The 72,089-nt window shown below is 48.4% G+C and overlaps 1 protein-coding gene and 2 long non-coding RNA genes across 4 annotated transcripts; 2 read left to right on the plus strand and 1 right to left on the minus strand.

Moving 5' to 3' along the window:
- Positions 1–4,782: 4,782 nt before the first annotated feature.
- On the plus strand, positions 4,783–7,708 carry LOC136610550 (uncharacterized). Its single transcript, XR_010790100.1, has 3 exons — positions 4,783–5,000; positions 7,190–7,333; positions 7,590–7,708. It is a non-coding gene; the product is annotated as an uncharacterized lncRNA (long non-coding RNA).
- Positions 7,709–11,927: 4,219 nt separating this feature from the next.
- On the minus strand, positions 11,928–14,348 carry LOC136610551 (uncharacterized). The gene is made up of 2 exons (XR_010790101.1): positions 13,543–14,348; positions 11,928–12,228 (listed from the first exon to the last, which is right to left on the minus strand). It is a non-coding gene; the product is annotated as an uncharacterized lncRNA (long non-coding RNA).
- A 3,783-nt stretch (positions 14,349–18,131) lies between these two features.
- Positions 18,132–37,334, plus strand: ERGIC2 (ERGIC and golgi 2). 2 transcript variants are annotated; one of them, XM_066590874.1, is made up of 14 exons: positions 18,132–18,449; positions 22,448–22,670; positions 24,174–24,282; positions 25,947–25,993; positions 26,075–26,145; positions 27,530–27,570; positions 27,645–27,746; positions 28,919–29,014; positions 31,004–31,059; positions 32,034–32,132; positions 34,336–34,433; positions 34,509–34,671; positions 34,765–34,844; positions 37,216–37,334. In XM_066590874.1, exons 2-14 carry the CDS (start codon positions 22,565–22,567, stop codon positions 37,282–37,284), a joined length of 1,137 nt encoding a protein of 378 aa, XP_066446971.1. In that variant the 5' UTR covers positions 18,132–18,449; positions 22,448–22,564; the 3' UTR covers positions 37,285–37,334. The 2 variants fall into 2 exon arrangements, with proteins under 2 accessions (XP_066446971.1, XP_066446970.1); XM_066590873.1 differs by having other exon boundaries at positions 18,134–18,449; positions 22,522–22,670.
- Positions 37,335–72,089: the final 34,755 nt, after the last annotated feature.

Consider the following 72,089-nt stretch of genomic DNA (forward strand, 5'->3'; position numbering starts at 1 on the left):
TTCTTGGAGGTTGGGGAATGCTTATGGGCAAGGCCTTATGTCTCATCCCAACTCGATTATTCAGTTCTAAGCGCAAAAGAATTAGCGTCCAAATTTTATGTACGGAATTTAATTCTCTCACTTCCCAATGTCATAGAAACTTGAAATTTGGCACGAGCATTGATTATGTCATAAATGGGAAAAGCTAATGGGTCCCAACTCGATTATTCAATTCAAAGCGCCAAAGAATTAGCGTTCAAATTTTACGTACGGAATCTAATTCTCTCATTTCCTGATGTCATAGATAGATAGATAGACTGTATGCAATAACATAGATAGATAGATAGATAGATAGATAGATAGACTGTATGCAATGACACGTACAGCTTGAAACCATAAATACTAGAGCACGCCAGCCATTTACAGTCAGTCTCCATTGGAGTTGGAAGTGGGTAAACAAGTACTAGGATATCTTCCCAAGAAGCCACAGCAGCCGGATAAATTGTATGTTCCACCCAACGGCTATTTTATTCAGCCTGCAAGGGGGAAGCAGCGGCCTACAAATCTCAGTGGTCGCTGCTGCCGTCATCTAGATATATAAAAATGAATGTATGTCTGTATGTCTGTCTTCGCAGCAATGCGCGACGGGTACGCTAGTATATATATATATATCTATCACTGGCGTCTATCAGTGTATTCCCCCTGCAGCCCGGGCACACGGCTCAACACACTGCAGGCTACCCGTTGCACTCGGTCTGCCAGAACCCTCCTCATAGTTCGTGCAACTACTTGCCCTCATCAATCATGGCGCCCGGAGCCGTCGAGTCACCAGTCTGCTCCGCCAATCAGCTTTATAATAATCTCTTCACCACTGCCGCTCGTATATTTGCACTAACTGCTTAGGTTAAGCAGCGCTGCTGATTAGAGCCACCTGATTGGCTCTTCGGCACCACGTGACTACACAGCGTGCACGCGCATTGCCTTCAGCAGCCGTGCACTACACACTACACTTAAAGGGGTTGCCTTTTCATTTCACCTATCCGATTACTGGAGCACGGGTTTTTTTTCTAATTTGTTGTCTACTGCGTTTGCTGCCTCTGGTATACATTCTACCTAGAGTCACCCTGCGATGCTCTCCCCCATTGGGATGTCATTTTGAACAGCGATCAGGATCCCTTGATGACACCGTGGCTCTGACCGTAGATATTATTGCCTTCCAGAATCATTAGTTGCACCGTGACCTTACACAGGGTCCGGTACGTCTGGGGTGAGTCCAATTGGATTTCCCTTTCCTCCTCTTTCTACTTCTCTTCACCCTCCCATTTTCTCCACCTCACATTGGAGCACTAATCTCATTCTTCTACTAATATGCAAATGAGGGAGCTGGCATGAATCCCCCTTAGGGAGAGCAACTACAAACTGAGTAAAGAGACGCACCTGGCCCTGCATGCTCCTCTGGGTAATATGCAAATGAGGGAGCTGGCATGAATCCTCCTTCGGGAGAGCACCTGCAAACTGAGTAAGGAGACGCACCTGGCCCTGCATGCTCCTCTGGATAATATGCAAATGAGGGAGCTGGCATGAATCCTCCTAAGGGAGAGCAACTACAAACTGAGTAAGGAGACACACCTGGCCATGCACGCTCCTCTAGGTAATATGCAAATGACAGAGCTGGCATGAATCCTCCTTGGGGAGAGCAAATACAAACTGAGTAAGGAGAGGCACCTTGGCCATGCATGCTCCTCTGGGTAATATGCATATGAGGGAGCTGGCATGAATCCTCCTTAGGGAGAGCAACTACAAACTGAGTAAGGAGACGCACCTGGCCATGCACACTCCTCTGGGTAATATGCAAATGAGGGAGCTGGCATGAATCCTCCTTAGGGAGAGCAACTACAAACTGAGTAAGGAGATGCACCTGCCCATGCACGCTCCTCTGGGTAATATGCAAATGAGGGAGCTGGCATGAATCCTCTTTAGGGAGAGCAACTACAAACTGAGTAAGGAGACGCACCTGGCCATGCACGCTCCTCTGGGTAATATGCAAATGACGGAGCTGGCATGAATCCTCCTTACGGAGAGCAACTACAAACTGAGTAAGGAGACGCACCTGGCCATGCACGCTCCTCTGGGTAATATGCAAATAAGGGAGCTGGCATGAATCCTCCTTAGGGAGAGCAATTAAAAACGGTGTAAGCAGACTCACCTGGCCATGCACGCTCCTCTGGGTAATATGCAAATGAGGGAGCTGGCATGAATCCTCCTTAGGGAGAGCAACTACAAACTGAGTAAGGAGACGCACCTGGCCATGCACGCTCCTCTGGGTAATATGCAAATGACTGAGCTGGCAGGAATCCTCCTTAGCGAGAGCAACTGCAAACAGAGTAAGAAGAAGCACCTGGCCATGCACGCTCCTCTGGGTAATATGCAAATGAGGGAGCTGGCATGAATCCCCCTTAGGGAGAGCAATTCAAAACTGAGTAAGGAGACTCACCTGGCCATGCACGCTCCTCTGGGTAATATGCAAATGAGGGAGCTGGCATGAATCCTCCTTGGGGAGAGCAAATACAAACTGAGTAAGGAAAGGCCCTGGCCATGCACGCTCCTCTGGGTAATATGCAAATAAGGGAGCTGGCATGAATCCTCCTTAGGAAGAGCAACTACAAACTGAGTAAGGAGACGCAACTGGCCATGCACGCTCCTCTGGGTAATATGCAAATGACGGAGCTGGCATGAATCCTCCTTAGGGAGAGCAACTACAAACTGAGTAAGGAGATGCACCTGGCCATGCACGCTCCTCTGAATAATATGCAAATGAGGGAGCTGGCTTGAATCCTCCTTAGGGAGAGCAACTACAAACTGAGTAATGAGACGCACCTGGCCATGCACGCTCCTCTGTGTAATATGCAAATGAGGGAGCTGGCATGAATCCTCCTTAGGGAGAGCAACTACAAATTGAGTAAGGAGACGCACCTGGCCATGTACGCTCCTCTGGGTAATATGCAAATAAGGGAGCTGGCATGAATCCTCCTTAGGGAGAGCAATTAAAAACGGAGTAAGGAGACTCACCTGGCCATGCACGCTCCTCTGGGTAATATGCAAATGAGGGAGCTGGCATGAATCCTCCTTAGGGAGAGCAACTACAAACTGAGTAAGGAGACGCACCTGGCCATGCACGCTCCTCTGGGTAATATGCAAATGACAGAGCTGGCAGGAATCCTCTTTAGGGAGAGCAACTGCAAACAGAGTAAGAAGAAGCACCTGGCCATGCACGCTCCTCTGGGTAATATGCAAATGAGGGAGCTGGCATGAATCCTCCTTAGGGAAAGCAACTACAAACTAAGTAAGGAGACGCACCTGGCCATGCACGCTCCTCTGGGTAATATGCAAATAAGGAAGCTGGCATGAATCCTCTTTAGGGAGAGCAATTAAAAACTGAGTAAGGAGACTCACCTGGCCATGCACGCTCCTCTGGGTAATATGCAAATGAGGCAGCTGACATGAATCCTCCTTAGGGGGAGCAAATACAAACTGAGTAAGGAAACGCACCTGGCCCTGCATGCTCCTCTGGGTAATATGCAAATGAGGGAGCTGGCATGAATCCTCCTTAGGGAGAGCAACTACAAACTGAGTAAGGAAACGCACCTGGCCCTGCATGCTCCTCTGGGTAATATGCAAATGAGGGAGCTGGCATGAATCCTCCTTAGGGAGAGCAACTAAAAACTGAGTAAGCATACTCACCTGGCCATGCACGCTCCTCTGGGTAATATGCAAATGAGGGAGCTGGCATGAATCCTCCTTAGGGAGAGCAACTACAAACTGAGTAAGGAGACGCACCTCGCCCTGCCTGCTCCTCTGGGTAATATGCAAATGAGGGAGCTGGCATGAATCCTCCTTAGGGAGAGCAACTACAAAGTGAGTAAGGAGACGCACCTGGCCATGCACGCTCCTCTGGGTAATATGCAAATGAGGGAGCTGGCATGAATCCTCCTTAGGGAGAGCAACTACAAACTGAGTAAGGACACGCACCTGGCCATGCACGCTCTTCTGGGTAATAGGCAAATAAGGGAGCAGGCATGAATCCTCCTTAGGGAGAGCAACTACAAACTGAGTAAGAAGCACCTGGCCATGCACGCTCCTCTGGGTAATATGCAAATGAAGTAAACAACAAATTAGAAAATACCCCCGTGCTCCAGTAATCGGATAGGTAAAATGAAAAGGCAGAAGGAACTTACTTAGCAGGGGTGTCAGTGCACATGACACCCCTGAAAATCCAGGTCAGCTTGTAGAAATGATTCTTGTCCAAGTTATGACGTTATAAAGGTTCTTTATTCACAGGGTGCAACGCGTTTCGGCTGAAACATCAATCTTTATCAAGTATACAGGGTGGTAAAACATGGTTACATTTATAGTGAACATGACTGAATGAATGGAGGCAGCGTCTGCTGGTTACCGCCCCTTGCGGGTCACGTGTGTGGTCACGTGGCTCAGGGTGGAAGGAGGGGGGAAGGAGGATGATATAGGATGGTGAAAAAAGGAAATAACTGATGGCTAAATAAATCCCCTGGAGAAATGACAGAGGAACGCTATGGGAAATAAGCTCTAGGAGGAGCAGGGGAGTCACTGCAGGAGACCGTTGGGTGTCACATGACCGCTCGTATACTGAAGGGGCGGGTGCTGGGCCGGAGAGTGACACAGCAGGGGCATGTGCTCCGCAGGTCCTATATACACATAAATATATCAAGTATCCTGTGTGCATATTTGTACTTTACGCTTAGGTTAAGCAGCGCTGCTGATTAGAGCCACCTGATTGGCTCTTCGGCACCACGTGACTGCACAGCGTGCACGCGGATTGCCTTCAGCAGCCGTGCACCATGAGAGCTGTGCCCGCGCCTCACGTGACCTGTGACGTCACCGACACTTGAATTTGCCCGCGGATTCCGATCTACAGAGGAAGCTGATGGTTGGAGCCTTTTATACAACTTACAACGTGGGAGAGGCAGATTTGTGCGCTACATGTGGTGAGTACCCACCTGAGATTTCTGCGCTGTGCGCTGCTACGTGTGGAGACGGTGTCACCTGAGATTTGTGCGCTCTGCGCTACGTGTGGAGACGCGGTTACCTGAGATTTGTGCGCTACGCTGTGTGCTACGTGTGGAGACGCCGTCACCTGAGATTTGTGCGCTGTGCGCTGCTACATGTGGAGATGCGGTTACCTGAGATTTGTGCGCTGTGCGCTGCTACGTGTGGAGACGCGGCCACCTGAGATTTGTGCGCTGTGCGCTACGCTGTGCGCTATGTGTGGAGACGCGGTCACCTGAGATTTGTGCGCTGCTACGTGTGGAGACGCGGTTACCTGAGATTTGTGCGCTGTGCGCTGCTACGTGTGGAGATGCGGTCACCTGAGATTTGTGCGCTGTGCGCTGCTACATGTGGAGACGCGGTCACCTGAGATTTGTGCGCTGTGCGCTACGTGTGGAGACGCGGTCACCTGAGATTTGTGCGCTGTGCGCTACGTGTGGAGACGAGGTCACCTGAGATTTGTGCGCTGTGCGCTACGTGTGGAGACGCGGTCACCTGAGATTTGTGCGCTACGTGTGGAGACGCGGTCACCTGAGATTTGTGCGCTGTGCGCTACGTGTGGAGACGCGGTCACCTGAGATTTGTGCGCACTGCACTACGTGTGGAGACGGTGTCACCTGAGATTTGTGCGCTGTGCGCTACGTGTGGAGACGCGGTCACCTGAGATTTGTGCGCTGTGTGCTGCTACGTGTGGAGACGCGGTTACCTGAGATTTGTGCGCTGTGCGCTACGTGTGGAGACGGGGTCACCTGAGATTTGTGCGCTGTGCGCTACGTGTGGAGACGCGGCCACCTGAGATTTGTGCTCTATGCGCTACGTGTGGAGACGCGGTCACCTGAGATTTTTCTGCACTGTGCGCTGCTACATGTGGATACGCGGTTACCTGAGATTTGTGCGCTGTGCGCTGCTACGTATGGAGACGCGGTCACCTGAGATTTGTGCGCTGTGCGCTACGTGTGGAGACGGGGTCACCTGAGATTTGTGCGCTGTGCGCTACGCTGTGCGCTACGTGTGGAGATGCGGTCACCTGAGATTTGTGCGCTGTGCGCTACGTGTGGAGACGCGGTTACCTGAGATTTGTGCGCTGTGCGCTGCTACGTATGGAGACGCGGTTACCTGAGATTTGTGCGCTACGCTGTGCGCTACGTGTGGAGACGCGGTTACCTGAGATTTGTGCGCTGTGCGCTGCTACGTGTGGAGACGCGGTTACCTGAGATTTGTGCGCTGCTACGTGTGGAGACGCGGTTACCTGAGATTTGTGCGCTACGTATGGAGACGCGGTTACCTGAGATTTGTGCGCTGTGCGCTACGTGTGGAGACGCGGTTACCTGAGATTTCTGCGCTGTGCGCTACGCTGTGCGCTACGTGTGGAGACGCGGTTACCTGAGATTTGTGCGCTGTGCGCTGCTACGTGTGGAGACGCGGTTACCTGAGATTTCTGCGCTGTGTGCTGCTACGTGTGGAGACGCGGTCACCTGAGATATGTGCGCTGTGCGCTACGCTGTGCGCTGCTACGTGTGGAGATGCGGTTACCTGAGATTTGTGCGCTGTGCGCTACGCTGTGCGCTACGTGTGGAGACGCGGTTACCTGAGATTTGTGCGCTGTGCGCTGCTACGTGTGGAGACGCGGTTACCTGAGATTTGTGCGCTGTGCGCTGCTACGTGTGGAGACGCGGTTACCTGAGATTTGTGCGCTGTGCGCTGCTACGTGTGGAGACGCGGTTACCTGAGATCTGTGCGCTGCTACGTGTGGAGACGCGGTTACCTGAGATTTGTGCGCTGTGCGCTGCTACGTGTGGAGACGCGGTTACCTGAGATTTGTGCGCTGTGCGCTGCTACGTATGGAGACGCGGTTACCTGAGATTTGTGCGCTGTGTGCTACGCTGTGCGCTACGTGTGGAGACGCCGTCACCTGAGATTTGTGCGCTGTGCGCTACGTGTGGAGACGCGGTCACCTGAGATTTGTGCGCTGTGCGCTGCTACGTGTGGAGATGGGGTCACCTGAGATTTGTGCGCTGTGCGCTACGTGTGGAGACGCGGTTACCTGAGATTTGTGCGCTACGTGTGGAGACGCCGTCACCTGAAATTTGCGCGACGCCACCTGACGCAACCTGACTTTTTTTTGCAGATTTGTGCGCTACGTGTGGAGACGCGGCCACTCGAGATTTGTGCGCCTTTTTGCAAATTTACGTGTGGAGAGGATCCTGACGTTTGGACGCATTTTGAGAAGAATTTCGCTTCGCTCGGACACAAGCTGACATAACTCGTCGAGGTAAGCTGCTGCATCTGCCAAAATTTTCATTGCGTGCATCAGCTCATACGTGCACATTTTGCGCATATTTGCAGGTTTTCGCTTGCATCTGCTCATATGTGTACCTGCGTGCATGTACATCGAATTTGGACAATAATTAACTGTGTTAAATTTTCATCTTATAGGCCGGATAACAGATTACATAAAATTTTTGAATTTTTATTTGGCATTTTTGGATACACTAATAGCTTTTATTTATTTTCTTGCAAACGTACAGGTGCCATCACAATACTGTACCAAATTAGCACACAGCTAACAAAGCTTCGGAAAAACATACCAATTGTCCAAATGAGATGTCTGGATCTATTAAAGTTGTGGTGAAGAAAAGCAGGGACAGTATGTAGCTTATAGCGGTTTAGAGATTTATTATTCACAAAGTACGCAAACCACCAGAATAAAGCAAACTTTTTTCCTTCTTCTTTACAGGTGAGCTGATAAGTTATTTCAAGATTACCACACTGCGTTTGCTCACAATCATTGTTGAAGCAGCAGAGAGACTGACGGTCCTAGATGTTGGCTCAGTAGGACGCTTTCAAGATGGGCATGTTTGCAAATCGAAGTGATTCTTACATTGTTTTTTCTGTGCCTTGTTGTACTTCGTTTAAGTGGTAAAAATGGGCAGTTAGAAGTTGTGTATATTAATTAAAATTAAGAATATTGACAACATTTTGAATAACTTGTAATTTTTTAACATTTGCAAATGTTATATCTCATATGTGCAAGCATACTCTACAAATCTTTGCCAACATATATTTCCATCTGTTCACTTTATTCTAGACGCACATTTGCAAAAACATCCTTTGTTTGGAACCATTTAGGAGACATTCAAGTTGAATCTTACTTTTCCTCATTTTGATAAACCCTTTTTCCTCCACCGAGCCAAGATTGCAAAGGCTCGTGGGTGTCAGAATACATACCCCCTAAAATGACCCTATTTTACAAAGTACACCCCTTCATGTGTTCACTGAGGGGTGTCAGGAGTATTTAGATCCCACTTTTTCAGGAATTAATGCAATTTAGATTTTTTGATGTGCTATTCTAAAAAATTTTTCCCCCAAAATCATTTTCATGTGCACTGACACCCCAAAATGGATACCCCTGTTTGTATTGTTTTCAGAAATGTACCCATTGTGGCCCTAATGTTATGTTAGTATGCACAAATGGGACCCAAAATGTAATCAGTACTATGTGGCTTTCTGAACAGACTGTTATGATCGTGTGGGCAGATTTAGCAGACTGCCAACACCATTGTGACCAAAGGAGTAGTAGTCTAGCAGTATACATGCACACAGGAAACACAGGAGATTCACATGGAATCCATGCAACTGACCCTGTGCTAAAGGGAGGGGGGGGGGGGGGGGGTCGACAGTGGCCCAACCTAAGCGTAGACATCGCCCAAATAAGAGGGCGGCCCAGCGGTCTTCGGAACTGGGCCATAGCTGATCCTAGGAGCCACAGAACAGGACACACGCATGGCATATAACAGAGACGGAACAGAATACACAGAGATAGAAAACACTGCATACAGAAGCCAAAAATGCAACCACTACTAACAGATAGGCTGATTATAAAGAACAGGTATTACTTGACATTTTAGACAAAACGTGAAGCTAGCGGGCGAACTTCTAAGCTTCTGGTTATACCGCTATTCCCTACACTAACCATGAGTCCAGGAGACCCGGACAACATTCACACAGGAGATGAGGTAACACTAAACTGACAAAACGTAAACGTACAAACGGGCATGAAACTGCAAGACACAGATCACACAGAAAGCTTGCATCTGGGACAGGACAGAGCAGGGGGCACACTGCCAACTGCAAGTGGAGCAGGACATAGCATGGGGCACGCCGCCAACTATCAAATATAGTGAAAACCACACAGACAATACCCCTACCTCACATGCACACAGGTGAAACTCACAGTAAGTCAATGTGTCCTCATACCAAGGGGAATAGACAGTCAGCTACACAAGGTAAGATAGGAGACTGTGTCAAGTTACACTAACTGACACACAGCGCAGACAAGACGTACGGAGGCCACAGCTGTAAAGGGAATGCATATAATGGAGCCGAGGACTACAGGTGTCCAAACCGTCTTGGGGAAGCTGAGAAACATATAACTACTTACAAGTTCTGCATGGGAAAAAGGCAGATACCTCAAGACAAGGATTTATAACTGCTCAGTCTGAAACACAGACTGCCAAGAGCTGGGTTTATATGTATGCACAGACCCAGGAGATTGGCTTGCAGGAAGTACCACACCCAGGCAGCTCAATCAATTAACCCTCTCAGGGCTGTGCTGCTAGTAAACTGAAGCTTTGAGCAACATATACCAGCAGCAGACGTAACAGACATTTTGCTTGAAGGCCTTTAAAGCCCCATAGCACAGTTGTAGAGCTCTTGAGCAGCCACAAAATTTTAACAATACACCCCTTAATTAGTTTACCTAGGGGTATACTGCCCACTTGGCCTGTAGCAGCAGCCACAATGCATACTCGAGTATAGCCGATCCAAGTGTTAGCCAAGGTACCTAATATTACCCCTTGGCTTATACTCAAGTCAATAATTGACCCCAGGTTTTTGGGGTAAAAGTTGGTACCTTGGCTTAAACTCAGGTCGGCTTAGACTGAAGTATATCTGATTACATACAAAAACCTAATGAAATAACAGCAATCGTTGCATGCAAAGCATTGACCCTTTCCAATCCATTTATTTTTTCTCACCCATTCTCCCCAGCTCCAAATAAATTGGTGCTGGGGAGAATGGGTGAGAAAAAATACATTTTCCCTGCACCCTCCTGATCTGACAGAGTTCAGGAGGGTGCAGGGAGGACCTGCTTACCTGTCCGGCGTCTTCCGTATTCTCCTTCTGCCTCCCGACTCGGCGATCATGTGACTGCTGGGGTCAGGTGAGGGTCAGGCCGGAATCTATGCATTACATAGCGCTAATTGAGCGCTATGTAATGTGTAAAGGAGAAGGCAGAAAGGGTGAAAAACCCTTTCTGCCTTTTCCTCGGGGGTCCTCGATGAGGACCAGTGCAGGAGTGCATCTGCACCCGATGTGTCTGACTATCGGGTGCAGATCCACTCCTGCACTGCAGTGTGGGGCCTGCCCCGACATTGGAGCTGTGGAGGGAAATTATGATGTCGGGGCAGGCCCGACATTGGACTAGAAAGGGTAAACAGCGGGAATCTGTTGTCTCACCCATCCCCTCTGTGGCTGCGGGAGGCCAACTGTCATTAGCAACAGTCTTCAGCAGTAGATGGTGTGGGCTCAGATCTGTAGGATGCAAATGCAAGTCCATTCCAGAAAGCTGCTTCCTAACATATACATACATTCACGTGCTGCGGTGGCAAGGGGTTAAAAGTGTTCCCTGGGACTCCAGTACTGATGATCTATGCGCAGTAAAGTGGTGATCTGCCACTCGGAATCTCTGCCAATCAGCTGATGACGAGTGCGCACCGCTGCCACTTCAGTCTATGCCAGACGCAGCACCGTACATTTCCGGCTGTACACGCCTGCATAGGATTGCATTTCAATACGCAATCCTATGCAGAAGGCCGTGGTTTGTCTACGCGAAATCACGCGCAGAAAACAAACCGCGCCATGCTCTAATTCTGTGCGGGGTTCGCAGAGCCCCGGACATAAACGTCACTCGCTGGCGCCGACTCTGCGCATGTGCCGTCTGCTGGCACATGAGTCAGAGCTGCGGGAGCGGGCGAGTTCCGCACTGCTCTCTGCAGGCGCTGAGGTTGGGTCCCATTGCGAGCAGCTGGATGCGACACGGCCGTCTGCAGGCGGCCTTAGGCCTCATGTCCACTAGAAAAATACAATCCGCGTAGAATCAGCTTTCTATTGTATAATTTTTGCATGCAGATATCCGCACACATTGCTATCAATGTGATAGCAATGTGGCCGATCCGCGGTAAAATGGAGCATGCCGCGTTTTTTTCTCCCACGCGTGAAAAACGCAATTCTATTAAAATTCCATCCGCGGGTGCACAAATCAGTTGAATGGACCGCGGATGGCCAATGATTCCCTAGGGGCAAATCCGCTGCGGAAACCGCAATTCCATTTTGCTAGTGGACATGAGGCCTTAAGGCTCCTTCCCACAGACGGATCTATTCAACCTAATAGCTCAATGCTTACGGTGCGGAATTTCACAGCGGAATTCCGCACCGTAAAATCACCCGTCCTCACCCACGGCATGCTCTATTTGCCGCGGGTGTACGCGCGGACGGCTTCCATTGCAGTCTGTGGAAGCCGTCCACTCACGCTATCTTCCGCTGTAGCACAGCGGAAGATAGCGTGAAACCGCCTCTACGCCTACCGCGTCACATGCCGCTGCGGTGCGTCACGCACTCGATTGCCCATGCGCGCTGAGGCGTCATGCGGGACTCCGAAACTGGAGGTAAGTATTGGGGTCTCTTGGGGCCGCCGTGACGGGCTCCGCCCCGGAATTCCATGGCGGAGCCCGTCACAGCCATGTGCAGCCGGCTTTACAGCGTGGGTAATCAGGAGTCTGAAAACATAAATAAGGTAAAACAAAAAAACAAATTCAAATCACGTTTTATTATTTACTAAAAATGTGGATTTTACACCAAGTGTCATTCCCTGATAAACCAAAGGCCGCTGTGTTTGGGTATCTTTTCTGTTTACTCAATCGGTGTAAAATATTGCGCAGTTTTTCAGGATCCTCCGTCATAATTCTTTAAATGAAAAAGCTTATAAAAAAAAAAAAAAAGGTGAGTCACAGGCAAAAAGCAGTCCATAAAACGAAGGGTTTCAAGATTGCTGAACGTCGAGGGTCTCTTCACTGTCGGACAGCCTTCCCATTCTCAAGGACGTCAGATCTGCAGGAAATGACGAAAAATTAGCAGGTTAACAGTCACATCACACCAGTATTACTGATCCCTAGATCCGCTACACCCACTTACATTGCCCACTACTCCCCCAACCTGGTCAGAAGAATCATATTATTTATATATATATATATATATATATACACAAACACACACACGTACATACACACATACGCGTACATGCACGTACATAAACACACGTACATACATACATGTACGTACACACACGTACGTACACACACACACACGTACGTACACACACGTACGTACACACACACGTAAGTACATACACGTAAGTACATACATGTAAGTACATACATACACATACATACATGTACGTACATACATACACACACGTACATACATACACGTACGTACACACACGTACGTACACACACACGTACGTACACACACACGTACACACACGTACGTACACACACGTAAGTACATACATACACGTACGTACATACATACACGTACGTACATACATACACACACGTACATACATACATACACGTACGTACACACACACGTACATACATACATACACGTACGTACACACACACACGTACGTACACACACACGTACGTACACACACACACACGTACGTACACACACACGTACGTACACATACACGTAAGTACATACATGTAAGTACATACATGTAAGTGCATACATGTAAGTACATACATGTACGTACATACATACACACACGTACATACATACATGTACGTACATACATACATACACGTACGTACACACACGTACGTACATACATACACGTACATACATGTACGTACATACATACACACACGTACGTACATACATACATACATGTAAGTACATACATACACGTACATACATACACATACATACATGTACATACATACATACATACATAAACACACGTACATACATACACACACGTACATACATACACACACGTACATACATACATACACACACACACATATATACACATACATACACGTACATACATATATACAAACATGTAAGTACGTATATACATACATGTACGTACATACATAAATACATACATGTACGTACATACATACATACACGTACATACATACACGTACATATATGTACGTACACACATACACGTACGTACACACACGTACACAAATATATATACATATATGAACATATGCAAGTGAAAACCTGCAAACATGCGCCAAATATGCACATATGAGCAGATGCAAGCGAAAACCTGCAAATATGCGCAAAATAAGCACGTATGAGCAGATGCACGCAATGAAAATTTTGGCAGATGCAGCAGCTTACCTCGACGAGTTATGTCAGCTTGTGTCCGAGAGAAGCGAAATTCTTCTCAAAACGCGTCCAAACGTCAGGATCCTCTCCACACGTAAGTTTGCAAAAAGGCGCACAGATCTCGGGTGGCCGCGTCTCCACACGTAGCGCACAAATCTGCAAAAAAAAGTCAGGTTGCGTCAGGTGGCGTCGCGCAAATCTCAAGTGACGTACTCACCACACGTAGCGCACGAATCTCGGGTGGCCACATCTCCATACGTAGCGCACAGCGCACAAATCTCAGGTGACGGCGTCTCCAACCGCGAGCAACTACAAACTGAGTAAGGAGCCGAACCTGGCCATGCACGCTCCTCTGGGTAATATGCAAATGAGGGAGCTGGCGTGAATCCTCCTTAGGGAGAGCAACTAAAAACTGAGTAAGTAGACTCACCTGGCCATGCACGCTCCTCTGGGTAATATGCAAATAAGAAAGCTGGCATGAATCATCCTTAGAGAGAGCAACTACAAACTCAGTAAGGAGACGCACCTGGCCATGCACGCTCCTCTGGGTAATATGCAAATAAGGGAGCTAGCATGAATCCTCCTTACGGAGAGCAACTTCAAACTCAGTAAGGAGACGCACCTGGCCATGCACGCTACTCTGGGTAATATGCAAATGAGGGAACTGGCATGAATCCTCCTCAGGGGAAGCAACTAAAAACTGAGTAAGTAGACTCACCTGGCCATGCACGCTCCTCTGGGTAATATGCAAATGAGGGAGCTGGCATGAATCCTCCTTAGGGAGAGCAACTACAAACTGAGTAAGTAGACGCACCTGGCAATACACGCTCCTCTGGGTAATATGCAAATGAGGGAGCTGGCATGAATCCTCCTTAGGGAGAGCAACTAAAAACTGAGTAAGTAGACTCACCTGGCCATGCACGCTCCTCTGGGTAATATGCAAATAAGAAAGCTGGCATGAATCATCCTTAGAGAGAGCAACTACAAACTCAGTAAGGAGCCGCACCTGGCCATGCACGCTCCTCTGGGTAATATGCAAATAAGGGAGCTAGCATGAATCCTCCTTACGGAGAGCAACTTCAAACTCAGTAAGGAGACGCACCTGGCCATGCACGCTACTCTGGGTAATATGCAAATGAGGGAACTGGCATGAATCCTCCTTAGGGAGAGCAACTAAAAACTGAGTAAGTAGACTCACCTGGCCATGCACGCTCCTCTGGGTAATATGCAAATAAGGGAGCTGGCATGACTCCTCCTTACGGAGAGCAACTAAAAACTGAGTAAGTAGACTCACCTGGCCATGCACGCTCCTCTGGGTAATATGCAAATGAGGGAGCTGGCATGAATCCTCCTTAGGGAGAGCAACTACAAACTGAGTAAGTAGACGCACCTGCCAATACACGCTCCTCTGGGTAATATGCAAATAAGGGAGCTGGCATGAATCCTCCTTAGGGAGAGCAACTGCAAACTGAGTAAGGAGACTCACCTGGCCATGCACGCTCCTCTGGGTAATATGCAAATGAGGGAGCTGGCATGAATCCTCCTTAGGGAGAGCAACTAAAAACTGAGTAAGTAGACTCACCTGGCCATGCACGCTCCTCTGGGTAATATGCAAATAAGAAAGCTGGCATGAATCATCCTTAGAGAGAGCAACTACAAACTCAGTAAGGAGACGCACCTGGCCATGCACGCTCCTCTGGGTAATATGCAAATAAGGGAGCTGGCATGAATCCTCCTTACGGAGAGCAACTTCAAACTCAGTAAGGAGACGCACCTGGCCATGCACGCTACTCTGGGTAATATGCAAATGAGGAAACTGGCATGAATCCTTCTTAGGGAGAGCAACTAAAAACTGAGTAAGTAGACTCACCTGGCCATGCACGCTCCTCTGGGTAATATGCAAATGAGGGAGCTGGCATGAATCCTCCTTAGGGAGAGCAACTACAAACTGAGTAAGTAGAGGCACCGGGCCATGCACGCTCCTCTGGGTAATATGCAAATGAGGGAGCTGGCATGAATCCTCCGTAGGGAGAGCAACTATAAACTGAGTAAGGAGACTCACCTGGCCATGCACGCTCCTCTGGGTAATATGCAAATGAGGGAGAGCAACTAAAAACTGAGTAAGTAGACTCACCTGGCCATGCACGCTCCTCTGGGTAATATGCAAATAAGAAAGCTGGCATGAATCATCCTTAGAGAGAGCAACTACAAACTCAGTAAGGAGACGCACCTGGCCATGCACGCTCCTCTGGGTAATATGCAAATAAGGGAGCTAGCATGAATCCTCCTTAGGGAGAGCAACTACAAACTGAGTAAGTAGAGGCACCGGGCCATGCACGCTCCTCTGGGTAATATGCAAATGAGGGAGCTGGCATGAATCCTCCTTAGGGAGAGCAACTAAAAACTGAGTAAGTAGACTCACCTGGCCATGCACGCTCCTCTGGGTAATATGCAAATGAGGGAGCTGGCATGAATCCTCCTTAGGGAGAGCAACTACAAACTGAGTATGTAGACGCACCTGGCAATGCACGCTCCTCTGGGTAATATGCAAATAAGAAAGCTGGCATGAATCATCCTTAGAGAGAGCAACTACAAACTCAGTAAGGAGACGCACCTGGCCATGCACGCTCCTCTGGGTAATATGCAAATAAGGGAGCTGGCATGAATCCTCCTTACGGAGAGCAACTTCAAACTCAGTAAGGAGCCGCACCTGGCCATGCACGCTCCTCTGGGTAATATGCAAATGAGGGAGCTGGCATGAATCCTCCTTAAGGAGACCAACTACAAACTCAGTAAGGAGACTCACCTGGCCATGCACGCTCCTCTGGGTAATATGCAAATGAGGGAGCTGGCATGAATCCTCCTTAGGGAGAGCAACTACAAACTCAGTAAGGAGACTCACCTGGCCATGCACGCTCTTCTGGGTAATATGCAAATGAGGGAGCTGGCATGAATCCTCCTTAAGGAGACTAACTACAAACTCAGTAAGGGGACGCACCTGGCAATGCACGCTCCTCTGGGTAATATGCAAATAAGGGAGAGCCACTTCAAACTCAGTAAGGAGCCGCACCTGGCCATGCACGCTCCTCTAGGTAATATGCAAATAAGGGAGCTGGCATGAATCCACCTTACAGAGAGCAACTCCAAACTCAGTAAGGAGACGCACCTGGCCATGCACGCTACTCTGGGTAATATGCAAATGAGGGAGCTGGCATGAATCCTCCTTAGGGAGAGCAACTACAAACTGAGTAAGGAGACGCACCTGGCCATGCACGCTCCTCTGGGTAATATGCAAATGAGGGAGCTGGCATGAATCCTCCTTAGGGAGAGCAACTACAAACTGAGTAAGGAGAAGCACCTGGCCATGCACGCTCCTCTGGGTAATATGCAAATAAGGGAGCTGGCATGAATCCTTAGGCCTCCTTCCCACGAGCGTGACGGGCTCCGCCGCGTAATATTCCGCTGCGAAGCCCGTCACGGCGCCCCCCAGAGCCCCTATACTTACCTGCGGGAGATAGCGTGAAATCGCTTCCCCGCCCACCACCGCCGCGTCACCGCCCACCGCCGCCGCGTCACCGGCCGTGTCACGTGCACGGCCGGCCGCGTCATATGGCGTCATATGACGCGCGGCGGTGGACGGGAAAGCGTTTTTTCACGCTATCTCCCGCTGGTTACAGCGGGAGATAGCGTGAACGGACGGCTTCCATTGACTGCAATGAAAGCCGTCAGTGCGTACAGCCCGTCCTCACCCGCAGAAAATAGAGCATGCTGCGGGTGAGGACGGGAGAAATCGCGGTGCGTAATTCCGCGGTGGAATTACGCATCGTGAGCATTGTGCTATTAGGTTCAATAGAACCTAATAGCTGCGGGCAACGCAGCGGATTTTCGCCGCGAATTACGCGGCGGAAATCCGTTCGTGGGAAGGAGGCCTAAGCTCTAGGAGGAGCAGGGGTGTCACTGCAGGAGAGCGTTGGGTGTCACATGACCGCTCGTATACGGAAGGGGCGGGTGCTGGGCCGGAGAGTGACACAGCAGGGGCATGTGCTCCGCAGGTCCTATATACGCATAAGGCCTCCTTCCCACGAACGGATTTCCGCCGCGTAATTCGCGGCGAAAATCCGCTGCGTTGCACGCAGCTATTAGGTTCTATTGAACCTAATAGCTCCATGCTCACGATGCGTAATTCCACCGCGGAATTACGCACCGCGATTTCTCCCGTCCTCACCCGCAGCATGCTCTATTTTCTGCGGGTGAGGACGGGCTGTACGCACTGACGGCTTCCATTGCAGTCAATGGAAGCCGTCCATTCACGCTATCTCCCGCTGTAACCAGCGGGAGATAGCGTGAAAAAACGCTTTCCCGCCCACCGCCGAGCGTCATATGACGCCAAATGACGCGGTCCGGCCGCGTCACGTGACACGGCTGGTGACGCGAGAGTGGTGGGCGGTGATGAGCGGTGACGAGCGGTGACGCGGCGGTGGTGGGCGGGGAAGCGATTTCACGCTATCTCCCGCAGGTAAGTATAGGGGCTCTGGGGGGCGCCGTGACGGGCTTCACAGCGGAATATTACGCTGCGGAGCCCGTCACGCTCGTGGGAAGGAGGCCTAAATCTATCAAGTATCCTCTGTGCATATTTGCACTAACTGCTTAGGTTAAGCAGCGCTGCTGATGAGAACCACCTGATTGGCCTGCCGCACTCCTCACCGAGAAGTGTCAGCGCGGCCGCCATATTCCAGTAGACTCTGCAGCGCTCCCGTCTATGCAGCCGGCTACAACAAGATGGCGCCGGGGAGGGACGATGCTGATGGCCAGCGCTGACGCGGCCGGAAGTCACGGCGGTTCACTTGTTCATGTGATGACTTGGGACACAAGAGCCGCATTCTCTGGCCCCTAAAGCCGGATTGGGGCCCCAGGAGCCGGTGAGTAATGGGGATCAGTGCGGGGAGCCATGTGTCTACTGGATGTGCCCCCTGCTGGTTACCGGCAGTTGGGCACCTGCAGATGTTCAAGAGGATTAGAGGCTGAGTAACTGTGGGAGACTGATTATCACTAACTGTCTGCACCGCGCCGTCTGGTCGCCGATGCTACATCTCCACTGCACCACCAGCGCATGTGCACCGTACCACCACCATATGTCCACCGTACCGCCACCACATGTACACTGTACCGCCACTGCCTCTCCACCGTACCGCCACCACATGTACACTGTACCGCCACTGCCTCTCCACCGTACCGCCACCACATGTACACTGTACCGCCACTGCCTCTCCACCGTACCGCCACCACATGTACACCGTACCGCCACTGCCTCTCCACCGTACCGCCACCACATGTACACTGTACCGCCACTGCCTCTCCACCGTACCGCCACCACCTCTCCACCGTACCGCCACCACATGTACACCGTACCGCCACTGCCTCTCCACCGTACCGCCACCACATGTACACTGTACCGCCACTGCCTCTCCACCGTACTGCCACCACACGTACACTGTACCGCCACTGCCTCTCCACCGTACCGCCACCACATGTACACCGTACCGCCACTGCCTCTCCACCGTACCGCCACTGCCTCTCCACCGTACCGCCACCACATGTACACTGTACCGCCACTGCCTCTCCACCGTACCGCCACCACATGTACACTGTACCGCCACTGCCTCTCCACCGTACCGCCACCACATGTACACTGTACCTCCACTGCCTCTCCACCGTACCGCCACCACATGTACACTGTACCGCCACTGCCTCTCCACCGTACCGCCACTGCCTCTCCACCGTACCGCCACCACATGTACACTGTACCGCCACTGCCTCTCCACCGTACCGCCACCACATGTACACTGTACCGCCACTGCCTCTCCACCGTACCGCCACCACATGTACACTGTACCGCCACTGCCTCTCCACCGTACCGCCACCACATGTACACTGTACCGCCACTGCCTCTCCACCGTACCGCCACCACATGTACACCGTACCGCCACTGCCTCTCCACCATACCGCCACCACATGTACACTGTACCGCCACTGCCTCTCCACCGTACCGCCACCACATGTACACCGTACCGCCACTGCCTCTCCACCGTACCGCCACCACATGTACACTGTACCGCCACTGCCTCTCCACCGTACTGCCACCACACGTACACTGTACCGCCACTGCCTCTCCACCGTACCGCCACCACATGTACACCGTACCGCCACTGCCTCTCCACCGTACCGCCACTGCCTCTCCACCGTACCGCCACCACATGTACACCGTACCGCCACTGCCTCTCCACCGTACTGCCACCACCCCTACACCGTACCGCCCCTGCCTCTCCACTGTACTGCCACCACTCCTACACCGTACCGCCCCTGCCTCTCCACTGTACTGCCACCACACGTACACTGTACCGCCACTGCCTCTCCACTGTACTGCCACCACACGTACACTGTACCGCCACTGCCTCTCCACCGTACTGCCACCACACGTACACTGTACCGCCACTGCCTCTCCACCGTACTGCCACCACACGTACACTGTACCGCCACTGCCTCTCCACCGTACTGCCACCACACGTACACTGTACCGCCACTGCCTCTCCACCGTACTGCCACCACACGTACACTGTACCGCCACTGCCTCTCCACCGTACTGCCACCACACGTACACTGTACCGCCACTGCCTCTCCACCGTACTGCCACCACACGTACACTGTACCGCCACTGCCTCTCCACCGTACTGCCACCACACGTACACTGTACCGCCACTGCCTCTCCACCGTACTGCCACCACACGTACACTGTACCGCCACTGCCTCTCCACTGTACTGCCACCACACGTACACTGTACCGCCACTGCCTCTCCACCGTACTGCCACCACACGTACACTGTACCGCCACTGCCTCTCCACCGTACCACCACCACATGTACACCGTACCGCCACTGCCTCTCCACCGTACTGCCACCACCCCTACACCGTACCGCCCCTGCCTCTCCACCGTACTGCCACCACACGTACACTGTACCGCCACTGCCTCTCCACCGTACTGCCACCACACGTACACTGTACCGCCACTGCCTCTCCACCGTACTGCCACCACACGTACACTGTACCGCCACTGCCTCTCCACCGTACTGCCACCACACGTACACTGTACCGCCACTGCCTCTCCACCGTACTGCCACCACACGTACACTGTACCGCCACTGCCTCTCCACCGTACTGCCACCACACGTACACTGTACCGCCACTGCCTTTCCACCGTACTGCCACCACACGTACACTGTACCGCCACTGCCTCTCCACCGTACTGCCACCACACGTACACTGTACCGCCACTGCCTCTCCACCGTACCACCACCACATGTACACCGTACCGCCACTGCCTCTCCACCGTACTGCCACCACCCCTACACCGTACCGCCCCTGCCTCTCCACTGTACTGCCACCACACGTACACTGTACCGCCACTGCCTCTCCACCGTACTGCCACCACACGTACACTGTACCGCCACTGCCTCTCCACCGTACCACCACCACATGTACACCGTACCGCCACTGCCTCTCCACCGTACTGCCACCACCCCTACACCGTACCGCCCCTGCCTCTCCACCGTACTGCCACCACACGTACACTGTACCGCCACTGCCTCTCCACCGTACTGCCACCACACGTACACTGTACCGCCACTGCCTCTCCACCGTACCACCACCACATGTACACCGTACCGCCACTGCCTCTCCACCGTACTGCCACCACCCCTACACCGTACCGCCCCTGCCTCTCCACTGTACTGCCACCACACGTACACTGTACCGCCACTGCCTCTCCACCGTACTGCCACCACACGTACACTGTACCGCCACTGCCTCTCCACCGTACTGCCACCACACGTACACTGTACCGCCACTGCCTCTCCACCGTACTGCCACCACACGTACACTGTACCGCCACTGCCTCTCCACCGTACTGCCACCACACGTACACTGTACCGCCACTGCCTCTCCACCGTACCGCCACCACATGTACACCGTACCGCCACTGCCTCTCCACCGTACTGCCACCACCCCTACACCGTACCGCCCCTGCCTCTCCACTGTACTGCCACCACCCCTACACCGTACCGCCCCTGCCTCTCCACTGTACTGCCACCACACGTACACTGTACCGCCACTGCCTCTCCACTGTACTGCCACCACACGTACACTGTACCGCCACTGCCTCTCCACCGTACTGCCACCACACGTACACTGTACCGCCACTGCCTCTCCACCGTACTGCCACCACACGTACACTGTACCGCCACTGCCTCTCCACCGTACTGCCACCACACGTACACTGTACCGCCACTGCCTCTCCACCATACCGCCACCACACGTACACTGTACCGCCACTGCCTCTCCACCGTACCGCCACCACACGTACACTGTACCGCCACTGCCTCTCCACCGTACCGCCACCACACGTACACTGTACCGCCACTGCCTCTCCACCGTACCACCACCACATGTACACCATACCGCCACTGCCTCTCCACTGTACCTTCATATCTGTATCGTCACGACATCTCCACCGCACCATGCCGTCACCGATGCTCCATCTACAACATACCGTCCCCATGGTGCCGCCTCGTCCCCAGCGTGCCATAGGCACTGTCTATCTCAGGCCTCTCACTAGCCAAGCCAGGATCCTACTGCACACTGATGAGGGGCAAACACACCTGAAACAGCTGTCTGTGTATGGGTTCTGACTGCCTCACAATTCCTAGTCACCTTTTATAAGACTTGTATAAAGAGTCTAACATTGACTTGCAGGAATGCTGCCTCTCAATAGGTGGCGCTGCAGAGGTATTGTTCCATCTCCCTTATTTACATATTTCCCAGTTGAGCATGGATGGCCTCATAAGTCTTCTCACTCACCTCCTAGGTGCCCTCCTTAAGGAGAAACAAACCCCTTCCTCACCCAACCAGTACGGCTCTCACGGTGTCGCCATCTTGCAGGTTGGTCGTCGTCGACATCAGTTCCCTGCGTTACGTCTTAAAGATGAGGCGACTGAACCGCAGGAAGACGCTGAACCTGGTGAAGGAGCTGGATGCTTTCCCCAAAGTACCTGACAGCTACGTGATAACATCCGCCAGCAGGGGAACCGGTAAGTGAGGAGGGGTTTTACTTCTGGAGGTTTCGTGATGTTGTAACCCCTTACCGCTACATGACGTAACTTTACATCCTAGGTGGCCGCTACTTGCTGCGGAAGGATATAAACTTGCATCCTGTGCATGACACGGGCTCATCAGAAGGTGAGCTCGTGCCATCTGCAGCGGGAGCCGGCTGTGACTGACAGCCAGCCTCGCACTGCAACAGCGGGGATTAGTGCTCTCACCGATCCATGCTGTTAACACCTTATTTGCCACGATCAGTGTTGATTGCGGCATGTAAAGTGTTCACCGAGGGATCGCGCTCCGTCTGTAACATCAGCCCGCCACTGATGGGTTGCCATGGCATTCAGATTCTATTTCCTGGCTTCTGGGTGTTCCATGGCATATGATCGCTAGGAATACTGCAATGTATAGTGATCATGTGATTGCGGGTTCAAGTCCCCAACAGGGAGATAAGTAAATGAAAGAAACCTATGCATCTCTAAATGTTACCAATAAAAACTACAGATTGTCCCGCAGTAAAGAAGCCCTCCAGAGCCGTCCGGGATAAAGTAGATGTAAAGGGACCTTGAATACAGCGCTGCAAAGAAAAGTAATAATTTTCTTAAAAAAAAAAGTTTTATTGTGGGAAAGCCTAAAACAAAACCCATAATCTTGGCATCGTCGTAATCGTGCCGACCAGCCGAAAACATGTATCCCATTATTTATGCTGTAAAAAAAACAAAACTCAAAAACCAATGTCGGAATTGATTTTTTTCCTCTCTACCATCCCAAAATTATTGAAAAAGGTCTACAATACATAATACGCACCCAAAAATGGTGGTAATAAATACTGCAGCTTGCAGCACAAAAAAATCTCTCATACGGCCAACGGAAAATAAAACATTATGGGTTTTGAAAAGTGGATATCGCAATCCCTCCCAAAAAATTCTGCTGCGTCCTTTGGGCCAGTAGTCCATGTACTTAAGGTGTTAAAGGGCCAGTAGCTCTAAAGGCAGCAGCTTATAATGGTGCGGGAGCGTTGTAAGAGGAGCGGCTGATATCCGTCACAGTGGTATAAAGTAGTGATCATGGTGGTCTGGGAAGGTTTCTGCACTTCCTGTCACTTATCCCATTGAAAAACTCTACAGGCAGTCCAAAGTGCACTTTGGCTTCAGAGCTGAGATCTCCCAGCACTCCCTAATAGTTCAGTGTCTACACAGAGCTTGCTGCAGTTATTTGCATCCTGGGAAGTGTCATCTTCCCACCAGGATCTGTACAGTCATCTCGTACTGTCGCCTACATTGTAGGACTCAGCTGGGCTGTCGGAGAACAAACTCGCTGACTGTTTCCAGTAACTGCCAATGTATCTGCAGACTATAACAAGCCGTAATGACCTTCAGACCCTCTCCTACATCTTACAAGGCATGTTCCCCACAATTCTCAGACTACCCTGCCAGGCATTTCTCCCCCCTATGATCATTTATTTCATCACGCCCTCTGTGTTTCTCACCTAGTGTCTCTGCTGGCGTTCTCCATCATGGCCGTCCTCACCATCCTGGAGTTCTTGGTGTATCGTGACACGTGGATGAGATACGATTACGAAGTGGATAAAGATTTCAGCAGGTTAGTATTGGTCCTTGTTGGTGTCCCCAGATGATACTGAGTTGTCCTTGTAGACCACACCGACTCCCAGAGGAGCACAAACTGCAGGACCAGCTGAGAGACTCCTGACACTGATCAGACAGCAGGGGGCAGCAGAGTGCAGGAAATGGAACCCGCTGTTCTCATAGCTGAATCTCCATCTCCTACAATGCTGCATATTTTTACACTTTGAGTTGTGAAAATTAAAACTCAAGACCCAATAATAACAAAGTGACAACAAAACGGGAGAAACCTTTGAAATGGTTTTTTAAAACTTTCAATTAGCAGTGACATAAGTATTTACACCCCTGTACTCAGTACTTAATTAAAGGCCCTTTGGCAGTGAATCCAGCCTCTGGTCTTCTTGGGGGTGATGCCACAAGGTTTGTACCCCTGGATTTGGGCATTTTCTGCCCTCTGTCAGGTTGGATGGGGGCCATCTGCGGATACCCATTGTCAGGTGTCTCCAGAGATGTTCTATTGGGTTCAGGGCTCTGGCGGGGCCAGCCAAGGACATTCACAGAGGTGTCCCTCAGCCCCTCCTGTGTTGCCTTGGCTGGCGTCTTACGGTCGTTGCCTTGTTGGAAGGTGACCCCTCTGCCCGGTCTGAGTGAGGTCCCTTGCTCTCTGGATCAGGTTTTCATTATCGCTGTACTGTACTGCATTCAGCTTTCCATCCCCCCCGACCAGTCTCTCCTCCCCCAGTATGATGCTCCACCACCAGGCTTCAGTGTAAGGTTAGCTTTAGGCAGGTGATGAGCGGCGCCTGGTTTCCTTCAGACTTTATGCTCAGAGGCTAAAAAGTTCCATCTTGGTGTTATAGGAGCATAGAATCTTGTTTCTCTCAGTCTGAGAGCCTTTAGGGGATTTTTGGTATCTCCAGCCCAATTTTTATGTGTCTTACTGAGCAGGCTTCTTTCTGGCCCCTCCGCCATAAAGCCCAGATTAGTGGAGGCTGCAGTGATGGTTGACCTTCTGGAAGTTTCTCCATCTTCTGCATACAAGATCTTTGGAGCCTAGCCAGAGTAACTATTGGGTTCTTGGCCACCTCTCTTATAAGCTCCTTCTCGCTCTTAGTTTGGGGTCAGCTGCTCTAGCAAGAGTCCTGGTGGTTCTTCCTCCATGTAAGAACTATGGAGGCCGCTGGGCTCTTGGAAACTTTCAGGGCAGCAGAAATGTTTTTGTGGCTTCTCCAGATCTGTGCCTCCACACAATCCTATATCTGAGCTCTGCAGGCAGTTCTTTCCTCCTCATGGCTTTGCTTTGGCTCTGATATGCATTGTGAGCTGTGACACATTATATAGATAGGGGGGTCTATTATGTCCAATCAGCTGAATTTAGGGCAACTGGCTCCAATCCCCCATGTGGCAACTATAAGAAGCTTCCTGTCTGCGGGGGCCGATATTCCTGCAGAACAATTTAATCACCCAGTGAAATCTACGTCACAATGAATTTCTGCGGTTCTGCTTGGACAGAGGCAAGAGGTCTGAGGTGCTACTATATGAGGTCTCTAATAAAGTGGTAGTTTAGCGCATGTTATATACAGTTATTTATAAGATGGGTCTTCTGGGTGTTAGGGGATGGCATGGAAGTATAGAATTTTTCTTAGTTACTAAGTTAGTTTTCTTTTTCTTTAAATATTCCAGTAAATTGCGGCTGAACATCGACATCACTGTGGCCATGAAGTGTCAGTGTAAGTAAGTCCTTGTCCAGCAGGTGGCAGCATCACTGTGTTCTTCCTCCACTTGCTTCTCATGTACTGTCTGCTCTCCAGATGTTGGTGCCGATGTCCTGGATCTGGCGGAGACCATGGTGACCTCTGCAGAAGGGCTGGTATATGAGCCGGTGAGTGCAACCAACTTTAAAAAACCTTGTGATAAAAAGTGCAGTAAGTTTGGGTGGACTTTGTTAACCCCTTCAGGTCCAGAGTAATGTTTTATTTTTTTTTGTCCCCACCTTCCAAGAACCGCTATGTTAATTTTCCCATTGACCTAGCTGTATGGGGGCTTGTTTTTTGGGGGGGCCAAGTTGTATTTTTCAATGTACCATGTAAAGTACCGAAAAACCTAAAAATTAAATGGGAAGAAATGGAAAAAAAAAATTCAAACTTTTTTGCCTTTCTGTTTATGGGGCTGGAGGGCTTTTTTTGTGGGGTGAGCTGAAGTTTTTATTTGTACAATTTTGGAAAACCTACATCTTCTTGATCACTCTTTTTTATTAAAATTGTCTGGGAGCCAAACCCTTAAATATTAAAAACCTACTATTGTATTTACAATATGCATCATTTTTTTAGATAAGTATACATTTACAATATGTATGCTTGTTATTCCAATAAAACAAAAAATTTACAAAAAAAAAATTGTTTGGGAGCTGGAATACAAAAAGTAATCACGATTCTGTTTTTTGTTTTTTGTTTTTAACTGTTCCTTTTTTTCATATAGTTTACTTTACACTTTTATTTAGTCCCCATGGGGGACTTGAACCTGCAATCATTAGACCACTTGTACTATGTGCTGCAGTACTTCAGTATTGCAGTATATAGCTATTTTTGATGTCTTCTTTCCAGCTGTGCCTCAGGCATGGCTTGATAGGCAACCCTGGGAGCCTTCAACAGGCCCAGGGTTGCCATGCTAGCCCATCGGCTTCCCCTGATTGCCCAGTTGGATGTGCTGGTGGATTCAGGAAGGGTCCGCAATATTTAAACAGTTAACTGCGCCGATCAGAGCTAATTACTGGCAGCAATCTGAAACATCTGATGGCCACCAGGTATGTAGTGGACTCTGCTCCAGAGCCCGCTCCATACGCACTTCAGAACCGCAGGACGTTTTATATGCGTTTGGTCCTGAAGTGGTTAAAAAGGAATTTTCCAGAATCGTTCCTTTAAATTGTACAAGCCAGCTGTTGCACAACTTCTATCATGCATGCCGGGAGTAGTAGTTTTGCCGCAGCTGGCGAGCCACAGGTTGGGGAACACGGAGTTAGTAAGGACCATCTTGCGCCTCTCATTGAGTTATTTTCCAGCCCCTGACGGGCACCATAGTTTTAGTAGGACAGCCAAGCTTTATGGGTCCTCCTAAGATAGGCGGCAGCAGAGGAGTCAGGCAGCTGCTTCTCCTACTACAAATCCAGACTGATTCGGCAACCCCTTACTTATGTATGGGCAGCGCCATCCTACTGAGACGTGGCAGATGATGAGAGTTCTGATACCCGTCCATCTTATGTCTTCCAGGTGATATTTGAGTTGTCTCCTCAGCAGCAGCAGTGGCAGAGGTGAGGTGGTGGAGGGCAGCGGCTTGCGTGGGGTCCTCCAGCTTGTATCTCACAGACACTTCCTTGTGTTTCAGGATGCTGCAGCAAATTCAGAATAGGCTGCAGGAGGAGGCGTCTTTACAGGACCTTCTGTTCAAGAGCGCCATGAGGAGTTCAATCACCGCACTGCCCCCCAGGTAAGTCACAGACGTTGGGCAGGGACTGCTGTGCGGCATCTTGGTGTCTTGTGACTTTGCTGCTCACTGACAGTTCTGCCTCTTGGTAATTTATAGCTGACCTTTTACACCCCGGGCCGACCAGCCTTTCGCTCTGCCCCAGCACCAGATGGCACCTCCTGTGTGTAGAGCAGGGGGGCACAGCTGCAGTCCTGAAGGGACCCCCAACAGGTCATGTTTTCTGGATTTGCTCAGTGTTGCACAGGTGATGTAATTATTGCCTCAGATATTGCCACGGGTGTTCTTACTATAGGATATCCTGAAAACATGGCCTGTTGGGAGTCCCGGAGGACTGAGGTTCTTCACACAAGTAGACAGATGTGTAAAATTCCTGGCAGTTTGTCCCAAACTTACTTCATGGTGCACTATATGGCGCTATTATATGTTTACAGCATTGGAACATTGTATTTGCTGTTATTTAACACTATGTAGCAGCATTATTTAAGCTCCATATGGCGACATTGTGTGTGCACCGTATGATGGAATTATAGGTTCTGTATGGCGCTATTATTTGGGAACCATTATGGTACTACTACTTATCAGATACATTTAAAGGGGTTGTCCCGCGATGGCAAGTGGGGTTAAGCACTTCTGTATGGCCATATTAATGCACTTTGTAATATACATCGTGCATTAAATATTGGCCATACAGAAGTTATACACTTACCCCCTCTGGTGCTGGCGTCCCCGTCTCCATGGCACCGACCAAAGCTGCCTTCTGCCTGGATTAGACGCGCTTGCGAAGTTTGCCGTCTTCTGTCCTGCTCCGGCGTGCTCGCGCCGCAGAGGTCTTCTGCGCATGCGCAGAAGACCTGTGCGGCGCAAGCACGCCGGAGTGGCCCCTTCAGCGCAAGCGCGTCTAATCCGGGCAGAAGACGGCTTTGGTCGGCGCCATGGAGACTGGGACGTCAACACCGGAGGGGGTAAGTGTATAACTTCTGTATGGCCAATATTTAATGCACGATGTATATTACAAAGTGCATTAATATGGCCATACAGAAGTGTATAACCCCACTTGCTATCGCGGGACAACCCCTTTAATGGAGTGCTGAACTGTAAGTTAGTGTTAGGATTGACCGGTACTTGATGGGGAGGGGGCATTGTGCCTGATCTCTGGCTTCTGTGCTTTTTAGGGAAGATTCACCCACTGAGCTGCCCAGCGCGTGCCGGATCCACGGGCACCTGGATATCAATAAAGTGGCTGGAAACTTTCACATCACTGTGGGCAAGTATGTTGTTCAGTAAAGAGTGTGAGATCCACAAGGAAGGGATCCTATAGAGTTCAGAGTTTACACTGACTGAGTCCCGTACTGTCCATATAGTGCTGGTTTAGACACAAAAAGCAGTGAGTGCAGCACTGGAGTATAACAGAGGATGTAACTTAGTATCAGTACAGGATAAGTAATGTATGTGCACAGTGACTCCACCAGCAGAATACTGAGTGCAAGGTGTTCCTGCGAATATTCCAATTTTTGGCATATGATGTGGGAGTGTCCCGTTATTGAAAGTTTCTGGGGGGAGGTCACAGGCTTCCTCTCTGAACTTGTGGAAGTCCCTGTTCCACCGAGCCCAGAGATTTGTCTATTTGGAATATTAGATGAAGAAAGCTGGCAACACCATAAAAAGATTTTTCTGCGGGAATCTTTGTTCCTTGCTAGAAAAATGATTGCACTGCGATGGATGGATCGATCGTAAGAACCCCTCACTCTCAATGTGGAGAAAGCTGGTCAATTCAGTGGTGCCATATAATTATATAGTCTACAAGGGACGTAAGTGTCCTGAGAAATTTGACAAAGTGTGGGGTCTGTGGTGTGAATCCCCCCTCACGTTATATTCACCACAATTAATGACTTCATCTATTCTGGAGCTCAGACGTACTCCCTAGTGGATACACGTTCTGGAGTGGGACCTGTGGCCTCTGGGATTTGGTCTGCTCATCTGATCTGACTTGAAAGCATTAAATCGTTATTTTTGATGTATCAGGGTGACTGAACCTCCCTACTAATCTAACTATACAAGGTTATGTACTATTTATGTGCTGCACCTGTCTATGACTGTATGTTCCTTATGCTACTTAATTTTCAATAAAACGAGTTTAAAAAAAAGAATAGTGAGTGCGGCTCTGGAGTATAATACAGGATGTAACTCAGGTTTAGTACAGGATAAGTAATGTATGTACACAGTGACTCCACCAGCAGAATAGTGAGTGCGGCTCTGGAGTATAATACAGGATGTAACTCAGGATCAGTACAGGATAAGTAATGTATATACACAGTGACTCCACCAGCAGAATAGTGAGTGCAGCTCTGGACTATATAATACAGGATGTAACTCAGGATCAGTACAGGATAAGTAATGTGTGTACACAGTGACTCCACCAGCAGAATAGTGAGTGCAGCTCTGGAGTATAATACAGGATGTAACTCAGGATCAGTACAGGATAAGTAATGTATGTACACAGTGACTCCACCAAGAGAATAGTGAGTGCAGCTCTGGGGTATAATACAGGATGTAACTCAGGATCAGTACAGGATAAGTAATGTATGTACACAGTGACTCCACCAGCAGAATAGTGAGTGCAGCTCTGGGGTAGAATACAGAATAAGGGCCTGATCACATCTCATTTTGGATTGTCTGCTCCGTGTTGACGTTTAATGGAGCCATTATTAACTGGCAAATGTGTGCAGTTTTTATATTTCCAGCTTTTTGGGAGTTTTTTTTTTCCCTAAGTGCATGAGTGAATCGGACATCCTTTTGTCTGTTTTCTTTTTTTCTTAATAAAAAAAATTGATGTTTTTTTAAAAAAAATGTTATGAACACTGTATTTATTTATGAAGTTATTTTTAAAAGGAAATAAATGCAAAATCCAGGGTGTGGGTCAGCGGGAGGTTTCTCAGGGAGGCGTTTTATATATTTTTGTTTTCAGGCACAAGTGGTAACTGATATGTTTAACAGATACAAACAGGAAGCTGTCGGTCTCCATTCATCTCCCGCAGACATTTAATAAAAAAAGGGTCCGTTTCTTCTGTCCTCCCAAAACAGTGTAGGAGACTCCACAATTCTGTCCTCTACGAATCATGGGAAGAGGTAGATTGTTCGGAGCCCGCTCCAGTATACAGTTTGCGTCCGCAGGTCACGTGTGTAGATGATATGTTGCTGGGGTGTCATGTTCTCGTTAATCTGTTGATTGATTATATGCCATGCTTCTTATCATTTAGAGCTATCCCGCACCCCAGAGGTCACGCACATTTGGCAGCTCTTGTGAGTCACGACAGTAAGTATATTAACCCCTTAAGGACCTTTTCTTCTTTTTTTTTTTTTTCTTCGTTTTTTCCTCCCCACTTTTAAGGAATCCTAACTTTTATTTAGCCATCGCCATTGCTGTCTGCAGGCCTGTTGCGTGTTTTTTGCGGGACAAGGTATATTTTTCAGTGGTTCTATTTAATGTACCATATAAAGTGCGGAAAAAACACAATTCCGCTATCTTTGGTGGTAATGGGGGTCTTGTTTCTTCGGTGTACTCTTAGCTGCAAAAGTAACCTGATAACTTTTATTCTGTGGGTCGGTACGATTACTGCGATACCAAATTTTTATTGTTTGGGTTTTTTGTACTACTTTTAAAATATAAAATCTTTGGCAAAAGCTAAAATAATTTTCTGCCGCTATCTTCTGACCGCCATAACGTTTTTTTATTTTTCCACCGACATGGTTGTGTGAGGGCTCTGTTTTAGCGCGATGTCCTGTAGTTTCTGTTGGTACCATATTGGAGTGCACGCGGCTTTTTGATTTGCTTTTTATTTTAAAAAAGCGAGCAACAAACCAAGGCAATTCTGGTGGGTTGTTTTTCTGTTGAGGTTCACCATGCTGGATAAATATGGACGCAGCAATACCAAACATGTGTTTGTGTCTTTTAATTTTAGATTCTTTTTTTCTTATTCTAAGTACGGCAAAAGGTGGTTTTTTTTTTTAACCGCAATCTGACAGGCAATCTGCAATGGCAGCCCCGGGAGCCTACAGAAGGCCTCTGGCTGCGATGTTAACCAAACGGCAGCCTGCAATTTTGCCTAGGGGAGCCTTTCAAGACCCCCGAACTCCAATCAAAGCATCTAAATGCTGTTGTCAAAATTGACAGGGCCTTTAAAGAGTTAGCAGCCACAATCCGCATGCGTGCCCATAGCAGATCCAGTCTACAACTAGAGTGCGCAAATGTGTGGTTTTTGATTAAAAATTTTTTTTTTCTTCTATTAGGTTATAACTTCTCTCATCGCATCGATCACTTGTCCTTCGGAGAAGTGCTACCGGGAATCATCAACCCCTTAGATGGAACAGAAAAAATAGCCAAGGAAAGTAAGTGCCCCCCTCTGCTGTACTCTCCAATATATGGCAAAACTGTAGCTCAACAAGTGTCAGGGATACATCAGTCATACAAAAAGTGATTGGTGGATCTCTAGATAGGATAGAATATTGGTTATCATTCCTGCAGCTGGACTGGCTCTGTGCTCATATCGGTGGTCTATCCACTCCACCAGTCACAATGCATTCTGAACCCCCTAGTATATATGTGCCCACGTGAGATGAAATGACAGAATATGCAGCATAAAACGCACAAAGGTCAAGGCATCCCTCCTCTTGCCTTTTGCTATAAGTAGGATGTGTGCCCGCTGTGGACATGAACTGCTGCTGCCACTTGTACTGCGCCACCTTCTTTTGTCTCCATGTTGCATTAAAGGGTTCAAACCTTTTCGCTCCACTATGGGGACACTTAAAAATGAGGCAACTTTGCTGATAGTCTTGATTTGTGCACTGTTTTGTGTCTGCAGGGTCCCAGATATCGAACACAAGCCATGTTAGTCCCCCACTCAGCTTTCCTCCAATTCGTCGTCTTCATCTACACTCTTGCCAAATGTATGAGGACAAATAGCCGCAGGATCTGACCTCGCAGGGATTGTTTGTAGTCTGTAACCATGAGACTCGTTTTTCTTCTCTCCATAAGAGCTATAGACGCAACACGGCGAGAGATTTTCAACTGCATAAGGCCTCATGTCCACGGGCACGCATGGTTTCCCAGTGCAGAATCCCGCAGCGCGTTCCACCCGGCCCACAGACAAGAGGCCAAAAAATAAATTTACCTACCTGTCTAGACGCGGCACGGGTCTCTTCCGTCGCAGACAGATCTTTATGCTGCACGCATGCGCTGTGCCTACTTTTCTTTTTTTTTTTTTAACTCCTGCTTCCCCGTGGTGCCGCGGCACAGACGCAGTGTTATCCGTGGCTGTGTCGCAGATCGAACGGCTTCCATTGGCTTCAATAAAAGCCATTCATGTGGGAAATTGCAGAAAATGGAGCATGCTGCAGGTGTTTTCCTATGCGGGTGATCCGCACGCCGGGGGAAAATTACATCAGCAGTTATTTAATTAGCTGCGGGTGCCCAATGATTCCCTATGGGTGCGGATCGCACGTGTGGGAGACCCGCGCAGATTTTTTAATTCCATTTTCCCCGTGGACATAAGGCCTAAGGATGTGGCCCTTTTTTCTATTTTTCTCTCCATTTTCAAAAAATCATAACTTCCTTCATTTTTCCCTTTTAGAAGGCTACATGAGGGCTTGTTGTTTTTTGCGGAGTAAGTTGTATTCTTCAATGGTATCTTTTAAAGTACCATATAATTTACTTGAAACTGTAAATAATTTCTAAGTGGAATGAAATGGGGAAAGAAAACGCAATTCCGTCATCTTTGGGGGTTGTTCTTTCTACAGCATACACACTGCAGCGAATATGACATGATAACATTATTTTACGGGTCGGTAAAATTTATATAGTTTTATTTTTGCCGCCATAACTTTTATTTTTCCATCAATATAGTTGTGTGGGGCTCGTTTTTTGCAGGAAGTCTTGTAGTTTTTATTGGCCCCATTTTTTATTACGTTTTATTGCATATTTTTTTTCTTGGAGATGACTTGACCAAAAATGCTAAATTCAGTATTTTTTTTTTTCTGACTATTCAACGTGTAGGATAAATAATGCGATATGCTGATAGATCGGACGTTTATGGTCATGGCAATGCCAAATAAAACTTTTTTTGAACGTATCGTTCCCTGTAAAAGTGCCCTAATTTTTGGCAGCCCTGGGGACTTTCGGAAGGCCCCCGGCTGCTATGGCAACCAAATGGCACCTTCAAACACATCACGGGTGGGCCATTTGAATAATAATCAGGGCATTTAAACGCCACTGTCGGCAGTATTTGTAGGGTCAACCTAACGCTGTTTTTGGCTGTGGCAGGCTGTTCTCTGTGACAGACAGCCGGCACCTGCCTTGCATGTAGCGGAATGGCCCGTGATCTCGCTCAGTATAATTCCCACACACCCTAAGCATAAATCTATGCCTCGTAGTGTTAAGGCGTTAATCAATACTTTACCGCATATCACTTTGGGGGTGAGGCTGTAGATGCTGGGGTCTGGAGTTGTCATGTGGTCTCGGTATCCTGCAGCTTCTTGTTCCCATGATGCATTGCTGTGTTCCTACCTCCCTCAGATATTTTACCCCTTCTTGCAGGTAACCAGATGTATCAATATTTTATCACCATTGTTCCAACTAAACTGAACACGCACAAGGTGTATGGGGACACGCACCAGTTCTCGGTGACGGAGAGGGTGAGAGCCTCTTCTGATGACATCACAGGTAGCTTGTAATAAACCACCCGCTGATTCTCCATGGTTTCACTACAGGAGCGCGTGATAAACCATGCAACCGGCAGTCATGGAGTGTCGGGGATATTTATGAAATATGACATCAGTTCATTAATGGTGACAGTGACGGAGGACCACATGCCCCTGTGGAAGTTTCTCGTCCGACTTTGCGGCATCATCGGGGGAATATTCACCACCACCGGTGCGTCTTTCCATCTCAAGGGTTCTCTATTGGACTCTGTCTGGGGTTTTTAGATTTGCAGTTTTTATTTGTTGTGTTTTCTTCCCCCTGCAGGAATGATCCATGGACTAGCAGAGTTTTTTGTGGATGTTATTTGCTGCCGTTTCAAGCTTGGAGTTTACAGACGTCACGAAGTGAGTGCATTCTGTGATGCTGCCTGCATCAAAAGTTCTCCTCCTCCCCTCTCACAGCACTAGACGCTGCATACTCGCTGGGACTGTAACATGCGTTCTCCTCCTACCCTCTCACAGCACTAGACGCTGCACACGGGCTGGGACTGTAACATGAGGTCACCTCCCCTCTCACAGCATGAGATGCTGCACACAGGCTGGGACTGTAACATGCGTTTTCCTCCCCTCTCACAGCGTGAGATGCTGCACACTGGCTAGGAATGTAACACGTGTTGTCCTCCTCCCCTCTCACAGCACGAGATGCTGCATACGGGCTGGGACTGTAACGTGTTCTCCTCCTCCTCCCCTCTCACAGCATGAGACGCTGCACACGGGCTGGGACTGTAACATGTTCTCCTTCTCCCCTCTCACAGCACGAAATGTTGCACACGGCAATTAGCTGTTCAGTTTCCGCATGCAGAAACCTGAACGACTGCCCGCTTACAGTGAATGGCTGCGGGCGGGTGGAGAACGCTCCCCAGCCCGCTCTACCTCCATGCCAGCAGCAGTTTCAGTGATGCAACCAATGCTCGCTACTGAGTGTCGGGCATAGTTTGTCCAGTGTAAATGAGGCTTAACATGATCCCTCTCACACAGGAACCTTACACAAGGTAACATGATCCCTCACACACACTATTGTTACACAAGGTGAGAGCGACTGTAACATGATCACTCTCCTCCCTTCTCACTCAGGAACCTTACACAAGGTGGGAGAGACCGTAACAGGATCTCTCTCCTTTCCCTTTACACACTAACATTGCACGTGCTGGGAGCGATTGTAGCATGACCCCTCTCCTTCCCTCTCACACAGGAACGGTACACAAGGTGGGAGAGACCATAATGTTGATTCCTCTTCTTCCATTTCCTGTAGTGTCTCCCACCTTGTATAAAGTTAATATGTGAGGGAGGAGAGGGATCATGTTACAGTCTCTCCCACCTTGTGTGAGTGTGTGTGAAGGAGAGGGATCATGGTACAGTCTCTCCCACCTTGTGTAACGTTAGTGTGAGGGGGAAAGAGAGAGATCATGTTAGTCACTCCCACCTTGTGTAACGTTCCTAACATGATCCCTCTCCTTCCTCCTCACACACACTAAGGTTACACATGGTGAGTGTGACTGTAGCATTATCCCTCTCCTCCTGTCTCGCAAAGGAACGTTGCAGTCTCTCCCACTTTGTGTAACATTCCTTTTGTGAGAGTGGAGGAAAGGGTTCATGCTACAGTCGCTCCCAACTTGTGTAACATGATCCTTCTCCTCCCCTTTCACACAGGAACATTGCACAGGGTGGGAGAGACTGTAGCTATATTAAGCCTTTTTACACGGGGTAACGCAAATCGTTCAGATTCCCGTGATCAGCAAGAATCTGAAGGATTCTCTTTCATCGTAATAGCATGCACAGACTGAATGCCGAATGATTATTTGTTCATCGTTCAGTTTATGAATGCCTAAAAACCAAACAACGACCACAGGAATGATCATCGCTCGGACGACCTATCTGGCATCTGCGCTCAACAGGTCGCCCTTGCCTAAAAAGATCCTAAAGGCCCTTTTACACGGAACGATTATTATTGTTCAAGTTAATTGCTGTATTGCGTGAAACTGAGCAATAAAGTTTCTGTGTAAATCTGGCCAAAGACTAATGGTAAATTGTTCGCTTATCATTCGTCACTTCAGCTAACGATGCATAAAAACCTGCTGATCCTCCAGTGTAAAGAGGCAAATGGGTAAAGGAGATCCGCAGCAGACCAAAGGATGATGTAAAACAAAGCTCTTTTATTCCAAATTCATAAAAGCAAGCTGTACAGGCAGCGACGTTTCGACCATTGCTTGATAAAGACCAGAGATGGTCGAAACGTCGCTGCCTGTACCGCTTGCTTTTATGGATTTGGAATAAAAGAGCTTTGTTTTACATCATCCTTTGGTCTGCTGCGGATCTCCTTTACCCATTTGGATTGCAATATATAAAGGTTGGTTCACCTTTACTGATCGGCTGTGCAGAAGTTCTTCCCCATGACTGGGTACTGAAAGTGGTGCTGCAGGACATCTTCATTTGTCCAGTGTAAAGAGGCGACTGTTTACTCTGAATGGGGGCGGGTGGCCGGCAGAGATCTCTGGCGCGCTCCGCCTCCGTTCAGTGAATGATTATTGCTCCGGTGTGAGAGCTCAGCAGCAATGATCGTTGGGCGATTAATTATAAGAATTAGTAGTAGTCAATCTTTCTTCATTTTAAGCATTTTTAAACGTCCCAGAAAACCCCTATCAAGTTTTTTTGTCCTTTAAAACCTCATTTTTTTCCCCTTTCTGAACAGTAATTGGTTAAATGTTTCTTGTTGTAGGAGAACCATGTACAGAACCTGCTGTCCTCCAATCACAGCGCAGAGACCTCCCCCTCGGACCCCCTATGAGCGACCAAAACTCTTCTGATGAGAATAAACATATCCTCCGCTGTTTTACACGTCTGGCTCGCTGTTTTGTTTGTCTGAGACTCTCCGTAACATCTGATGGCGGAGACTCTGGCGCTGCACACAACTGGGTGACAACTAATATGGCCGCTGTTACAGCTCCCACATTGGCTTTTACTTAGTTTTCCAAAGTTGAGTTGTTATGCGGCAATAGACTTGTCATTCAGGAACCTTGGAAAGCTGGGTGGTGATAGTTATGAATAAAGGTGGTTTCACATCTGCGTCGGGGGTTCTATTTTCTTTGCTCTGCTCACGGAGCAGGAAAGAGGAATCTGTGGCTGACCGACACCGTCTTGGGATGGAACCCAACAGCGCTGAACCAACCCTATTGACTATAATGGGATCTGATTGCTTTCCGCTCAGCTGCCCATGTTTTAGCCGGAAGAAAAGGCGCTTTTTCTTCCAGTCTTTTGTGCCGAATCAGCCGCAGAACCACCGACTTGAAACCAACCTAACATACAGCCAAGACAGATTCTGGGCTCTAGATGGCGCTGTTCACCTCCTTTGGCTATAATATACTGTACTTGTCAGTTCTTCTGTGCTCTGCGACTTTGAATTTATTGCATAGTGAGCTGACGTTCTGCGCTCAGCCACCAGAGGGCGCGATCACCTCACCGTGGACACAGCAGCACTGTGAGTAGTACTGGTAGCAGAGAACAGAAGTATATTGTTACCAGGCTGCATGTTATATTGGGTCCTTGGTTGTTTGAGATTCAACTGTGCCATGAGAAACTGCAATATCCCTCCTCCATGCTTAACACTGCAGCTTTACTTCTTTGGACCGTCTGCAGAAATAGCTGATTTCTGTTACACTCCGGACAGAAGACTATAAGGTTGAATGTTCTAACATTTGCGTAGCGTACAGCCATCTTACGTGGTTACGTTTCTTGAGACAACGAGCGCAGACGTTTCCAAAACTGCTGTGAACGTTACTGGAATTCGGAATCCTTCTTGTTGCTCTCAAAGCTCTAGTCAGAAGGCGAGAAAAGTGAGTCCGGCTCCGTCTGACACTTCGGGAGTGGACAATACCTTTTTGCCTCAGGCGTCCTCAGACAAGCTGATCATGGGATATCCTAATCCCAAGTGTTCAGTTTCCCTGTAGCGCCACCACGGGAAAAGTGAAGTATTACGCTGTTACTGTAAAAAAGTTCATTTTATTATGTAATGTGAGTGCTGCTTCCATAGAGCTGATGGCATTATGACGCGGCGTTCTGCTGTTTCCCCCTCCCATCACGGATCAGCGCTGAAAGCCCCAATAAAGGGGCATGTTTAATTGCCCCCTGAATGGCTTAAGTTTTTTGCTATTTAAATCTCTCCCCCTTACTCCGCAGTACAAACCCATCCCTGTCCTCCATCTTCACAGCCTCACTGGTGGTAGTTGGCAATGATAAACATAAGCTGCGTTGTGATTGGTTGATATGGGTAAGAGAGAGAGATTTTATTTCCAGTAACTGACATAGATCTGCCCCATTGGCTGCAGGGCACAGAGCATTGTCACAGTGCTGGTCATGTGACCTGAACCCTGGAAGAAAAGTGCAGAATACACAGAATGGAGGAGACGAGCTACAGAATAGGATTCTTTCAATGTATAGCAGTACTCTCTTAAGCTCCCCCTAGTGGTGGCTGCAGCTAGATAATAGTTTATCACATGCCTGGATGTCTATTTAGGCAATTGGAGTCCTGATTGCTTTAATGATATATAAAGAAATGAATTGGCAGAAATTTATAGAGGTGGTTTATGGTGAAAATTCACTTCAGAGAAATCAGCCTAAGGGCTCGTTCACATGAGCGTATTTGTGCAGTGTACTACGTGCACCAAACTGAGTACTCATTTTACCAACTTTAGAAGGATGGAAGTCTGATCTGGCTACCTGAAGCATGCAGAGGGTTTAGATAGCCAGATCAGCCTTCCATCCTTCTGAGGTTGGTAAAATGAGTACCCAGCTTGATGTGGGGTGGGTAATAAATTACCTGAAAGTGCTGCGGAATAAGTTGGCGCTATACAAGTAACAATTTTTTTTTTTTAACCATCTATGGATTGTTTAGATGCTAATAGATGTTCCAATGGCTTCTGAGACCTCCTGAGTGAGGGCAGACGATGTGTGTGATGTCGTCACACGTCATACAAGGCTTCGTTGTTCACATTCTGTCAGTTTATGAGGTCTCCCTGAACGTCACCGCACACACCGGATGGTCTCCATCTCCCGATAACATGGCCAACAGTGGACTCTAAAAGATCCAGAAGCTGCGATGTCCCGTACTGATTGGTTGGTGACATACCATAGCCAGACCCGTTGTCAGCTCTACACATGGTGACATCCCACCACCAGACCCCGTTGTCGGCTGTACACCTGGCGACATCCCACCACCAGACCCTGTTGTCGGCTGTACACCTGGCGACATCCCACCACCAGACCCTGTTGTCGGCTGTACACCTGGTGACATCCCACCACCAGACCCTGTTGTCGGCTGTACACCTGGTGACATCCCACCACCAGACCCTGTTGTCGGCTGTACACCTGGTGACATCCCACCACCAGACCCTGTTGTCGGCTGTACACCTGGTGACATCCCACCACCAGACCCTGTTGTCGGCTCAACACCTGGTGACATCCCACCACCAGACCCTGTTGTCGGCTCAACACCTGGTGACATCCCACCACCAGACCCCGTTGTCGGCTCAACACCTGGTGACATCCCACCACCAGACCCCGTTGTCGGCTCTACACCTGGTGACATCCCACCACCAGACCCCGTTGTCGGCTCTACACCTGGTGACATTCCCACCACCAGACCCCGTTGTCGGCTCTACACCTGGTGACATTCCCACCACCAGACCCCGTTGTCGGCTCTACACCTGGTGACATTCCCACCATCAGACCCCGTTGTCGGCTCTACACCTGGTGACATCCCACCACCAGACCCCGTTGTCGGCTCTACACCTGGTGACATTCCCACCACCAGACCCCGTTGTCGGCTCTACACCTGGTGACATTCCCACCACCAGACCCCGTTGTCGGCTCTACACCTGGTGACATTCCCACCACCAGACCCCGTTGTCGGCTCTACACCTGGTGACATTCCCACCACCAGACCCCGTTGTCGGCTCTACACCTGGTGACATTCCCACCACCAGACCCCGTTGTCGGCTCTACACCTGGTGACATTCCCACCACCAGACCCCGTTGTCGGCTCTACACCTGGTGACATTCCCACCACCAGACCCCGTTGTCGGCTCTACACCTGGTGACATTCCCACCACCAGACCCCGTTGTCGGCTCTACACCTGGTGACATTCCCACCACCAGACCCCGTTGTCGGCTCTACACCTGGTGACATTCCCACCACCAGACCCCGTTGTCGGCTCTACACCTGGTGACATTCCCACCACCAGACCCCGTTGTCGGCTCTACACCTGGTGACATTTCCACCACCAGACCCCGTTGTCGGCTCTACACCTGGTGACATTTCCACCACCAGACCCCGTTGTCGGCTCTACACCTGGTGACATTTCCACCACCAGACCCCGTTGTCGGCTCTACACCTGGTGACATTCCCACCACCAGACCCCGTTGTCGGCTCTACACCTGGTGACATTCCCACCACCAGACCCCGTTGTCGGCTCTACACCTGGTGACATCCCACCACCAGACCCCGTTGTCGGCTGTACACCTGGTGACCTCCCCCCCCCCCCCGCGACCCTGTTGTCGGTTCTGCACCTGGTGACCTCCCCCCACGAGACCCGTTGTCGGCTCTGCACCTGGTGACCTCCCACCACCAGACCCTATTTTTGGCTGTACACCTGGTAACTAATAATTCAGTCACCAGCAGCAGATACCCTTACGTCCGATATCAGGAGCACCAGGTGGCGTTCACTGCCTAGAAAAAGGTCGGGAGTGCAAAATGCAGAGCCAAGATGGAGGTTGGATCACACCTCCACAGCAATCACAGGAAAATAAATGTAGTCTTGGCAGCATCCAAAGTGGTAAAATTAAATCTTTATTCCTCCATAAAAGTACTGTAACTAGCAACGTTTCGACCGTTTACAGAAAGAAATAAGGTCTTTGTCAAGCCTGTTGACATCCCACCACCCGACCCTGTTGTTGGGTCTACAGCTAGTGACATCTGATGGTTTTTGTACTGGGATCCCCTGTGTGATCCTCTCCTTAAGGCTGAAGCTGCACGGGCTACAAATTCATGGCTACAATGTGAAGACCATGGTTTCCAATGGGGTCTTTCACGAGTGATGTTTTGTACTGAGATTTTGTAACGCGTGCGGATGCAGACTTATAACTAATGCTCGCACATTACCTGACTGCACAGGATTGGTGGGGGGCAATACTTTTGTCAACATAGTGTATAAATAATCCAGTATTAGGGGGCAGAGCATCATGGAAGTGGTTATGACTCAGGATTGAGGCACCCGGACAAGCTGTTTATAGTCAGTATCTCTATAGGATTCCTCTAAGTCTAGGGTTGCGGTGGCAGCAGTAGTAGTGATGGCGGTGGGTGGACACCCAAATCTCTGTACAAGACTGTAAATTTGGTTTTGCCCGGAAGGATTCTTGAAAGTTCCTTCCAGTCATTAGTTCTCCATGTAGGTGGTTGCAAGGGTCCTGCGTGTTTTATAAATCAAAGCCTTAGCTCTAACCAGAGGAATATGCCAGGATGTGCCAGCTCCAGCCCAGGGCATAGCTGAGGCCGAGAGCCGCAGATCATCTGTGCGCCTAGAGATGGGATTTTTACATTCATAAATCTTTTTCCTCCCTCCATCTGACAAGCTTCGGATTGTACTGAACGCTTCCTGTGCCGGTGCGTGATTCTCATTAGATATATGCTGCTTGCGCCTGCATAAACATATTGAGTGAGATTTACAAGGGCACAAGTGGTTTTAAAGGCCTTTTAACATGACATTCACATCCTGCTCATCGTAGCTCTTCGTCGCAGAGAGCCAAGTAATGAGCATAGACGAGCCGCTGCTATTACAGGGCACGGCTGCTCACGCGCAAAAGTTTGATTAAAGCCATTTAATAAAAATTTAATAAAATGGACTGCATCAATTAGACGGGGCCATCTGAAACTAGCACGAGGCACAGGGTGGCCACTTCAAGCAGAGAGATAACATGATACTAGGGGGGTATAGGATTAGCTTCTCATATATACCTCCACTCCTTTTTGCTCTGCTGCTATTGGCTGAAGCTGCACTCCACAGACTTCCTGCTCTGCTGCTATTGGCTGGAGTTGCACCCCACAAACTTCTGCTATTAGGCGAAGTTGCACCTCACAGACTTCCTGCTCTGCCAACCCCTGCTGCACATAACACTCCTAGAATTGAGAGCTCTCTGCTCCATTTCTTTTTTCTGGTCCAATGTGCAGAATGCGCAGGGAAAATGGAGCACAGAGCTTTTAAAATCATGTGAGGAGGAAATGTAGGTAGTTTGTTATGTATAAGTTCTGCCAATAGAAGCAGAGCATTGTATGATGTCATAGAAGGGGTGTGGTTGTGGCAACTTCTGCTGTTCAGCCCAGTAACATGCAGCAATGGTTGCTTCCTGTGATACAAAGGTCCTTGGAAACTTGCATTTGAGGAACGTGAGTGACAGAATTACCAACCAAGCCATTACATGGCCTTCGGGCATTACAGTTACCCATTTACTAAATTTGCACAGAGTTTCACTTTAAGAAATTTTCTTATTTTCTCAAACTTCAGTCAGTGGTCTGTAACATGAGTTTTGTGCTTGTAATGAATAAGTCCCTTGATGCAGCAATTAATGCAGCAGTTACCCCCCCTGCAGGTGACACTGTGTTCGGCAGCACTTGTACTGGCTCGGACAGTCTGCCTTGCACACACTTAGTGAGTGGCGCTTGCTGCGGTCGCTGTATGTTTGGGTTTCTCAGGCTCTGGTGAGCACAGCAGATACTTGTGGATTTTTTCCTCTCTCCTTCATAACCACTTGTGGTACGTGGTCAGCAGCCGCCTCCACCTCAGATACCCGGGGGACCAGGACAGGAGAGCGGTGCCCTGTGCACATAGATGTTTATCTACTCTGTTCTCTCCACGTCTCTGCCTCCGTGGTTTAATCTGCAGCAAGGTAGTAGATAAAGGAGGCTCACTTTCGTTGGAGATGGTCAACAGTCCCTCTAGGGAAATGTGGAGTAAAATGGCACATGAGTGTAATATCAGGGATTCGAGGGGTCCAGAAGATTATTACGGCAGTCCCTGGTGGTCTGTTGTCACTTACCTATTGCCCTTTGCCCTCTTTTTGCCAGCGTACAGCCCAGTGAGACAAGAAGCTGACATAAATCATCCACTTATTACGCCCCCTAGGCAGGGAAGACAAATATACCCGACTACTTGATATGGCAACCATACCCAAGTTTTGCAGATACTCATGTAATCTCAAGATCGTGTAAGGGTCTTTTTTCCTGCCCGTATCTCTATAGACTGATGCAGGACTAGGGCAAATACTGAAATTTGAACGCATGACTGAGGTGCGAAATCTAAGGGACTCTCTTCTCATCACCACGGATCTTTGAAAGAGAGTACTGACTATAACTATGGGGAACTGCAGCCCACTATGGGATGGTTAAAGATGACAGTACTGTCTGGTTGCTACCACAGTGAGTCCATAGCAACCACTCTGTCCGATTACTCAGAATTGATACTGATATAAAGGGGGTTTACTAAGATATTAATTACTAAGCCTCAGGTTCAGTCATCAATATCAGATCAGTGGGGGTCCGCTGCACGGATGAAGAATAAGCTGTTTTTGAAGCTGCCATGGTGCTTAGGTTAGGGCTGCGGCCTCTTCTCAGGCATGTGATGTCACGTTCACCGGTCACATGGCAAGAAAGCAGTTTAGTTCCATTCAAATGAATTGGACTGAACTGCTATACCAGGCACAGCCACTATACAACGTACGGCGCTGTGTCTGGTATGCACTTAAGCAGATGAGTCACTCACCCGACCCATGGGATTCAAAGCAGTAGACCTTCACCGATCTGATTTTGATGACCTATTGTCAAGGTTGATGACCTACCCTGACGATAGGTCATCAATATTTTAAGTCTCGGAAAACCCCTTTAAGGGGCCGGAAAGCCACTAACATATAAACCTCACCTTTGTCCACCTTCTACGGCTCAATTCACTTAAAAGAAAATTCATTTGGCTGGACCTGCCCTTTAAAGGCCACACTCAGCTCTGCTACATGTGTATGTTATTACTGTAGTTATATATAGAAATGTCAGCATCTGGCGGCGCTCTCGCCAGGCGCTGTGTGAAGCATTAAGAGCGACCACATAAAAAGAGAATGGAAATCTGTTTATTATGATTACACACGTGATAAGCGGCGCTTCCTTCCTCCCAGACACCACACACATCCATCCTATAACTTCTCCTATAAGTGCACCTCAACCGACGTCCCATAAATCTTAGAATGCATCGCCCCATAAAGCCCGTCTAGGTCCATCTTGTACTCGCCCCCCTCCCCAACGTGACTCCTTGCCAGCAGATTCATGTCGGCACCAGGCCCTTTGCCTTGGTTTGGCACGGGGCACACAGGCCTCTTTGTCCTGACTGATGGTCGTGGAGACACTTACTCTGCACCACGAGATAGGCTCTAAGTGGAAGCGTAATTTATAATAAACCTGTTCTGCAGAACATCAGTCGACCACAAGCGTCCTCTGCAGATGTTCCTGGCCGCAGGTAACAGGACTCTTGTGTTTTATGTAAACTTCTGACCTCCAATCTGTGGGTGCAGTTTTCCATGACTCCTAAATCCTTACAGACATCCCTGGCAGATGGGGGATTTAACCCTTAGATGGCCAACAAGAATACTTGTCTACTTTTCAGCAATGACATCAAGGAAGATTGCGAGAAGTTGGGAGATAAGTAGAGATGAGCGAACGTACTCGTCCGAGCTTGATACTCGTTCGAGTATTAGCGTGTTCGAGATGCTCGTTACTCGAGACGAGTACCATGCGATGTTCGAGTTACTTTCACTTTCATCTCTGAGACGTTAGCGCGCTTTTCTGGCCAATACAAAGACAGGGAAGGCATTACAACTTCCCCCTGCGACGTTCAAGCCCTATACCACCCCCCTGCAGTGAGTGGCTGGCGAGATCAGGTGTCACCCGAGTATATAAATCGGCCCCTCCCGCGGCTTGCCACAGATGCATTCTGACAGAGATCAGGGACAGTGCTGCTGGTGCCGGAGCTGCTATAGGGAGAGCGTTAGGAGTTATTTTAGGCTTCAAGAACCCCAACGGTCCTTCTTAGGGCCACAACTAACCGTGTGCAGTAGTGTGGAGGCTGCTTTTTGCAGTGTTGCACTTTTTTTTTTTTTTGTATATCGGCCGTGCAGAGCATTGCGTCCTGCAGTAATTTTACATTGTCCAGGGCCAGTAGTGGTGAGGCAGGGACAGAAGACATATTTAGTGTATATAGGCAGTGGGCCTTTGCAAAAACATTTGGGAAAAAAAATCTATTTGGGCTGCCTGTGACCGTCCTCAGTGTACTGGGTCTCTGCTGGGGGTAGTTGTCCTAATTCATACGCAGCCAGCTAAGTGTTACAGCAGGCTTGCGCAAAATTCTTTCCTGCCTCTGTGTTGCCTCTTACATCACCGCTGTATTCCTGTCCACAAGTGTACTGGGTCTCTGCTGGGGGTAGTTGTCCTAATTCATACGCAGCCAGCTAAGTGTTACAGCAGGCTTGCGCAAAATTCTTTCCTGCCTCTGTGTTGCCTCTTACATCACCGCTGTATTCCTGTCGACAAGTGTACTGGGTCTCTGCTGGGGGTAGTTGTCCTAATTCATACGCAGCCAGCTAAGTGTTACAGCAGGCTTGCGCAAAATTCTTTCCTGCCTCTTACATCACCGCTGTATTCCTGTCGACAAGTGTACTGGGTCTCTGCTGGGGGTAGTTGTCCTAATTCATACGCAGCCAGCTAAGTGTTACAGCAGGCTTGCGCAAAATTCTTTCCTGCCTCTGTGTTGCCTCTTACATCACCGCTGTATTCCTGTCCACAAGTGTACTGGGTCTCTGCTGGGGGTAGTTGTCCTAATTCATACGCAGCCAGCTAAGTGTTACAGCAGGCTTGCGCAAAATTCTTTCCTGCCTCTTACATCACCGCTGTATTCCTGTCGACAAGTGTACTGGGTCTCTGCTGGGGGTAGTTGTCCTAATTCATACGCAGCCAGCTAAGTGTTACAGCAGGCTTGCGCAAAATTCTTTCCTGCCTCTGTGTTGCCTCTTACATCACCGCTGTATTCCTGTCCACAAGTGTACTGGGTCTCTGCTGGGGGTAGTTGTCCTAATTCATACGCAGCCAGCTAAGTGTTACAGCAGGCTTGTGCAAAATTTTTTCCTGCCTCTGTGTTGCCTCTTACATCACCGCTGTATTCCTGTCCACAAGTGTACTGGGTCTCTGCTGGGGGTAGTTGTCCTAATTCATACGCAGCCAGCTAAGTGTTACAGCAGGCTTGCGCAAAATTCTTTCCTGCCTCTGTGTTGCCTCTTACATCACCGCTGTATTCCTGTCCACAAGTGGACTGGGTCTCTGCTGGGGGTAGTTGTCCTAATTCATACGCAGCCAGCTAAGTGTTACAGCAGGCTTGCGCAAAATTCTTTCCTGCCTCTGTGTTGCCTCTTACATCACCGCTGTATTCCTGTCGACAAGTGTACTGGGTCTCTGCTGGGGGTAGTTGTCCTAATTCATACGCAGCCAGCTAAGTGTTACAGCAGGCTTGCGCAAAATTCTTTCCTGCCTCTTACATCACCGCTGTATTCCTGTCGACAAGTGTACTGGGTCTCTGCTGGGGGTAGTTGTCCTAATTCATACGCAGCCAGCTAAGTGTTACAGCAGGCTTGCGCAAAATTCTTTCCTGCCTCTGTGTTGCCTCTTACATCACCGCTGTATTCCTGTCCACAAGTGGACTGGGTCTCTGCTGGGGGTAGTTGTCCTAATTCATACGCAGCCAGCTAAGTGTTACAGCAGGCTTGTGCAAAATTTTTTCCTGCCTCTGTGTTGCCTCTTACATCACCGCTGTATTCCTGTCCACAAGTGTACTGGGTCTCTGCTGGGGGTAGTTGTCCTAATTCATACGCAGCCAGCTAAGTGTTACAGCAGGCTTGCGCAAAATTCTTTCCTGCCTCTGTGTTGCCTCTTACATCACCGCTGTATTCCTGTCCACAAGTGGACTGGGTCTCTGCTGGGGGTAGTTGTCCTAATTCATACGCAGCCAGCTAAGTGTTACAGCAGGCTTGCGCAAAATTCTTTCCTGCCTCTGTGTTGCCTCTTACATCACCGCTGTATTCCTGTCGACAAGTGTACTGGGTCTCTGCTGGGGGTAGTTGTCCTAATTCATACGCAGCCAGCTAAGTGTTACAGCAGGCTTGCGCAAAATTCTTTCCTGCCTCTTACATCACCGCTGTATTCCTGTCGACAAGTGTACTGGGTCTCTGCTGGGGGTAGTTGTCCTAATTCATACGCAGCCAGCTAAGTGTTACAGCAGGCTTGCGCAAAATTCTTTCCTGCCTCTGTGTTGCCTCTTACATCACCGCTGTATTCCTGTCCACAAGTGGACTGGGTCTCTGCTGGGGGTAGTTGTCCTAATTCATACGCAGCCAGCTAAGTGTTACAGCAGGCTTGCGCAAAATTCTTTCCTGCCTCTGTGTTGCCTTTTACATCACCGCTGTATTCCTGTCCACAAGTGTACTGGGTCTCTGCTGGGGGTAGTTGTCCTAATTCATACGCAGCCAGCTAAGTGTTACAGCAGGCTTGCGCAAAATTCTTTCCTGCCTCTGTGTTGCCTCTTACATCACCGCTGTATTCCTGTCCACAAGTGTACTGGGTCTCTGCTGGGGGTGGTTGTCCTAATTCATACGCAGCCAGCTAAGTGTTACAGCAGGCTTGCGCAAAATTCTTTCCTGCCTCTGTGTTGTCTGCTGTGCGTTCCGTAAGCGAAGTCAGCCTCCAACCACAGGCCAATAAGCGGCACACTTAATTACAGCGTTCTGTTTCTGCACTACTGGTAATACAGCATGCTAGAGGACGTGGACGCGGGCGAGGACGCGGAGGCCCAAGTCAGGGTGTGGGCACAGGCCGAGCCAGTGCGGTGGCCAGGGGTAGAGGCAGGGCCAGACCGAATAATCCACCAACTGTTTCCCAAAGCGCCCCCTCGCGCCATGCCACCCTGCAGAGGCCAAGGTGCTCTAAGGTGTGGCAGTTTTTCACAGAGACGCCTGACGACCGACGAACAGTGGTGTGCAACCTTTGTCGCGCCAAGATCAGCTGGGGAGCCACCACCACCAGCATGCGCAGGCATATGATGGCCAAGCACCCCACAAGGTGGGACGAAGGCCGTTCACCGCTTCCGGTTTGCACCACTGCCTCTCCCCCTGTGCCCCAACCTGCCACTGAGATCCAACCCCCCTCTGAGGACACAGGCACTACCGTCTCCTGGCCTGCACCCACACCCTCACCTCCGCTGTCCTCGGCCCCGTCCAGCAATGTCTCTCAGCGCAGCGTCCAGACGTCGCTATTGCCACTGTTTGAGCGCAAGCGCAAATACGCCGCCACGCACCCGCACGCTCAAGCGTTAAACGTGCACATTGCCAAATTGATCAGCCTGGAGATGCTGCCGTATAGGCTTGTGGAAACAGAGGCTTTCAAAAGCATGATGGCGGCGGCGGCCCCGCGCTACTCGGTTCCCAGTCGCCACTACTTTTCCCGATGTGCCGTCCCAGCCCTGCACGACCACGTCTCCTGCAACATTGTACGCGCCCTCACCAACGCGGTTACTGCCAAGGTCCACTTAACAACGGACACGTGGACAAGCACAGGCGGGCAGGGCCACTATATCTCCCTGACGGCACATTGGGTGAATTTAGTGGAGGCTGGGACAGAGTCAGAGCCTGGGACCGCTCACGTCCTACCCACCCCCAGAATTGCGGGCCCCAGCTCGGTGCTGGTATCTGCGGCGGTGTATGCTTCCTCCACTAAACCACCCTCCTCTTCCTCCTCCAACGCAACCTCTGTCTCGCAATCAAGATGTGTCAGCAGCAGCAGCAGCACGTCGCCAGCAGTCGGTGTCGCGCAGCGTGGCAGCACAGCGGTGGGCAAGCGTCAGCAGGCCATGCTGAAACTACTCAGCTTAGGAGAGAAGAGGCACACGGCCCACGAACTGCTGCAGGGTCTGACAGAGCGGACCGACCGCTGGCTTTCGCCGCTGAGCCTCCAACCGGGCATGGTCGTGTGTGACAACGGCCGTAACCTGGTGGCGGCTCTGCAGCTCGGCAGCCTCACGCACGTGTCATGCCTGGCCCATGTCTTTAATTTGGTGGTTCAGCGCTTTCTGAAAAGCTACCCACACTTGTCATACCTGCTCGGAAAGGTGCGCCGGGTCAGCGCACATTTCCGCAAGTCCAAGACAGACGCTGCCACCCTGCGGACCCTGCAACATCGGTTTAATTTGCCAGTGCACCGACTGCTGTGCGACGTGCCCACACGGTGGAACTCTACGCTCCACATGTTGGCCAGACTCTATGAGCAGCGTAGAGCTATAGTGGAATACCAACTCCAACATGGGCGGCGTAGTGGGAGTCAGCCTCCTCAATTCTTTACAGAAGAGTGGGCCTGGTTGGCAGCCATCTGCCAGGTCCTTGGAAACTTTGAGGAGTCTACCCAGATGGTGAGCGGGGATGCTGCAATCATTAGCGTCACCATTCCTCTGCTATGCCTCTTGAGAAGTTCCCTGCAAAGCATAAAGGCAGATGCTTTGCGCTTGGAAACGGAGGCGGAGGAAGACAGTATGTCGCTGGATAGTCAGAGCACCCTCATGTCTATATCTCAGCGCGTTGAGGAGGAGCATGAGGAGGATGAGGAGGAGGGGGAAGAGACAGCTTGGCCCACTGCTGACGGTACCCATGCTGCTTGCCTGTCATCCTTTCAGCGTGTATGGCCGGAGGAGGAGGAGGAGGAGGATCCTGAAAGTGATCTTCCTAGTGAGGACAGCCATGTGTTGCGTACAGGTACCCTGGCACACATGGCTGACTTCATGTTAGGATGCCTTTCTCGAGACCCTCGCGTTACACGCATTCTGGACACTACGGATTACTGGGTGTACACACTGCTCGACCCACGGTATAAGGAGAACCTTTCCACTCTCATACCCGAAGAGGAAAGGGGTTCGAGAGTGATGCTATACCACAGGACCCTGGCGGACAAACGGATGGTAACATTCCCATCCGACAGCGCTAGTGGCAGAAGGTGCAGTTCCGAGGGCCAGGTAGCAGGGGAGGCACAGAGATCAGGCAGCATGTACAGCGCAGGCAGGGGAACATTCTCCAAGGCCTTTGCCAGCTTTATGGCTCCCCAGCAAGACTGTGTCACCGCTCCCCAGTCAAGGCTGAGTTGGCGGGAGCACTGTAAAAGGATGGTGAGGGAGTACGTAGCCGATCGCACGACCGTCCTCGGTGACGCCTCTGCCCCCTACAACTACTGGGTGTCGAAGCTGGACACGTGGCCTGAACTCGCGCTGTATGCCCTGGAGGTGCTTGCTTGTCCTGCGGCTAGCGTCTTGTCAGAGAGGGTGTTTAGTGCGGCTGGGGGAATCATCACGGATAAGCATACCCGCCTATCAACCGACAGTGCCGACAGGCTTACATTCATCAAGATGAACAAAGCCTTGATTTCCCCAGACTTCTCTTCTCCACCAGCGGACAGCAGCGATACCTAAGCAATACGTAGGCTGCACCCGCGGATGGAAGCATCGTTCTCTATCACCATCAAAAACGGGGACCTTTTTGCTTCATCAATCTGTGTATTCTATTCATCCTCCTCCTCCTGAAACCTCACATAATCACGCCGAACGGGCAATTTTTCTTAGGCCCACAAGGCTCAGTCATATAATTTTTGTAAACAATTTTTATACGTTTCAATGCTCATTAAAGCGTTGAAACTTTCACCTGAACCAATTTTTATTTTAACTGGGCTGCCTCCAGGCCTAGTTACCAATTAAGCCACATTAACCAAAGCGATTAATGGGTTTCACCTGCCCTCTTGGTTGGGCATGGGCAATTTTTCTGAGGTACATTAGTACTGTTGGTACACCAATTTTTGGGGGCCCTCGCCTACAGTGTAATCCAATTAATTTTTTGCCCACCTGCATTAAAGCTGACGTTACATCAGCTGTAATGGGCAATGCAGTGGGATATATTTATGTACCGCCGGTGGCTTCCTGGCACCCACCCATGCTGTGGGTCCACAGGGAGTTGTAACTGCATGTGTCCACTTCTAAAGAACCCCAGTCTGACTGGGGCATGCAGTGTAGGCCGAAGCCCACCTGCATTTAATCGGACGTTACCTCAGCTGTGATGGGCACTGCAATGGGATACATTTATGTACAGCCGGTGGGTTCCAGGGAGCCACCCATGCTGTGGGTGCACACGGAATTCCCATTGCAGAGTTGTACCCGCCTGTGACTATTTATAAAAAACCGCGGTCTGACTGGGGCATGCAGACACCTTGACAGAATGAATAGTGTGTGGCACATAGGTTCCCCATTGCTATGCCCACGTGTGCAGCTCCTGATGGCGGTGGCACAGGATTATATTTCTCATTGCTTCTGTACAGCATTGTGTGCTATCGCCCCGCCCCTTTTAAAGAGGGTCGCTGCCTAGCCGTGCCAACCCTCTGCAGTGTGTGCCTGCGGTTCCTCCTCATGGCAGACGCACTTATAAATAGACATGAGGGTGGTGTGGCATGAGTGCAGCTGAAGGCTGCGCAGGGACACTTTGGTGTGCACTGTGGACACTGGGTCGTGCGGGGGGGTTGGGCAGCATGTAACCCAGGAGAAGTGGCAGCGGAGTGTCATGCAGGCAGTGATTGTGCTTTGTTGGAGGTAGTGTGGTGCTTAGCTAAGGTATGCATTGCTAATGAGGGCTTTTCAGAAGTAAAAGTTGTTGGGAGGGGGGGGGGGGGGCCCACTCTTGCCGCTATTGTGGCTTAATAGTGGGACCTGGGAACTTGAGATGCAGCCCAACATGTAGCCCCTCGCCTGCCCTATCCGTTGCTGTGTCGTTCCCATCACTTTCTTGAATTGCCCAGATTTTCACAAATGAAAACCTTAGCGAGCATCGGCGATATACAAAAATGCTCGGGTCGCCCATTGACTTCAATGGGGTTCGTTACTCGAAACGAACCCTCGAGCATCGCGATAATTTCGTCCCGAGTAACGAGCACCCGAGCATTTTGGTGCTCGCTCATCTCTAGAGATAAGCGGTGCGAGTTGCATGCTGCACATCATCCTGTATAGGCCATAGGATAAGGTGTGGAAGGGTTTGACTGTTTAGACCCTAAACAATTCTGATAATGGGGTCCATGCATCCAATAAAGAATGGGGAGGAGGTCACACGCTGCTGCACCACCATTCATTTCAATAAGACTACTAGAGCTAGTGGGCTTCAAGTATTCAGTTATCTCTGGCAGTCCCATTCAAATCAATGGAGCAGCAGTGTGCATCTATGGGGTTCCCCCACTTGCAGCTTAAGAGATGGAGCACATAACAGTCTGTACTCAGTAGCTGAATTAGGCCGGGTTCACATGAACGCAGCGCTTTTTCTTCTAGTAAAATGCAGAGAGGCTGAGCAGAATCCGAACGGACCCTATGATAGGCAATAAGATCAGTTCGGCACTGTTCAATTTCGTCATAAGATCTGTTCGTCCAGGGGAGCAGGAAAACGGAATTCCCGCACAGATGTGAAAGCAGCTTTAGCCGTACAGTAACTTTAAGGTCTCAGAACATTGCAACACAATTTCAAATACTTTGGCAATACTGATTTACTACTTGGCAACACTGTCTCAGCTTGTTGGCCCTTGCGGAATCAAGTCTCAGTCTCCTTATATATTCACAGGCCTTTAGTTACTCACAGTCTCTAGTGATGCAGACATCCTTATCTGACTCAACAAGCAGAAGTACCGCCACTACCGTGGTTCAACTGTCCAGGCAACGTATCTCCTAGAAGCAGCTCCGGGAAAATCTCCCACAGATCACACTGTCCGGCTGCACCTACCCTCTCAGCTGGTTCTAGGGTTTCTCTTGTGGTTCACAACTCAAGTCACACCCAACTTTGCACAGACTTCACACTTATTTTCACACTTCAAAAATGCGGCCAACACAAAAGCAACTTGCGTGCCAAACCTCTTTTATACCTAAATGGGCACCACCTCGCAGGGCAAGATGTGTCCCACCATTTGTGCATTAGGTGCACATGCACAGAGATCTGGGGATGTACACCTTCCAATGACCACTAGATCTGGGAATGAGACCACTCATACAACGTCCACATGGGCTATGACAGAAACTGCTACAACACTTAGTTGATTCATAAACATTAGCAATGCACAATGATTCTTACTATCTAAGTAAACTCTAGCAAAGTTAGGATAAAGGGGTAATCCAGGACTTTTACAATTGATTGGCGGTGATCCACCACTCGGTACTCCCGCAGATCAGTTGATCCTTCATGCCACTGTCAGTGCAGTGGGCTGGACATCATCATTGGTAATCAGGGCTGGAAGGGTGTTAGAAGGCATCGCTCCCACTGATTTCAATAGGAGTGAATCCTGCTATTACACTTCCAGCCATGACCAGCGATGACAATGTTTAACCCACTGCAAACCGAAGCTGATCAGCGGTGATTCTGAGGATCAATAGTAAAAGTCCTGGATTACCCCTTTAACTTTTTCTCATCCTTTTTAGATGCCTGCAGCTCTGCTCATTCCTGGATAAATCTGTCCCCCGTTCTCAGGATCAGTGGTGCTCCCAGCGGTCGGACAGCCACGCATGAGTATGTTGTTCCCTATCCTGTGTAGCTTATTCTTTCCTATTTCTGAGCTATTTTGGTAGAAGTGCTCTAAAATGGAAGAATAGGACTTATGCTAAACTTACACACCAATGCACAAAGTTTTCTGAATGTGCCAAATCTAGTAAAAATGCTGATATTTTGTTGCTGTGAAAATGGAGTCTTTTTGTATAAATGCCCCCCAAACACATCGCATGGTGATAATGTTTCTGCACTAGAATAATATTGCTGTAAACCCCGGCAGGTTAGTGACGTCGGGCAAGGAGCCAGATGCTCTCGGCATGGGCTGGCACCTCTGCCACCTAGCAGAAGAGGTAAGGAGCACAATGGCTCTTTGTAATGTAGGTTTATCTCTCTGTGGGAGGCGACTCCAGAGCTACTTCATGGGGGATCCTGAAATCAAGGATAATCCACAGGTAACGAGACTGAAGCACCGGAGGTCACAGCACAGACGTCTGAATATCCACAGATTATAGATAAGACACAGGCAGAACTGTAATAACAACAAACAAGACAGAAGACTGAAAATAATAGTATATGGGTTTTTGGTGTTTTTCTTCTTTTTTGGAGGGGAGGGGGGTGTTTGAGTGTTAGAACATAAATAGCAATTATCTATCTATCTATCTATCTATCTATCTATCTATCTATCTATCTATCTATCTATCATCTATCCATCCATCAATCTATTCATCAATGTTGCCTCTGTTTTAATTCAAAACCTAACAGCCAAGTTCTGAAATACAACAGTGCTAGACAATTTATTATCTTGCCTTAGTCTTTTAAAGGTGTTACATGGCAATGACTGGGAACTCGTCTGCGTAGTCAATGCATGAAATTATTTTCTCCAGTTTAGTAGTTTTTGCTTTTTTTTTTACCATGAAATTACAGCAAACCATAGCACCATTATTATACTCCAGAGCTGCACTCACTATTCTGCTGGTGGAGTCACTGTGTACATACATTACTTATCCTGTACTGATCCTGAGTTACATCCTGTATTATACTTCAGAGGTGCACTCACTATTCTCTTGGTGGAGTCACTGTGTGCATACATTACTTATCCTGTACTCATGCTGAGTTAGATCCTGTATTATACTCCAGAGCTGCACTCACTATTCTGCTAGTGGAGTCACTGTGTGCATACATTACTTATCCTGTACTGCTCCTGAGTTACGTCCTGTATTATACTCCAGAGCTGCACTCACTATACTGCTGGTGAAGTCACTGTGTACATACATCACTTATTCTGTACTGATCCTGAGTTACATCCTGTATTATACTCCAGAGCTGCACTCACTATTCTGCTAGTGGAGTCACTGTGTGCATACATTACTTATCCTGTACTGCTCCTGAGTTACGTCCTGTATTATACTCCAGAGCTGCACTCACTATACTGCTGGTGAAGTCACTGTGTACATACATCACTTATTCTGTACTGATCCTGAGTTACATCCTGTATTACACTGCAGAGCTGCACTCACTATTCTGCTGGTGGAGTCACTGTGTGCATACATTACTTATCCTGTACTGATCCTGAGTTAGATCCTGTATTATACCCCAGAGCTGCAATTACTATTCTGCTGGTGGAGTCACAGTGTACAGACATTACTTATCCTGTACTGCTCCTGAGTTATGTCCTGTATTATACTCCAGAGCTGCACTCACTATCCTGCTGGTGGAGTCACTGTGTACATAGATTACTTATCCTGTACTGCTCCTGAGTTACATCCTGTATTATACTCCAGAGCTGCACTCACTTTTCTCTTGGTGGAGTCACTGTGTGCATACTTTACTTATCCTGTACTCATCCTGAGTTACATCCTGTATTATACTCCAGAGCTGCACTCACTATTCTGTTAATGGAATCACTGTGTGCATACATTACTTATCCTGTACTGCTCCTGAGTTACGTCCTGTATTATACTCCAGAGCTGCACTCACTATTCTGCTGGTGGAGTCACTGTGTACATCCATTACTTATCCTGTACTGATCCTGAGTTAGATCCTGTATTATACTGCAGAGCTGCACTCACTATTCTGCTGGTGGAGTCCTGTGTACATACATCCTAACGCTAATGACTGGTCAAGACGACCCTTTACATACACTGAATTTTGACTCTCTTGATGACTGTTTCCCTTTAATACTGTGACACGCACTTTTTACCTTCACCTCTGGGGACACGGGATAAAAAGCGCATTTCATTTCTTGGAAAGACGTTTTATAGCTGGTATCCCGTTATTTGCCATAAATGTTTAAGAGCTGAAATATTTTCGGCTGTTTGTTCCCTCAAATGTTTGAGTCTCCTTCCCAATATTTCATTTCGAGCCGTGTGCCTGGAAATCACATGACTGAGGCAGGTCGAGAAACGCGACGGAGGCAGGACCAAGCCGTCAGGGCAGGTGAATGCAGAGAAGAAGAAAAAGCCATGCTTCTGTTGGGGGCCCCCCACACACTCGGCTCTGCTGCCCTCAAATTTCGGCTTTTATCAATGACGGCTTTTCAGCAGCAGAGAAAAAAAAAGCAAAAACTGGGCAGAACTTGGATGAAAAGATTCATTTCACACATATGTAGAATTTATGTATCAGGACTTTGAGCTCCCACGGTGGCTTCAGAGAGAGGCCTGAACCTCGGACTCCCCCAGGAGCGCAGGGAGAGCTGATCTGCAGAGCTGGATTTGCAGGAGACGTCTTGCCAAGTCTCACTCGTTCGTCTTCTTGGGAGGGCGTCAGGCCCTGAAGGAGTGGCCCAAAGCACTGGATTTATGAGCAGGAATGGCCGAACTCTGCCCAGGGTTAGGGAAACCATGCCAAGGAGCAATAACTACATCCATTCTGTACTAAAAAAGGGGGAGCAGGCTCAGTGTACCCCTGGATAAACCTAAGGCCCTGGGAAATGGGGGTAATGGGACGTGTGCTTGCGTAAAGCCCGGAATATTCCGATATTGCGGATCATGATTATTAAAATAAACTTGGAAAAAAGAAATTCTACAAATATCGGATCTTCTGCCAAAAAGTGCCGAGAGTGGCTGCAGCTAAGTCAGCCAGGTCCATGCCTTGCCAAAGAACAACTGGTACAGAGCCAGGGTGCATGCTGTCAGTACGGGTCGTGCCATGGCAAAGTGAATCATAACTTGCATGCCCCAGAGTCAGAATCTGCCATAGTGATCAATGCTAAAGAGACTCTGACAGCTGGCATAGCCAGGGCAATTAATGCCCATTTCTGTTGGGATGTACTATTGTAATGTGTGATCCAGGAGGCAGAACCCTGCCATCTCCGATTCTAAGAACATCTGCCCCTTCTTCAAAGAAGCCTGGTGTGAGGAGGGATGGTTCTGGAAGACAGCTATTGATTGTTCAGCCTACCCCCACGCCAAGAACAGATTGAAATCTATACGGCGCAGTGTGAATCTAGAAATGCGTCAATGTACATAAATCATATATATATATATACATATCGCATATATCCAAGGTGAGCTACAGCTTTTCTTAAAGCAAACATATTCCACAGAGCAGTAATAGAAGAGCCTTACTATCGCTCCCTATTATTTGCAGACTGCGTAGCGAGTACAGGTCCGACAGTACTGTCTACACTGATCTTCAGGGTTGCCTGAGACTCTTTGACCAGTGCAAAAAGTAGAAGCAAAGTATGGTCAGCGCCTGTCAAAGGCAGTAGGGACACCGTCAAGTCTGCAACAAAGAGTAAACCATTCTGCTTCATTTCTCTCATCCACCAGGATGGCATTATACCTGTCAGTATTCTGGAGTACCCCGCATGCTGTAGTGGCTGTAGTGCAACTTTTCACTACTCTAGACCACCAGTGATAATATTAACGCCATTCAACACCCTAGATCAACAGGGATGATTGCATTTTTCCTGCTTTGCTACTCTGGACCATCAATGATAATGACATTAACCCCCTTCAATACTCTAGATCACCAGTGATTTTGGCATTAAGCCTCTTCACTGCCGTGGACTGCCAGGGATGATGGCATTAACCTCATTCACTGCCGTGGACTGCCAGGGATGATGGCATTAACCCCATTCACTACTATAGAACACCTATGATAATGATATTAACCCCCTTCACTGCCCTAAACCACCATTGATGACATTTCCCATTTCACTGCCCTAGCCTGCCAGGGAGGATGGCATTAATCCCCTTCACTACTCTAGACCACCAATAATAATTACATTAACTCCCTTCATTACCCTAGACTTCTTGGGGTAATGGCATTAACCCTTTTCACTATTCTAAACCACCAGTGATAAAGACAGTAATGATGTCATTAACATCCTTCACTATTCTAGACCACCAATAATAATGTAATTAACTACCTTCACTACTCTAGACCACCAATAATAATGACATTAACCCCCTTTACTACCCTATACCACGCTTGATGACATGAACCCTCTTCACTACTCTAGACCACCAATCATGAGATTAACTCCCTTCACTACTCTATACCACCAGTAATGACATTAACTCCCTTCACTACTCTTGCCCACCAGGGATAATGACTTTAACCCCCTTAACTACCCTAGACCACCAGGAATTATGGCATTATTTTCACTACTTTACATCACAAACAATAATGGCATTAGCTAATTAGTTGCTCTAGATCAGTGTTTCTCAACTCCAGTCCTCAGGACCCCCCAACAGGTCATGTTTTCAGGATATCCTATAGTAAGAACACCTGTGGTAATGGCTCAGGCACCGACAATGATTACATCACCTGTGTAATACTGAGGAAATCCTGAAAACATGACCTGTTGGGGGGTCCTGAGGACTGGAGTTGAGAAACACTGCTCTAGATGATCTAAGATTTTAAGACTTAGTTCTTCACTATACTAAGCCACCTCTTCACTACTCTAGACCACCAGGGATGCTGGCATTAAATCCATGATTTTTCTAGACACCGGGGATGATAAAATTAAGTCTTTCACTACTCCAAACCACCCATGCAGTAATTTATAATACCCGGAATGCTAGCATTAAATCTGATTGTTCTCAGTAAGAGAAATCAAGTAATCTTGTAGATATGATATCTACAAGATTACCTGGTTTCTCTTACAGAGAACAATCATACTTTGCTCTACTGGCTAACAACATACCAAACCTTTTTTTTTCGTTTTAGCATTAAATCTAACACAGCTCTAAACCACCTGGTACGATATCATCAAGCCCTGCACTACTCTAAACCATACCTCCACTACTCTATTCCACCAATAGTACTGGAATTAAATTCATGACTCCTCTAGATCACCTGGGATGATAGCATTAAGCCCTCCACTACTTTAAACCACCAGGGATGCTGGCATTAAATCCAACAATAGTCTAGATCAGCTAGGATAATAATATCAAGCCCTTTATTACTTTAAAAACTCCTTCACTGCTCTAGACTACCAGGGATTCTGTCAATAAATTCCTGACTACTTTGGACCATCTAGGATGATAACATTAAGCCCTTCACTACTCTAAATCACCAGGGATGATGGAGTTAAACCCACAAATATTTTAAAATACATGGGATGCTAAGAAGCTATTCACTACTCTAGACCACCAGGGATAATGGCATTAACCCCTTAACATCTTTAGACCAGCAAAGGATACTGGTATTAACCTCTTCACTACTGCAACCATCATATATGCTTTTATTAACTTTCTCCACCAGTTAAGACTCCCAGGGATGCTATCATTAACCATTTCACTGTTTTTAATTCATCAGTTCGCTACTCTAGATCACCATGAATGATGGCATTAACCACTCTGCAACTCTAGACCAGCATATGTGCTCTTCCCTGTTTATCCCTTGGGGCACTTCTGACTACAGAAGGATAGGAATGTACAGAAGTTCTACAGACAGACATGCCCATCTTCCTTAGAGACCTAGTAGAGATGTAATAATAGAGGGTTTCCAATTCAGGACCCACATCTCCAAGGACCCAGCACACTTGTGTACATGGACAGCTCATTGGGAAATGTGTAATGCTTTATTTGACCTGTGATGGCACTACAGAAGGATTGAGCTCTTGCTACCCTGTTTCCTTACACTAACAGCTAGGACCCTTATAACAACTCCTTTGAATTGGTTGACATTTATATGACTGATAACGTGACATAATGTGGACTGAGGCTGGTATTCTTGCTGGAAGCTCACTCGTTTCCATTACTGTTTTCTCCAGGAAGGATTGCAGAACATCAGTGGATTGATCACTGGTGAAATAAACTTTGTGCCCACAGTTCGCGTATAAATAGCCAACCGGAAAAATCTTAATCACTGGGGCAGCTGCCAGGTCCAAATTAATAATTTACATTGACAGCTCTGGCGGCTGCTCCAGCAATGGATCCAAGGAGGAAGAAGGAGCTGTGCGAAAACATTCACGTCTCTGTACGAAAATGGGCGATAAACAATATGCGCTGTCAGCCGTGACACTAATCCAGAGGGACGGAGCAGAGCTGAACTGTACAACATGAGGATGACACTGACAACCTCCTTGCCATACAATCTTAAAGGGCCAGTGTCCAGTTTTATGTAAATAAAGCTTAAAGGGGTTTTCCGAGGTCATTAGTGGCAGCCTACAGAACCCCCCCCCCCCTCCCACAATATTTACCTCCCGCTACCACAATACTCCCCTGCCGCGCTCTCCTGAGCCTTGGGTCTTCTGTGTGCAAGTACTGCAGCCAACAGAAGGCCCAACAGGGACGCCATTGATGACGTTCCATAAACCTGCTGGGGACATCTATATTAGTAGCCTACATCACAGGTTTATGGGATATCACCTGTCAGCAGCCTGGAAGCCCAAAACTATATAAAATAACTCGGAAAAACCTTTAATTGCTTTAGAATGCAAAGTTCTGCAACTTCCGACTTTTCATTTCAATTCCTCACCATTTCAAGATTGCTTGCTTGCTTTCAGTGAATGGGAACATTTTTCCATCCAGAAGGTAAAAACCTGTACAAACCTAATACTTCTTATGGCTGATGATTTATTACAACTTTAGGCTCCTTCACATGAACCTATTGTAACAGCGTATTCTATGTGCAGATTTTGCACGTGGAATACACTGTACCAATCAACCATAGGCTTCCATGGTACCGTTCACGCTTATTGCACAATATACGCAATAAAGACCGCAGCATGTTCTATCATGCAAAGATAGTTCAATAGGGACTGACGGCCCGCAGCAAGTACGCATTACGGGTGTCATGCAGTGAATTACGCTCATGTGAAGACGCCCAGTTTAGACAATCCTCTGTGAGATAAACAGACAAGCAGCACAAATCTCTCTGCCAGTTTGTGACAATGTATCAGTTTGGAGTAGAGAAGGTTCAGCTCACATAAGATTGCCTAGACTTCATACAATTGTAACAAACCCTCAGCGGTCAGAAGTTTTAGTTCTGTAAGTTTTTTGGGGCTCAATGTAAATAAGAATGTTTTTATTCACTGACAGAAAGCATAGATCTTGCAAATAGTAATAAAAATAGAAATACAAAGTCTATTAAGAAGTTTGAGAACCTTTTCTTATACAAGGATCAAACTTAATTTATATAAAAGTGGAAACTTCCTTGAAGATGATGGTTAAACCTTCCCAGACACCTCTGAAGTAGAGGTGAGGGAGGAAGGGCACATGTGCTTGCGACACATCTCCATCTTCCGCAGTCATAACCTTATTTCTCTTAGGGTACATCCATATGGCGCCGATTTTCCGGCCAGAAATCCTGCAGCACTTGCAGTAGCAGCAAAGTGGATGAAACATGCGCTCCGGAAAAAAACTGTGCCGAATCCGCAAGGACATTGACATTGGATGTGGATTTTATCACCGTGGATTTCATCCCTGCATAGTCCACATGTAGATTTTTGTAAGAATCGCACACAGATGTTCACGCTAAACTTTTCCTTCATGTAGAGGCTGACATATTTATTAATTAGCGAGTCACAAACATGCCAGATTCACCGCTGAAGGCACCACCATTGACTGGCCTTCAAACTGCGCCAACTCAGCAAGTAAACTCTACTGGTAGCTGCACACACTGAACCCTACAGAGTATCTACCATGACCCGAGAGCCCCCACTGCTGAATCAGAGCGATGAGATACTAGCGCAAGAACAAATACTGTTTGCCAAGGAGCCAGGGGGATGAATTCTGCCCACTGCTGAGCTAGGTAGTGACAGATTGTACCCATGGCCGTGCCAGAAAGTACCTGCTGCCGCGCCAGAGTGCCCACTTCTGCAGGCATCTTGTGTGTGCTTTGGCCTTTTCAACCTCAATTTTTCAATTAGCGATCAAAAAACAGCTCCAGGTAAAATTGCAGATGGACAATAAGGTCTATGCAGCGGAGATGGACAGTGGCCAAACCTTATGAGCAAGAGCCTGGAGGCCGTGGAAAAGGGATTTGGGAGCAAATCACGGGCAGGGGAGATGAGATGTGTGGAGCTGCCAGCACGCTTGTGTGTATAGAGTCTCGTTACAGATAATCACTCGACCCCTAATTGAAGCCGAGCTTATACCACAGCTGTGACATAAAACAGTTTTTGCACTTTTTTGTAATTCCTCCTATTTTTACGGCTCGCATGTCGCCTCGCAGCTTTGACAAATGCACTTTGTTCATTCTTAGAATATTTGAGACATCTGCCCTATTTCTGGAGACCAACGGATACAGCCGCGCTGTCACTGGATAGGCAATTAGCATTCTAGGGATAAGACTTGGATACATTTAAAGGGGTCGTCTTACTAGATGTTATAGAAGGAGGGTGTTCCCGACTCCAAACCCCCCATTATATGACAATTTTTTGTTGCTCCTGCTCTTGAGGAACCAGCTCATTTATGTTTTACACGTTCATCCTTCATTTTGATGGCCGGCATGTAATAACTGCGTTTTACCAGTAGTGGTCGCTGCAGAGGAAACTTAGGCGGTAACAGTGGAACGTCGAGAAGTTGGAACTATGGCAATCGGCTGTTCACCAGAGTGGCTATCTCCATAAAACAACCCCTATAAAAGGCATTTGCCCCGTCAGGCAGACAGATGTGGACCTCCCTTGCCATACCCCGGTTTGGCTTTGGGCTATCTAAGGTTGCATCACCTGCGGAACCTCAGTTTTCACGCTTAACCTTTACAAATGGGATACCAGCTTTTCTTTGGGGTTCCCAACCCATAAAGATTATCCCGGTAATGTGGCTGCTGACACTGTACTACGCCGAGCTGTGGTGCCTGTAGGTCTGAAAGGGAGCGTAGTGAAGAAACTGGCAGAAGACAGGGCAGAGTCTAGAATGCAGATCTGAGGTCAGGGAGCACAGAAGTCAGAATCGTTAATACACAGGCATGGGTCAGAACCAGGAATACACAGAACTGAGGCTTTGTCACAATGGCTAATGAGACCAATTGTTTAGCCATCCACCCTAGGTGGAGGATGTCTGATATAGCAAGTGTAGGGATAGGATTGAAGGGGGACAGGTTTAGGGAGCACATGCTGGCCCTTTAAGAGAGGGGACAGGAGCACAAGGGAGCAGAGGAGGACAGAGCATAGCATACAGGATGGCAATACCACGTGACAGGTGAGGCAGGGAAGTGGCGTTGATGTGTCATGACACCTCCTTTATGCTGCGATATGAAAAGGTGTGTCCTCACTTACATCATCACAAGTGAACCCCCTAAAGATCAGCACACTACACTCCTGAAATGCTTTTTGCTCCGATTTGAGACCCCTCTCCTTCTATGTGCTGTATCACACATGTATTACATGGATGGCCATTCATTTAAGTGGCTTTCATGTAATACTACCTTACCCCACTAGTGGCCACTGCAGGATGATCATGGCTGATCACCAGTGGTTTCTGGAGTTAGAGTTCAATTGATCAGCCGATCGCTAGCCAATCTTCAATTAAAACAGGGGAAAATTCCTTTAAGGAATTGTTACTTTGTCAATTTCCTAGTACGTATGAGCTAATCACATAAATAACAATTCCTTAAAGGGACAGTCCCATCTTGACAACCCCTTTTCCAACTAAGTAAGTTCATCAGAGGTGAAAGCCTAACTGTAGCCTGGAAGAAGCGCATTATTTTTAGGGGCCCCCAGTACAGAGAGGAGATTCTCTCTAGCTTCAGCCTCCAGTTGAGTTCCACGAATGCAGAGCTCAGCTCTCCTGGTTCCAGGTAGTGTTCCACGGCTTGTACATGAATGTGATGGCTCAGGACTGAGCTCTTCAACAAGTGCAGCCTTGTTGTGCCCCCCTGGCAGGCTTTGTAAAGTGCAGAGCGCTGTCAGCGGTGCCGTGGGGGCTCCCTCTCCACTGACGCTTGCTCCTCTCTGATGTGGGCTTTCTCCCGCACTCTCTGGTTTCGCTCTCGGGTTTCTCATTTATTTTTCCACGAATTCTCTCATGAAATAGAATAGTTCTTGACGTGTTCGTCCCCGTATCCCGAGCCCCCGAAATGTGCTGATAAAACACTCGCAGCACACAAGGACTTCACTTGAAGGATCCACAAAGAGACGTCCTCCACCCCCCCCCCCCACTGCCCTGCCCCCTCTGACCTGACTCTACAGAGAGAAGGAGAAAAATCAGGATTATTGTAATTTCTTGTTGGTTCTGATCATCCCTTCTGCTTGTGAAGCTTCATAATTCAATGTCCGTAATATCTGAACATCCAGCTATTGGTGTAGGACTTTGTTGAAAGAAGAGGATTTAAAGGGAATGTCCACCTTTTAACGCCAGGTTGAATGTGCTGATTAATTTCATAATATACCTCTAGCGGTCAGAGCTTCATTTCATTGAGTTACATTATAAAATTTAGTCTGCCACCTGCCACCACTAGAGGGAGCTCACTGCATACTAAGTTATTATAAAACTCAATGTATAAACAGTATACAGTGAGCTGCCTCTAGTGGAGGCTGCAAGAAGACAGAATTGTATCCCTCAATTCTGTCTGTCTTGTTCTCCACCAATCGCCAGAATGGGGGGCCCCTGTGTGAATGGCAAAAAATGCATAGAATCATAGAATGGTAGAGTTGGAAGGGATTTCCAGGGTCATCGGGTCCAATCCCCTGCTCAGTGTCTGCTCAGCCATGACTCCGTTCATTTCAAAGGGTCTGCCAGAGATAGCTGAGTCCAAGCACTCGGTGGTTGGACCCATACTGAACAGAACCTGTAGATTAGGAATAACTTGATATAACTGGAATGCCCCTGTGATTGGTGATTGTTCCCAGTAAGAGAAACCAAGTAAGCTTGTAGATATGATACCTTTTAATGGCTAACAAAAATACATGATGTTACAGCGAGCTTCCAAACCTCTCAGGATTCTTCCTCAAGGATAATGAAATAGATCCGAAGAGGCATGTATATATATATATATATATATATATATATATATATATATATATATACACACGCATACATATAACAAGGTACAGACATGGATGTAAATAATTTGCACTGAAAAGTAAACTACAACTAGAAATAAATAATATTCCACTGATAAAGATGTGAAGGTTTTATATGATCCCTCAATTAGTGTTAGGGGGTCACCAGGCCAGAGTGTTCTCTGTACTATAGATTTCTCATATTTCCCAGTCATGCATGAATCCTCTTGAAGAATTTAACCCTCTGTTGAAAGTGTCTAAAGTTGTTATAAATTTGTACTCACAAATTCATCTATGACTTTGTGACTTGAAAAGTATAATAACTTTCATGTGTTCTATGTTGTGTCCGTGACTAAAAAAGTGCTCGGCCGCAGGGAATTCTGTCTTTCTCTGTTTAATCATGTGGTGATGAGATCTCATCCTCGCTTTCAGTTTTTGCCCTGTTTCTCCAACATAAAGCCACCCCAACTGGACATTTACTGCACTGGATCAGGTACACAACATCAAACAAGGAATATGTGAATGTCCCAGGATCTTACAGTCCTGCTGTGTTGGGGATTTGTATCCTGTCCGCAGTCAGTACATGTGAGCAGGTACTTTCTATTTTTATTTCTATATTCACGTGAATGATTTTCCTCTTGAACTGATGGTCCGAGATTGAAAAATCGCTGAATGCCCGATTTTTGGGTGATTCTCACTTAAGATTTACACATTAATTCCTATGGCAGCAAAAAAAAAAAAAATCACATCACACTCAGATGTAATTTGCATTGTGAGTTCAATGCGTTTATTTTTCAGACCTGTGAAATCACATGTACATAAAAGCAATACTTTTTTGGCAAAATGCATCACAATCACTGAGAAATTGCAGCTAAATAGAGTGTGATGAAGGTCTGTTTTTCTGTGATCTACACTGCACTCGCTCAGGAACGCACCCTTCGGGATGGACTTGTTAAGCGGACATGTGAACAAACCTATTGAAATCAATGGGCTCTATTTTCTGCATATTGCACATCCAAATATGTCCGTGTGAAGCAGGACTCAAGTTGTATGTTTGCTGTCAGTGAATCAGACTTTTTTTTATTCAGACGGGGCAGATTTGTTGCAGAAATTTCTGAATCGAAAACTTAGGGTGGCCTCACATGGGTGTACTGTAAACACAAAAACACATGCGATAGCGCGATTTTTTGCACTGTGAAGGCCGTGGTATCACACACATATCTGCGCTTTTTATTGTACTTTCTGCGCTGCCAGAGGCCATTCACATTGGAGCAGGACACAACCGCGGCATGATTTAAAAGGCTGTGCAGCCTGAATTAATCCACAGTGTGTTGTTTTCCCTGCAAAATCCTGCAGTTCGTTGCACAATTCGCGGATATCGGGTGCATACTTGCACCCCCTCATAGACTGCTATAGTGCCTCTTGTGCGCAAATGAGCACGAAAATAGTACATGATGCGCAAAAAGTGCACACAAAAGCGGAAAGCGAATAAACCCTTTTAAAACAACGACCTCCATTCTTTGCACATCGTGCGTGCAGATTTTGCGTGCGCACATGCTTTCAAACATGTTCATGTAAGGTTGCACGTAGCTCCGTATACATAAATGTGGCTGTTTCTGCAGAAGGGGCAGGGACTTTTGCAAACGCCATTCAGATGACTGGGGCATGCTGGTTTTATCTAGCAGTCCTAAGAGCCCAACTCTTAGGGGGCTTCACACGGGCATATGCGCAAAATGCTCGTATGAAGCCACCCTAAGCGATCTTTCACTCAAAACGGAATTAGTCCACATGGACATTTCTACGTCACAATGTTATCTCTGCGGGGCTTGAATTCCGCACCTGTTAAAATCTGTGCATCTTTACTTCCAAACCGCAAGATTAAATTCTGAAGCGGAAAAGCTTCCTGCTGCCCAATTTAAGAATTTCTTGTGGAATTGTTGTTGCAGATCTCTAATATACCGGAGGTATTATTTCGCAATTAAAGTCTGTAAAATACAATGTAAAACGCTCCGCAGAACACATTCTGCAGTAAAAACACACCACATCTGTATCTGCGCTGCGTCCTGCGGACAATTCTATCTCCCCTGAAAGGCCCCTATAGGGTGGCTATAATGTGATTGGCCATTTTGAAATACTAACTTTTGCCTTGTGGTGCCAAATACATGGATAGCTATGGCTTGTCCTGGCAAAATCAGCTGTTTTCTGAGGGTGCCGGGAGTGGGATCCAGGGTAATTACATGTTCACCTTCGGCCCTGCGTTCTGGAAATTTTTCTGGATGTTGGCTCAACTCCGTTAAAACTCTGAATGATAACCCAAGAAGGGCGGCCATATTGGTTGTTACCCAGCTTTCCCGGAATCAGATGCAACTAAGAAACAAGAGTGTAAGATATTTTAGAAGCGGTCAGAAGAGGCCAATTTTCAGGGTGGGGCGCACTGATCTCCATTTGATTTGGCAGGCATGATAGAATGGCGTTCCTCACTGCCGGCTCCTCCTCATAGACTCATCAGGAGCCCCTGGGATGTGACTCTATCTTATTTCCATGGTGTGTAATAACAGTAATGTAGACAAGACCAGCAACCTCCCAATAACCCGCATCTCATAGACCCAAATAAACATGAAACAATGTGTACACAGGAACAAAGCCACAGCTGTATGAGTCATACTAAAAGCACAAAGGAAAAGCCCCATGACCTGAATGTCTGGCTGCATATTGTCAATGGTGGAGGACAAAATATGTATACAGCTTACTGTGAAAGTGATATAGTGCCTTTTTACAGATCCACTAGGGGGAGCTCTGTGTATACAACTTTATATAACTCCCCTTATCCCACCCAATTAAATTATTCCCTATTCACAGGATAACTACCAGTGGGACTCCCACCTAAGCTGACTACGTGTTTCCCAAATGAACAGAGCAGCAGTTGATCATGCACTTGTATTGATTTCGGTCTGCTATGGCCAGGCAAGTGCTTGAACTCGGCTAGCTCAGTCAGTCCTACTGAAATGACTGGAGTGGCAGCGTGCTTGTTTGACCACTCCCTTATTTATTTGGGGACCTCCCATTCTCGGTCCCAGTGGTTGGACCCCACCAATTAGACACTTATCTCTAGAAATAGCAATAACCCCCCCCCCCCCCCACCCCGGTACCTTCAGATCTATACACTAGTTCTTCATATAATGCACCTGAACCGCTGGCACATGCTACTGTGTGCGACCTGCATCCTCTTGCCCTCCTCTTTCGTTCCACTAGTGTAATTGTGAGGAGGGATATGGAGAGGAGGGCGCAGGCTGCACACTGTGCCATGTGCCGGTGGCGAAGATGTGGTGTGAAAAGGACTAGTGTAAAGATCTGAAGGTGCAAACAAACAGGGTGCACAAGGGAACACTATTAGATCGAGGGGGAATGAGAGAAATACAGAGGGGACCACCATTACCTTGGAAGGGGGGAAGAAATACAGTGCAGACCACTATTGTCTTGAAGGGCGAAGAAATAGACAGGAGCACCGTTACCTTGAGCGGAAAGAAATACATAAGGGACCACCATTACCTTGAGGGGGAATGAAAGAACTACAAAAGAGACCACCATTACCTTGGAAAAGGGGGAGAAATACAGAGGAGACCACCATCATCTTGTGTGTGTATGGGGTCGGATGCAGAGGACCGCCATTACTTTGTGTATGTGTTGGGGGGGGAAGGTGCAATAAATGCAGATGAACAATATTACTTTACGGGATGGTAGGAAGAAATTCATTGCTTGGTGTTGCTGGTGGGGAACATGGGGATCACGATTACTTTGTGAGAGCACAGGGGACCATAATTACTTTGTGGGGCACTACTGCCTAGCTGGGTGCACAAAGGGGGCTTACGACTCTGGTGCACATAGTGGGTATTATTACTGTGTGAAGGCACATGTACGGGCACTATTACTGTGGGGCACAGAGAGGGCATTATTACTTTGTGATGGCGTAACTGTATGATCACATAGGGTACAGCTATCACTTTTGGGGCACAAATGAGGGTTCTATTTTATGGTGAGACACAGGTGGGACAATATTTTGTGCTGTATCTAAGCCTGTCTTACTACAATAGTTGTCTTATAGATATGCCGCCTGATGAATAGATTTTTGAGGGCCGTGGCTGTGAATTGTAAGATGAAGCTGCATGGGAAAGGAAGGGAGGAGCAAGCTGAACTTTTATACCAGGGCCTATGAGCCTTTAGCTATGCCACTGCCTATAATGGGTTAACTTTGGAGAAATTACCCCTTTATCTGTCTTTGGGTCTCTGTTTTTGGTGGATACGTCTGCAATCCCATCAACAGATTCAAAAACAGACGCCAAACTGAAACAAATGGAAACTAAGGTTTCTGGGGTTTTTTTGACCAATCGATTAGAAGAATCCACCCAAAAACTTAAACATTAGACTCGGCTTGTGTTCATTTCAACTGATCCGTTTTGTAGTTTGCTTCTGTGCATGTGCAAAAAGAAGAACGGATCTGTAAAAGGGGTTGTCCAATTTCAAAAACATTGGTGACACTGGGAGACAAAGGAGCGTTAAAAAAAAGTGCTAACTTGTCCGCTGACCTGTAGCGCTTGTCCTCCAGCCAGTCATTGTGTACACTAGCTGCAGCGGTCACGTGGTTGTAGCACACCACATTATTAAATTGTAATTTCTCCCCCCCCCCCCAAACAGAAATCTGACAAGGCCTAGTGCCCACGGCCGTGATGGGCTCCGCAAGCAGAATTCCGCAGCAGAGTCTATTACGGCGCCCCCCCAGAGACCCCATACTCACCACCGGATCCGCTGCTCGACGTCCCGCAGCCCGCATATGACGCGGGCGTCGGTGGGCTGGGACGTGTTTTCACGCTATCTTCCGCTGTGCTACAATTGACTGCAATGGAAGCCGTCCGTGCGTACGCCCGCGGCAAATAGAACATGCCACGGGTGATTGCGAGTTATTTCAATGCAGTGTGAGCATTGCGCTATTAGGTTCAATGGAACCTAATAGCTGCGGGGCAATGCCCGTAGGAATTAGGCCTAAGAGTCCTAAATACCCCACTGAAGTCAATGAGAAATTAAACAGAATGGTTTGTTACAGTTTTCTGTTCTTGTGATGGAATGGAGCCTAATAACAGCTGTATACATCCACATGCAGAGAGCTCTACCTGGTGGTCACAATTATATCACTGACTAGGTCAGAAAAAAATCTGGTAAATTTACTAGGGGTCCTTTTAGACGAGCCAATTCTCGTTTGAAGGAGTGAATGTCGTCACTGCTAGCTCGTTCGCACGTGTGCAGCCTGTTCAGACAAGCAATAGCATCGTTGGCTCGTCCAAACAAGAATCGCTCAGTCTCTCTATAAGCGAATACAGGGACTGAACGGCTGCTGTTTAAACCGAACGCTAAATGAATACGATAATTTTATACCTGCAGAAAATGAACGAAGAACAAAAAGTGACCGATTCTCGTTTGTCGTTGGCTTGCGTTTACACCAAACAATTATCATTTACTTTCACTCGTTGAACATTTTTTTGAACAATAATCGTTCAATCTAAAAGCACCGACACCAGATTAAGGCTTCTTTCACACGAGCGCATATTGGCCGGCGTTTTCAGGGCTTTCATCTGGGGAGTAGAGCTTGTGAACGGGCGCATATGCAACGAGCTCACCATGCCGTCGCAAATTTCCCCTCCCTCCTCATCACAGGCTCGCCTGTACTCTCCTCCCCGCTTGTTCTTTGCAATGGGAGGGGTTGGGACAGGGGTGGAGCTAAGCACCACCCCGCCTCCTCCCATTGATGGCTATGGACAAGGGGCGGGGAGAGGGGGGGAACTAAGCTCCGCCTATGTTCCCCCTTGTTCACAGCCAGTAATGGAAGGAGGCAGTCCGGCACTTAGCTCTGCCCCCATACCGCCCCCTCCCATTACAGAGATCCAGCGGGGAGGAGAAGAATGGTGAGCCTGCACAGGGGGGAGGGGGGAAAGCAGTGGGAGGGAGTTTAGCAGCCAGGCTGCTAAACTCCCTGACACCTGCGGCCGCCTCCATGGGCTCCCATAGGAGCCCATGCAGCGGCCAATGTATTCTGACCCAAAAGATCCAGGACTATCTTTTGGGCCCAATATAAAAACACCCGGCGCTATATTGGGCTGGCTGGGCGCTTTTATGTCTCAGGAATATGGCCATGTGATCTGATGCACTGGAATCCAATGCTTCAGATCACAGCGTATATCAGCCGGCCGTGAAAGAAGTTCGGGTGAAAGAAGTTTAAGTATGATTTCCACCGGCGCACTTAATACATGAGGAGGCGCATACCTCTTCATGTATTAGGCGTATCCCAACAGCTCTACGTGCCTCTCTGAAATGTATGCTAGTTCCGCCCTGGCGTACATTACTTGCATAATTTATGCCAGTTTCTGGTGTAAATTATACATAAATCTGTCATAGCGGGACAGCCACACCCCTTCTGACAAGCCCCGCCCTTTTTAATGGAATAGTGTCAGTGCAGAAAACTGAAACGTTGC

The sequence above is a fragment of the Eleutherodactylus coqui genome, chromosome 2, assembly GCF_035609145.1.
Source record: "Eleutherodactylus coqui strain aEleCoq1 chromosome 2, aEleCoq1.hap1, whole genome shotgun sequence".
NCBI classification, from domain to species: Eukaryota; Metazoa; Chordata; class Amphibia; order Anura; family Eleutherodactylidae; genus Eleutherodactylus; species Eleutherodactylus coqui.

Bases quoted from the DNA above. Each gene is read 5' to 3' on its own strand.
- ERGIC2 (XM_066590874.1), top strand. From the start codon at position 22,565: ATGAGGCGACTGAACCGCAGGAAGACGCTGAACCTGGTGAAGGAGCTG. The intron at 24,283-25,946 runs GTTAGTATTGGT...TAAATATTCCAG, and splicing joins GTGGATAAAGATTTCAGCAG to TAAATTGCGGCTGAACATCG. The intron at 34,845-37,215 runs GTGAGTGCATTC...TTCTTGTTGTAG, and splicing joins GAGTTTACAGACGTCACGAA to GAGAACCATGTACAGAACCT.